Genomic DNA, 72,089 nt, shown 5'->3' on the forward strand with positions numbered 1-72,089 from the left:
ATGGAAACACATCATTTTAAATTTGATCTGAAAACTGTTTTGATATAGAGAGGCAAAGACCCTCCCCTTCTGGTGGACCACCATGGAACCTAAACTCAGAAAAAATATGAAGATAGACAATGGCGTGTGACAGATATTTCTTTGATTCTGTTTGAATTGGAACACAAATGACACATTTGATGTTTGTCAATGTAAAAGATAATTCTGCAAGTTAAGAAAAAGTGTGTTTTCGTACTGAGACGTAGTCACATAAAAATGGATCATGCTCGCTCTTTCTCTTCCCAGCTGATAAAAGGACCAGGAGTTGCTGCCAGAAGGGACAGTGATTTTGGTGTTGATGACGTATTTTGTGCGAGACAATTTGGGTATCATCCAAAGATTTTCGATACCAATACTGGTACAGAAATCTTGACTTCAATATTTGTTACTGAATGATTTGTTTTTCAGTTCCAAATCCATTTTAACAAAAATCAAATTACATCACACATTAATGAGGCCGTTCAAATAACCTGGTGATAAAAAATACACAAAACAATTTTCCTGCAGGCCTCTACAGTGAATAATGTTTGCTAACCAATCTTGTTACAATCCTCTGACACACAAAAAAAAGTTTTTATATCCTCAAATAACTAATCAAAACCAAACTGATCAGAAAAATGAAACTTGAACAAACATCACTGTGATGAGATCAACCTAAAATGACAGAAACCATTGTTGGGGACATTAATTTGATGCGATCAAAAATGAATATGCAGTGCCATAAAAGTGTCTGAGTTCAATACCCAGCTCTAGACTTGTCTTGTAAAATTGCCTCTTAAATTGACAAACATCATAGGTGTAATTCACGACACAATTCAAATGGGAACAAAAGATTATTTGTCTCTCACCATTGAGTACCCTTCATAATTTTTCCAAAGTCTGGTCCCATTGGGTACGCCAAAACGGGAGGGACTGAGCCTCTCTAAGTTTTCTATTGCAGGTAGCAGCTGTGGATACACAGATGTGTTTTTGCTGGGTGTATGTGTGTTTTTTGTGTCTCTTGGCCATCACCTGCCAGTGCTACGGGCCTACAGAAAAGACAGGAAGCAGCTGACAGTGGCTTTTACCTGTCCATCATCGTCCCCCCTCTGACAGAAAGAGAGAGTGTGTGTGTGAGTGGAGCAGCATCAGGGCATTGCAGGGGGCAAAATAAATGACTCAACGGCAACTGAACCTCAGCGCGGCACAGCCATGTACACTCGGGACGCAAATCGCAGAAAAGTCCATCTGCGACACGTTCCTCTTGGCTGTTCAAGTCCGTCCTCTGACAGACTCGGCGTCTCCCTTTTTGACATCCAGCACTCAAAGTGAGTCCCCGAAGCAGCAGCAGCAGCAGCAAGGACAGAGGGCGAACAACCCTCCTGTTGACCCCACCCCAACCCTTTTAACCCACCCACGGGTCCACTTTGTCCCTTATTATCTCCACTCATCTGTCCCCTCCTTCTAGGTCCACCCCCCGTCAATCTCCTCAGTCTCAACAAATAAGTTAAACTTTACAAAAATAAGAAGCATCAATGACAAAGCAAACATGAGAGTGAGGGAGGGAGACAGAAAGTGAAAGATGCTCTCTACTTGAGAAGAAACAAACTGCCTCTGTAGCTTTGTAGGAAATCCCATGCATAATCTATTGATATCCATTACGGTGGCATTAAAGAATAGGATGACATTCGACCTCTCAGCCACTCAGTCTGTTTCTGTCGACCAGTAGTAGGAGGGTGGGGTGGTTCAAGCAAGAGAAGAGGGAGCTTCACAAGTCCTCCTCACTCCCTCTGCCTTGGAGTAGGAGTGTGGGGCGTTTGAATTGTCCATCAGCAGTGCCCTCTGTGCACCCTACTCCCATCACCGGCATGTGTGCATCTCCACCATTTTGCGGCACTGTTTGCATTTGACGTAACAGCACCAGTGGAACTTACAGCTGCACCTGTCCACCACCTCCACCTCCTGTGTCTGGAAGCCCCGGCCACAGCACATCAGCTCGCAGCCGTCGATGGCCTTTGACGTTCTGTTGCACTGGCGGCCCACCGTGCCCAGCATACCCGGCGTGCGCGGGTCATAGTCGCAGAAATCTGGACTGGGGTCCAGGTAGACCAGATCTTCATCTGTGTGAGGTTTGAACTGGGAGTTTCGAGGCACCAGGACTTTGGTGGTGCCCACCTTTCGCTGCTCCACCTCAGTGGCACCATCAAACTTCTCCTTGATGACGTTGCCCACCTTGCGGAAGGGGGGCATGGCTTTCCAGCAGGTCTTCACCTCACAAGAGCCTGACACGCCATGACACTTGCACTCCACACGCATGTGGGACAGAATGGCCTGCAGAGATGCCAAAGAGCCTTAGATTAACAGACAGAACTTCAAATAATGTAATGACAATCCATGATATATCCAAGGATTGGGATTAGATTTTGATTTGATTGTTGTGAGACTTAACAGACTATATTTCAGAGCTCAGTGCCTAAAGACTTGACACAGACCTGTCTTCAGTAACTTACAGACTTAACTTGTACTTGTCTTGAATGAACTTGACTACAACTTGTCTTGAATGACTTGAAACTTGATTTGGACACATCTTGAAGGACTTCATAGAGCTCATATGACATGCATTCTATTACTTGGGACTTTGACTTGTCTTAAACCTTCAAATTTGATTCAGCGTAGAAAGATTTAAAACGTGGCCTTAAATAATTTGAGACTTGAGTGGACTTGAATAACTTGAGATTTGACTTAAACCTGCCTTAAATTACTTAAGAGTTCTCTTGCACTTGTCTTAAAGAACTTGACACTTGACCTGGATTTATCTCAAATGACCTGAGACTTGACTGGGACTTGTCTTGAATGACTTGAGATTTAACTTGGACTCATCCTAAATTACTTAAAACTTCATGTGACTTGTAGTTGACTTGACTGACTTTAAATTTAATTTAGCCTAATTGTGTGCAGAGGGATTTAAGACTTGAATAACTTGAGTGAACCTGACTTGATAACTTCAGATTTAACTTTAACTTGTCTCGAATTACTTGTGACTTGCCTTGTCTTAAAGAACTTGAGACTTCACCTGGACTTTTCTTGAATAACTTGATGCTTGACCTGGACTGATCTAAAATGACTTGAGACTTGACTTGGACTTGTCTTGTATGTCTAGTCTTGAATGACTTGAAGCTTGAGTCTTATCTAGAAAGACTTAAGACTGAATGACTTGAGAATTGAGTGAACTAAACTAGAATAACTTCAGACTTGACTTTGACTTGTCTTGAATTACCTGAGACTCGACCTTGACTTTTCTTAAATAACTTGACATTTGACCTGTACTTTTTAAATTACTTGAGACTTGACTTGGTCTTGAGTTTGATTTATCTTGAGTGGCTTTAAAAAAGATTTAAGACTTAACCTGATGGATGGATGACTTTAGACTTGACTTGCGCTTGTCTCAGTTAACTTGAACCTTGACTAGGGCTTTAACAACTTTATTTCAGGTTTCATTGTTCTTGCTGTCATCATCGTTTTTAATACAGAAAGAAAAAATAATAGAAACTAAACTTATTTTGAAAAACATTTCTCAACATTCTCTCCAGTATATAAAAGGTCATAGTGTGACTTTATTTGTCTTTGTCTTTTGCATCATTTCATAATACAAGTTTTGCATTTCCTCACAATAAATTTTGCATTCCCTCTATAACAGAAAGAGAGACTGAGCTGTATGATATTGTGGTTAAGTGTCACATCTTCTGCATATTTTTGCATATTTTGTCTGAACTGTAGACTGGACCAGCTCAGTAACTGTTGCTATGGATCAGGGCTAATGCAAAAAATATTGCAATATGCAAAAAAGTGAGGGAACGCTTTTGGAGGTGTGTCGTTCAAAACAAACTAAACTATTAATTTAATGGCAAACATTCAATAGGAAGAAATAGCAAATCCTACTGCCCTTTTTTTTAAAGTTCATTGATAAACTATCTGCTCAAGTATTCCTGCTTTTTGTCCCAGTTTTCACCAAAGACAACTCAGTCAAATGTAAATGTTCATAATACAGCAAGAGCAAATAAGCATAATAAAATAAATAAAAAAGCTGGATACTGGTCTTTTGCATCTCACATGATTTGACTTGTTTTGAAGTCGTTGGATTAGTGTTTAATTCACATTGTACGCAGGGGCAGCGAGTTACCTTCCTGCCAGCCTCGTTGTTGTGCAGGTTCATGAGAGCCCGACTGGAGGACTGGCCTTTACTCCTCTCCCTCACATCCACAAAGGACTGAGAAAATGCCACTCCGTATGCAATGTTATCACTGCAGCCCGACCACTGGAACCCTGTGACAAGATATTAAGATAGACACAGGAAGTGGTAATCAGCATGGCGCTATCATCTGCTTTTAAACTTTATCATAACACTTGGACGCTATTTTGCATCCACTTTTCAGTAGTTATATTTTGATGGTAAAAATGGGAGACCTGGTATTCATATTGTAAAAAAAAAAATCTGGCTATAATCACATGAAGATAAGATGCCCTTTCAAAATTAAACGGGCCTAATTATTTAAAATGTCACATTATTTAGTCTTTAAAATTATAGTGTTAAAATGTACTGGATCAGTTGGTCCTTCTGTTTCCTCTGTATGTGTGTGCGTGTGTGTGCGTGTGTGTGTGTGTGTGTGTGTGTGTGTGTGTGTAAGAGAAAGAGAGAGAGAGACGTACCCTCTGGGCTGACTCCATGTACATTGTGGTCACAGCCACATTTTTCCAGCTCTCCGCTGCTGCAGGCCCTTGTGACCGCAAACGCCACACTGGCTGCTGAGATGGCATACACAAAGGCTGCCTCACGGGTGCCTAACACACACACACACACACACACACACACACACACACACACACACACACACACACACATACACACGGGCGCACACACAAACACACAGTCATATTGTGTCATTATGTATTGAAAAGACCTTCTCATTCTGAATGGCAAAAAAACAGTGTGCATAAAGATAAAGAGTGCATTAAAGTCAGAGGGAAAGAGGCCAGTCGCTAACATGCAGGAGCTGGTTAAGCCAATATAAATGGAAACAAGCGCAAAAATGTCAAAATGTCTTAAAATGGCATGAAATTATCCACACCAGCCAGCTGTAGTGCTGTCTGTCATATCAGCGTCTAGTCTGCGTCCAGATATTTGCAGGGAGCAGTTGTCAGAAAAGTGTACAATCTTACCCTGTGTGACCACTTTGCCAAACACTGGCATGGTCTCCAGAGTGGAGCAGTTCCATCGACGGTTGCGAAACTGGAACTGACACTCATCTATAGCCAGCTGGGCCCCACGGCGCACCGCATCCATCACCTCCACACTGCGCTTACAAATCTGAACCTGGAGCAAAGAGCGAAAAAATTTGAACTCCTGGTGGCACAGAAAAAGTCATAGCATCACCAACGTCATTTGGATTCATCCTCTGGGCACCATGAACATCGGTACCAATTGTTATGGCAATCAGTCCAACAGTTCTCAAGATATTACAATAAAAGCCTAAAATGTAAACTTTCTGGTGGCTTTATAGGAAAAGTCATCAGTATTCATCCTCTGGGGAACATGAATGAGACAAGGGGGAAAAAGAATTGCACACAGATGAGTAATTCATGCTCTCAAATTACTTGTTTGTGTGCTCCAATGATCAGAACACAACATTAAACAAGAGTGTTAATGTCTTTTTAAAGGAAAAGTTCCACATTCTTCCTCAGAATGAGATGAGAAGATTGATACTGCTCGCATGTGTGCAGTGGTGGAGTCGGGACGTATTAAGCTTAGCTTAGCATAAAGACTGGAAGCAGGTTGGAGCTGTTAGCTTGGCTCTGCCCAAAGTCAAAAAAATGCCAAAGCCTACACTAAAGCACTACAGAACCTCGTTGTAAAGCTATTTTTCTCACACATTCTTCCTTTTTTTCCTTTGGTTCTGAGTCTGTGACACTGCACGTGGCTATATTGCGTTTTCGATAATATTGTGATTAACTGTACATTAATTGTTAAAACTAAGTTTGCAAAAGGACAGAACCATGACACTGAAGGACTTTTGCAGACTGAAATGCCTGCACGTTTTTGTTCCCCTGTATTAAGATCTAACATAAGGTGCGTGCACTCTTTTTGTATTTTTCTGTAAAAAAAAAAAAAGAAAGGACTAAGCCCAGGGGACAGTGCCGCTGTTTTACAAAATAAACAACTTCAGTTCTCATTGCAATAAAAACTTCAATTGGATGTACAGTTCTTGAGATATGTGAAGGACAGTCATACACACATACAGACACAGACAGACAGAGATTCCTTCCTTTATAGATTAAATTCACTGAAGTAAAAAAAAAAATCAATTTAGCACCTTTATATATAAACTTTTACCTTATTTCTAAAGCATTAAAGAGCACTGCCATGACATAACAGTGGGACTGAACACAGGAGATTGAACTTATTGAATAAAAGCCCTCAAGGACAGATGAATCCCACTGAGGTACATTTGTAACTCTGTGAGTTTAGTGTGTGTCCAAGAAGTAGAAGTAGAAAAAGAGTTTTGTCCACAGTACACATTTAGAATTTAAGTCATTACTGTAGGTAGAGGTGTGTACCTGTCTCTGGATGAGGCCTCGTAACCTCTCGCACGTCTCCTCATCCCTGATGCTTCCCACTGACGACAGCTTGGCCAGGTACCTGACAGAAAAACACAACAGGAGCTGTTTAGTGTGAAAGTAATAAATTAGATATCTAAAGTAGTAAAAGTAAGATACAGCACAGTCACAGTAAAAACAGAAGTGACTGAATTTAACAGCATCACTCAGATGAAGCAGAGCTTGTTTACAGACGGTTGGTTCCCATGACGTTGTGGGAATGTTTGGGATAAATGTCTGCTTTGTGAGGACACTGAGAGGAGGGAAAGTGGCTTATCACACACACCACCTCCAGGCCAGACGGGTCAGGGAGATATACAGCACACACACACACACACACACACACACACACACACACACACACACACACACACACACACACACACACACACAATCTAAGATGTGTGAGAAAGTAGCATCAGTCTGGATGCCCTGACCCTCACACATCCACCTCACCTCACTTCAGTCTCATATCTGCAGGCCCAGCTGCACCTTACAGAAATAGGTTTTCTCATAAGCTGGCAGCGAGTCTCCCACAGAGGGAGCAGCCCTGTACAGTCTACACTACTCAAAGTGTGAAACAAACATTTAAACAAGTGTGGAGTCTAAAAATCATTTTTTTCAAACAATGGAAAGTTTTGCCAAGGAGATAACTCCTCGTTTCTGATGCAGTTTCACATATTTTGAAAGAAATGATTGTGTCTTCAAACATGGCACAAATAGACAGATCACTGTCAATTCAAAGGAACAAAGAAACTAGTTTACCTGTTTGTATTTTCTTGTTTGTGCTTTTAAACTCGCTTGATTAAATAGAGATAGATTTGATATAGATTATTGTTTTTTTTGCAGGGCAGCATCAGCTCAGTCCATGAGGACTTGGTTAGGGAACCGAAGGGTCACTGCCTCAAGTCCAGCACGGACCAAAGTACACTGTCGAGGTGCCCTTGAGCAAGGCCCTGACTTCTTAACTGCTTGGGGTGCCTGACTATATGTATATGTGTGGCCCCCTTACTTTGACATCTCTCTGATGCATGGCTATAGGTCCAGTTTGTGCATGTGTGTGTATTTCAGGCCTGTGTATGTTCAAATTACAACAGAGTGAAAAATGTCATTTCCCCTCAGGGTTTCAAGGTGTTGTCTTCTTCTTCCAATGCAGCGTCAAACACATCTAAGCTGTCGTTGGCAGCTGTCTCTCTTGGCATTTTCAAAAAGAAATAAACATTTTTGCACACAAATGAGCAATTCTTGCTTTGAATGACTTATTCGTGCACTTGAATGATCAGAACACAACGTTAAACAACAGTGTTTAAGTCTTTTTGAAGGAAGAGTTCTACATTCTTTCTCAGGATGAGAAGATTGATACTGCTCACATGTGTACAGCGGTGGAGGCAGGTGGTTTTTAGCTTAGCTTAGCACTGAAAAGACTGGGAGCACGGGGGAACGGTTAGCCTGGCTCTGCCCAAAGTGAGACAAATGCCACCACCTCTAAAGGTTACTTTAAATGTTTTGAAACAGAAGTCTATAAAAGGTGGAATGAAAACACTGCAGACCACTGATTAGTCAGAGAGAATCGTGTTGGTCTCTGTGCCAAACACAGCAGTCTTTTATATCGCTGCATTCCCCCTTTTCTGCAACAAGGTTTGTCCTCCATTGTTCCTGTGTTTGAGTCATCTGAAGATGATGTCACGGCAGTTTTGCTATGGTGATCAGCAAAGAATCCCACCTACACTGAAGGGGTACTATCTGGAGTGGACAACGAAATTATTGCCTGGTATCAAAAGTCAGCTGAATCAAGCCGTACCATGCAGTGAAAATGAGGCTTTTGACTCCATCTCCTTACTTAAACAAACAGACGTCAACACTGATGTTCTTTTCTCCCTCTCAGAAAGAAAGCAAAGCATATTAAAGTATCAGCATCTAATAAAAAATAAATAGAGCACATTAAATTGAGGAGCAATTAAAAGCATCTTGACTGGAAACATAACAAACTGGCATGGGATGTGCATGATCCAAGACAGGAAAACTCTGCAGTGGGTGATAAAAATGGCCCAGAAAATCATTGGTACGTATCTACCAAGCATCAGTGATGTCAGGGAGGTAAGGCGCCTGCAGAGCCCAGAGGACACTATGAGACAACACCCACCCCAGCCACAGCCTGTTCACCCTGCTGCCGTCTGGCAACAGACACAGAAGTATCTGCAAAATCTCGCTATACAGCCTTACTGCATAATGATAAATAAGTCTTTTAACTCATATCTTGTAGATTGTCCATGGCTTGACAGTTTTCCACTGCATTAGCCTACGCAGTGGTACATGCTCGCTTAAATTATAGGAGCTAAAGCTAGCATCCATTGTGAAATGTAGAACCACTTAAGTGTAAAATAAAACTCTTTTACTATAAAGGAATTCTCTCTTTGCAAGCTACTCCAGTCTGAATATCAAAATGGCCCTTAAGAATAAAGTAAAAGCAAATTCCAACAAAATTAACTTTTAGGCCACCATTGTGTACGAGTAGACATACTTTTCCTTAAGGTTTCCCAAGCTTGTTTTATGAGTCTCGGGTTATGAGTTCCCAAGACCACACATACCTCTGTAAAGCCCTGCTAGCCCGTCTCAATCAAGCTGTGGCACACATCCAGAGAGAATTCAGACAGAATTCCACTATCAGATTATTGACAAAGCTATGATACACAACACAAAGTCACTTTACCAAATGTTTTACATTTGATAGAACTGATATGTACAAAAAGTTTATTTATTTTATTATATACAGATCAACTGGTAGCTCTTTGAATCCTCTTCATCTTCAGAAGTAAAAGAGAAAAATACTACAAGTTTAGCACAAGTCTGTTATGTTTAGTACTATTAGTAAAGGTGGTAGTATAATTAGTATATCATCCTTCGAGAGGTCAGACAGCTCCTCCTCTCCTACACCCTCTCATCTCCTTCTCTCAACAGTTCAGATAATCTCTTTCTCTTTCTCCCTCTGTCTCTTTGATGGCCTTCTTCTTCTCTTGCCCTCCAGACAGTGTCAGTATTTAGCACTCATCGCTGCGATAACCCCCCTCTCTACCACTCCACCACATTTCAGCCACATCCGCTCACATCCGCCCTCAGGGGTGACCTCACTCTCTCATAAGGGCGACACAGTTTCCTTTGGAGCACCACCAAGGCCTCGATCCTTCACCAGAGTGTGGACCTTTTGTTTAAGGCTGAACTAATTAATATTTCATTATTACCAATTGATAAAGTATCGCTTTTAGTGGCAAGCTCACAGGCAGTTGTCAACCAGCTGTTACCTTCACCTCTACAGAGCGTTTAGCATCTTTTAGCAGCAAGAACAATTCGGGTCTCGGGTTATTTCTTGGTTCCTCAGAACCTGGTGATGAACCTACACAGAACTATCACCTGAATCTGCAGCTCCCCTCGGCTTTACAGAGCTTTATAGTGAGTTTCAGTTCTTTGTTTAGGTGTAAACCTGCCACTTTACTGTTTTGGTTCACTCTCATTGCTCTCATACTGTTATTTATGGCTGCAGCAGGCAGCCGTTGTCTCAAAAAAAGTTCCAAAAACCAACTGGTCCAGACAAGCTGGTGAACAAAGTGGGACATTTAGCAGCTGAAGAGTCAGGTATTTCCCTCAGGAGTTGGTAGAGACCAAAAACAGAGCTAAAAGAGGCCAGAAACATGACTTCAAATGAAAGCTGGAAAGAGTCTCTATATGTACAGTATGTGTGTCCTTCGATTTTCTTGACAGCTGTTCATCCGACCAACTTCACACTTTCTGGGTGTATTGCTGAGGACCCAAGGAAGCGCAAGGAGTTCTGTAGTTCTGCTGTAGAGAGGACCTTTGACCGATACACTGCCAACCAATGTGCAAGGTATAGCTCACTCTTCATCACTCACAGTACTTTCAAGAACAGATGAAGAAAGATAGACCAGAGGTGTTGTGGCAAAGTCTTCTAAGTTCGCCATTTCGTTTGGCTAAAGTTAAATAAAATTATATATTTGAACTTTCTTTGAAATGAACAGCAAAATTAACCCAAATTTTATGGTAAATATATGATAATTAGCAAGTACAACTACTACTTGCTTGAAAACGACACTTGCAAATTGTGACATACTTACCATGACATTTGGAGGTAATTTGCAGGTAAATTCAGAGAAATTTCAATATGTTGCTTTGTAATTATCAACTATGAAAATAGGAAATTTCAATGAAAATGGTACTGGCTAATTATCACATAAATTTGGGAGTAATTTGGAGTAAATCTGTGGGTAATTTCTAAGAAATTTCAAATATATTACTTAGTAATTACCACCAATTTACCATGAAATTATGAAACCTCGAAATTGAAGCTTTACCCATTTTAGCTCATATGTACAGCCACGACTCTACTGGTACATCACACATCTCCACTTTGGTGAAGAAGGCTCAGAAACGGCTGTATTTCTTCAGTAAACTTAAGAAGCCAAATTTGCTTGTCCATGTTTTCATGAGGTGTTAGTGCAGAGCCCAGAGGATAACAACGCCAGCCACAGCCTCCTCCATATAAATTAGTTTGCTCTATAATTTTATCTCTTCAACCAATCCAATCAGTCAAGGTGGGAACTACATCAAAATCTCTTTATACAACTCTTTGTAAATGATTTGCTTTGTATCCTTCTATCATTCCAGACTAAGTGAGGCTGTAGCAGAAAACTCAACTGAACAAGGTTGTGCTTTATTCTTAATGAATTCATTTGTAAGTGAAGAAGTGTGTCATTTTCTTTTTTGTTAACACACCTGGAAAGTGATTTCTCTGTGAAGAAAAGTTCAAAATTCAGAGAGATCACAACAAGAGCTGATAATAAAATCTCTGCAACATGGGCATTTTTTGTGAATTGAGTTGCAGTAGCCCTAAATCTAAAGTGTTGGTGAACAATAATGAACCCTGCTTTCTGTGAGGTTATTTCTTCTCTTATATATACAGGTCCTGCCCCCACTCCTCCTGTTGTGGATGGAGTCCAGGTCTGCCCTGCTCTGATTTACTCCATTGCAGTTTTGAGGCTTTCATCAAAGCCATGTGCAGCGTTTGATCCCTCTTTGTTGTATAGCGTAGCCTTGGGCAGGGCGCTGCGTTTGGGTCGAGGCATCCAGCTGGTGGAGCATCAGACGGTGATAAAAACAACCCAAGACGACCAAAACCTGCCTGTGTGACGGGCAGCGCAAAGACGGGCCTGACATTCACCCTGGAAACATTTAATAAACATTGGATAAGCTGTTATTCGAGTGATTATGTGGATATGTGTTTGTGTTTGTGTATACACGCGTGGGAAAGGTTCGGCACAGGCCTTGGGCGAGTGTGTGCGACTGCCCTGCCTTACTTTATCTGCTCGTTATGCCGTGTGTACCCTTCGCTTCCCAGAGACGAGGTTAACAAAACACCTCGACAAGGAGACAGGGGAGTCAACCCGTAGAAGGACAGAGCAACACACTGACACACACACACACCAACATCATCCCACGTCTCATCCTCATTCCTCTCCCTCTTCTCTCTCCGTCTCTCTGGCCTCTGGTGGTTGCGTGCTTAAATCCCAGGGGCCTAAGCCCGGTGGAGCCAGTGGTGTTGTGAAGGCTGCGATGTGTAATGCAACACAAACACGCAGTGGCCTGCGAACTCACCACAGTCCAGGTGGAATGCTCCATACCTCCCACCCCGAGCCCCCCATGGCCTCATGGGAGGCTGAAACTGAAAATGAGAGATAATTCTAAACAGAGGAGACGCAGGTCGCTATCTGGAGACAGGAAATAAAGGCTAACAGAAGAATGGTGAATACCACACACAAATCCCTTCTCAACCACTTGTATGTGTTATTCATCATGAATCATTGCGTTTTGAAATTGAAATAAGCACTTTATTCTAGTGTGGAAACACTGGTCACATGAATTAATACTGGGAAATATTGTGTTACTTTACTGATTGAAATATGTTAGGTCCAGTGTGCAAGATGGCGGGTGTGGAGGGGGATGCTATTGGTCCAATATTAACAAATAAGTAAGTAAAGAGTAATAAATATGTTTTATAATCAATTGATAGTTAATTCATATGTAGCAAAATAATCTCTGGGCTCAAATGTTGACTTAGTAGCCTTCACAGTTTCATTCTGAAATACGACTGAGATGTGGCTGAAAGTTCAGAAAGCTAGTAAGTGGACCTTTAAGTTTAGATTATTTTGTCACATATACTCTTACCAAAGGTCCCAGTGGTTAAAGTAATAGTTTGTAAGAGCTGCAATGATTAATTGATTGATCTGTTAAAGGTCAACTATTAAATAAATTGGCAACTATTGATCTGAAAAAGTCCAAATTCTCTAATTCTAGCTTGATAAAACTTTGTTTTGTTTTTTTTCCTTTATGACAGAAAAACACTGATTAACCTTTTTTATAGACCAAACAACTATTTGATTAACCAACAGATTAAGAACAATGACAATAATTGTTTGTCGCAGCACTAATAGTTTGATATTTTGGGAAATAATTCTTGCAAAGGTAACAAAACTTACCTACAAGTACCTCTGAAGCTCATTAATTAACACCTAGATTCCTTAATCCACACAAAAAGTGAAGTGTAGAAGCCTTTACAAAAATGCCTTTCAAAAACACTTCATTTTCTATGGGATAATAGTGGCTAAAGAACTTAATAAAATACTTAAATTTCAGAAGAAAGCTGAAGCCCCCAGTAGATCACAGAGCTGACAGATACACTCCACCTAGAGTGAATTAGGTTTGTCTTAAATGATAAACTAAAACATTTTTATCACCATTTATCATCTCTTTTCTCAAACAACACACAAAATGAATACTAATTCAATTATTACATGCAGCACTGGGCAGGTGGGCAAGTTTGTGGTTTAGATGCCCCCCCCCCTTTTTTTTCCCTTTTTATTCTTCTTCTCTTTTCTCTCTTCCTCTACTCTCATTCATTTCTCTCTTTCTTTCATGTTAAGTCATGTCTGTAAGAATGTCAAGTCCCTTGCCCAAATCCTTCCAATAAAAGAAAACATCTGAAATAAAAACTGAAGTGTAAAAATAACAAGTTGGAACAGTGGTATCGATCATTTCATCTAACTCTCAGCAGGAAGCCAGGAATCAGTCAATCTTTTCCCATTTGTCAATCAAAAGTGAAAGATATTTGCTTGTTTTGGCTTCTGAAATGTGAGGATTTGCTGCTTGTTCTGTCTTTTTTTGTTAGCTTTGTATTATTTTAAATTGACTTGATCTTTTTGCTGTTGCCAGACAAAACAAGCAACACACTGTCTTGTCCACATGAAGAATTCATGCTGTGACACCAGAACTTCAAGAAAATCATGCAACTTTGTTTTAAATTAAAGTGGAGATCCAAATATGTCGGGCTAAATATAAGATGATGCACAAGATATCTAAACATCTTCCATTTACACTGAGACATCCTCAATTTAATGGCATGTTGCACATATAAAAACATAATCTTGCTCAGTGTAAACTTCTTGTAGCATCAGTACTTGAACAGCTGATACATAAAATATATCTGTTATACTGTCAGACTGACTGGAATAAGATTATATTTGGACGTTAAACAGTTAAAGTCATACATTTCAGTTTAGAGCTGCAATGATTAACTGATTATTAAATTAATCGCCAACTATTTTAATAATTAATTATACAGTTTGAGTAATTTTTTTAAAGAAAAAAAGTCTAATTTCTTTTCAGCTTCTTAAAAGTGAATATTTTTTGATTTTCTTTACTCCTTTATCACAGTAAACTAAATATATTTGGGTTGTGGACAAAACAAGACATTTGAGTACATCAGCTTGGTCTTCAGGAAACAATGAAGGACATTTTTCAGACATTTTAAACAGATAACTATTGATGGATTAATCAAGAAAATTATCGTCCGATTACTTGAGTATGAAAATAATCGTTACTGCTGCCCTATTTCAGTTTGTAATTTGACATCTGACATCATTTACAAACATTTACTTGATTTAACAGAAACAGGTATTGCACTGGTCTGTTAAATTTAATTAATTTAACAGTAACTTTTTTAACCTTTGTACTTCAATCAAAATTCCCCTTTTAATACAGTTTTTACCTGCCTCCCATGATGCAACACGTTCCTACCTGTGATGTATAAGTTTTATGCTGTTTTGTTACTATTTTCTTCCCAGACAAATTCTTTTTTTTAAGTATAAAGTAGCTAAAGTGAGAGCAAAAGCAGAGAAATTAGTGTTAGTAGAGGGGAGAGAAGTGCAGGGGAGGGAGGGGATGTAGAAGCTGGACACATCTGCATGACAGTCGCTCACACACACACACACACACACACGTGAACAAACAAACATTCACACACAAAATGACACACAACGCTCACAAACTGTAGCACACACTCTGCGCCTCCATCGCGTCTAATGTGTATTTATATGAAAATATCCTCGTGTTTGCCTTTCCAGCACTGAGCACACAGCAGAGGTACACACTGACAGGTAAATATAGCACGGATGGAGGAGAGCAGCAAGAAGGAGTCTAAGAAACTTTTCTACTGAGGCACCGGCTCTCAAAAGAGCCAACAGACCTGCGAGCAACAAGTTGAGTTTTCACTTGATAAATAAGACAGTTTTAAGCCAATAAAGTGAAGTACTCAGAAACTTACATTTAGTAGCAGCAGAGAGCCAGCAGGCAGCAGAAAATGAAATTGCTCGTAAAGACAAGTGTGACTGTGGTGTGACCTGAGCTAACCCTCCCTGTCCCCTCTGTGGTGGACACCTACAGTGTGTAAAACACATAGTGACCTGTAGAGGGCACTGTTCTCTCAGTTTACCTTCAGCCGCTGACACTGAACCAGCTCTGAGCTCACCCTCATCCCCTCTGAACCTGTTTCCTGTGGCTCTACTGATGGCTTCAGATGATCAGACTGCTCTGATCTGATATCTGTCCATTCTATTAAGCTTCTGATGGATTATTCCATAAATGCAGAGATTTTAAGTAACTATTACCTAACTATATATAATTCTATTACAATAAGTCTGAATTTGGAGTAGGGATGTACATGATTAGTCGACTACATGATTAAATGTCACCACCCTCGTTAGTCGACACCAGAAATACTAGTCAGTTAAACTATTTATCAATATTTTAATCATGGACAATGCCAGTTAACTGTTGCCTTTAAGGTGTTATACAGCCACCCGCCACTAGTTGGGGCTGCAGCACCATCAGACAGCAGCACCTGTCACCCAGAACATATGCCCCGATGGCCCACGCAACCCCGTATGTCTTTATCAGCAAAATCGGACAGATGACAGCTCATAAAACAGCGCAGTTTGTCAGTGTTTTGATATAAAACATGGAAATAATGTAGGCTGTGTCAGAATAAAGTGATATATAATCACTCGATTGGAGCAACGTGTGACCACATTCAGCACAGACATTAACCTGCAAGCAGAGCAGCTGCACACACTGCTAACGTTAACCGCACTGTGTAGCAGGCTGGCAGCTAACGTCAGCTTTGGGTAAACGATGTGCAATGTTTGTATCACATGGCCCATAGTGGCACATTTCACCTGAATTTAAAATACGATTTTGTGATTGTAGACTGTGACAGAAAGACAGTCTGATGGCAAGGTAAAGCAATGAAAATTTTCAAAATATTTTGTACACTTCACGCATTCTTAAAAAAAAGGTGCTTAAAATATTTTTTGTAGCTGACCCTGTCCACAGCAGTATGTCGCTTACCTTCCTACAGCAGTACTCCTGCTGCTTCTCCAAACTGGCGGTGTCTTGACCGTCATCTACTGCAGGTAATACACTGACTATGGACGAGTACCTCATACAACCACACTTTAGAAAATCTGAACTATCCCTTTAATATGTTATTTTAGTGAGCGACTGCTGTACACATGACCCGAGTAACTTCCAGGGTAAAAAAAGAGGACCATCCCCAATCTCATATTGACCACTTGTCACATTGTTTTATCTGCAACATTTAAAAAAAAATCCTCTCCAGAAATTTATATCCAACATGTATGATAGAGTTGTGGCTCTCAAACACTAAAGTGATGAACACAGCCTCACCTGGCCAGTAATCCACATGTTCAACACAGTTTAAACAGGTGTACAGTAACTTACTGACTTGCAGGTTGCTGTTTAAACTGTATATCAGGACACCTTACCAGTAAACTACAGTTTAACCACCATTCCTAATGGATAACCATTTAACCTGCAAGTGACATAGTAACCGTAATGACAGCTCATCTACAGTCCATAATGTTTTAGAGAATTGTTGATTCAACTGTATGATCATTTTGCAGCCTGCAGTTTGTGCTACTGTTGAACTGTATTGCTCTATGTAGGGAGGTGTTTCTGTTATTTAGCCTAGGACAGACTAGCTTAGGGAGGATTTATTGCAGGGCGGTTGTATTTCTCAGCATCAGCAAACGGTTTTGTTTGTCGATCCTTAATCATATTTTATTACTGTAAATGTGTCATCCATATTTTGCTGAAATAATAAAAGGTAAAGAAATTTATTTAATAATATACCATCATGTCAAGTTTAGTCCTTCTTCAGACATGGTCTGAAACATAAATCATGGGAGCATTATCCAGTGTGTTTGCATGTACTTCTGTCCAGCACCCAGTATTTATCGTGTTGCGTGCTTTTGTAAAGAATAAAATGATTACTAAAATGATTAAAAATGAATCTGGTCATCATAGAATCAAACCATTGTTTGCAAGTTGCACTCCAGGGTTTAATGTGGATAGTAATCTAAATACTGCAAGCTTGTTGTTTGTCTCATGTTATATGAAGTACTGACATAGTATAATGTTGGATAATATTATGATGTAGTGAAAATCAAGAGAAAAAGGGTAGAGAGGGCATTTTTTACGAAATATATATGACCTGCAAAGCAAACTGTGCTTTGGAATGAAATATTGAATGCAAAGCTTTTCGGAAAGAGAGTCTGTATTTCCTCAAGAAACATGCAATTTGTAATTCTTCCTCAGGGGTAAAAAAAAATCTAAAATGATGGATATCTCACTGTGGAATAAAACTCCTTAAATGCTTATGAAACATAACATCAAAATGAAAAAAGACAGCGCTGCTGACATGTCCTCAGGGTGGTGGTGGTGTAATAATGGCTGGGTGTGTGGGTTATTGTTTGAAGGAATGCGCGGATCTAATTTTGAGTCATAATAGAGACAAATAAAATAAACCTAGGTGTGAGACAGATGCCTTTAAAGAGAGGATAGTAAGAAAAGAAGGAACTGAGGACCTGAGGGGAAAGAAAATGGAAAAAGGGATGGTTTAAAGTGAAGGAGAGATCTAATGGAAGCAAAGAAGGGAGAATGTCAAGTGACAAGAGGGAATCTAATGAGTTCAATTAACACAGTTAGTGAGCAGCTACAGGCTCACACTGCTAGACTGTGTGTGTTTGTGTGTGTGTGTGCGCCCACGCGTGTGTCTGGGTGTATTTATATGCTGCTGGCTCCACTAGAGCTCATTTCCCCCTAAAAATAACACGCTCTGCCAACACCACAACCCTCACACACACACACACACACACACACACACACACACACACACACACACACACACACACCTATACGCAGAAACACACTTTCACACACTTTTTGAGAAAAGAAGCAATAAAGCCACGAAATTAACCTCCTGCCTGGTGTTAGTGCTGTGGCCCTCGAAAAGATACGAGTCAATTAGCGTGTGTGTGTGTCAGTATAAAGTCACTGTCCTCTGGTTCTTTGTCATGTCGTCCATTGTCTGTAAAAAGGTCTTTCAGGTGATGTCACAAACACTGTGGCGGCCATGTTGGCGGTCTGTAGCTCTCGGGAAACAATAGCTGTGAACAGCTGATTGTTTCTAAATGCAGACTTGGCAGTAGATGATTCCTGTGCTGTGTACCTGTGACCATTTCTGTGTTTAGGTGAAGTTATCATGTCATGTTAGCCATGTTAGTCATGTTAGCTAGCAGGGCTGGTGGACATATCAATATTATAGCAATATGAGACTTGTTTTACCATGATATGGCATACTTGTTGTCTTTTCCTTGCTTTAAAGGCTGCATTACAGTAAAGTGATGTCATTTTCTGAACTCACCAGAGTGTTCTAGCTGTTCTTTTATGTGCCTTTTCTCACCTAGTCATCATATCCACTAGTCAACCAAAGAAAATCTTGGTTGACTGAAATTTTATCCACTCTTTCACCAATCGACTGGTTTACAGGGGAAAAAAAACTGCATTATGTATTATGCACACGGGTGACAAGGGTCATACCGGCTTCAGTACATAAACAATACTCAGCGCTAACGCGGCTTATACATGTGTATGGACGTCCAAAAAAGCTACGTGAAAAAAGAGAAGTTACAGCAGCCAACCACTACTCTCACTGTTTAGTTGCTGCTAATTAGGCTTAACGTTCACAGTTTCTCTTAACTGCCAACTGTCCCCCAATATTACAACACAACACATGCTAGCATCAAAATCAACAGGATAACCTACAAGCTAAACACTAAAACAACATAAAACAAGCAAACTCACAGTTTTCAAGACCCTCTCCAGTGAAAACCATATCTTTAAACTCACTATCATGTTCATGTGGTGTTTTTCATGTGTTACAAGACAGCCCAAGTAGTAAACACCATGTTTGAGCATTTCTTGCTTTGAAATTGCATTGAGCCAGGGCAGTCTCAAAAAACGGATTCAGTTCAGGCCGGGTATATGATATCATAATCCCGTGGAACCAATCCCGTTAATCGAGGAGGAGAAGCTGGAGAAGAAGAAGCTGGATGTGACTAGTTACCGTGATTAGCTAGCTAGCAAGTCTATTTGCAGGGTTGCAGCTTGTAGTTCTGCTCACAACGGCAATACTAACATGCCGATGTTAAGCAATTATAATGTTTACCATTTCCGCCATCTTAGTTAGCATGTTAGCTTGCAAACATTTGTTGATTCTTACAATACGCAAAGGCTGTGTCAACTAAAACACTGTGTACTATGAAACCATGTGATTATATGTGATGTGCGTAAAGTTTCTGGGGTAATATTACAGCAAGCAGGTACTTGACACTATGCTGGCACAAATATCCCACAATGCAATGCAGTAGTGACAACAACAACAAGATAACAGACAATGGCAGACTGCAGGCAAGTAAGGTTAGTTTATCATTAGCACGGCTTAACATGGCTGTGCGTCCCCAAACAGCAAAGAGGGTCTCGGGAAGTGATGCGATACACACTGAGCAGTGCATTCGAGAAGATACATACTACTGTTCATTCACACAAATGTTTGCTGAACAATTGCTCACATGTTGGGCCTGATATGCAATTTCAGTCACAGCAAAAGTAGAAAGTCATTAGTCTTGAAGGTATTAAGGTGCTGAAGGTTTGACCTCAAGAAGCAGTTTGTATTAAACCAGCTTTCACAGGTTTTAGCCGGACAACTTGAAAAATGTTCAGAAGCTAACTTCTGGATTGGATAGATGAGGAGATAAGCTTGCTTGTAAAATTGAAATCATTCATGTGCAGCAGGCAGGCTTGGACATGCACCATTTACACCCCTGCTTACTATTTACACAGTTCACACACGTGTATCAACTGTGTGTTGTACACAAGTCTGTATTTATAAAGAGCTCTCTGTGCATGGGCTGAGAATTTTCAGCGTGGTTCTCACCTATCTGGTGCAGTGGTTCCTAGACATCACTACTGAACAGAAGCCCATACTTACACTTTTAACCCCTTAGACTTTTCATTTTGAGCTTAATATGAAATGTGTATGGAATAAATAACTCAAGGGGATAAAGACTGATTTGTTTTTCTATAGACCAAATGAAGCATTGAATGTTTCCTTAAATATGCTTTAAATTTTGCTCTTACATGAATAATAATGGGGACTTGCCCCAGTTGTTTACATTATATTTGTTTACATTTTGGCAAACTGGCATGATTAAAAGTATGCTGAATTAGCTATTAGCTGTTCCTGTTTGCAGTGTATTGGTGTTGTGTTCAAGACCACCTAAACCATTAAGTTAATGGCAGGGCGAGACAGAGTCAAGACTTTGCTGTCGTGTAGCATTCATGTTGGAGCTGACATTAGCTAACATTGATATAACATACCTTTAATTTGGCTACACAGTTTTATGTGGCTATATATACTAAAAAAAAACTTGATGCCATTGTTTATCACAAGCAAAAACAACTTAGTTTGGTGTGATAAGCATACAGCATTGAGATACTGCTGTATGATTTCATTTTGGACACTGTTTTGCAGATGAATTCTTTGTGGTTTAGGTGGCTAAATTTCATTACAGAAGATTTGGCTGACATCTCCTCCCAGGCAGCTACAGTTTCTTTCTCTGTCTCTAAATGTGTGTGAAGGGGAGCAGACAGGGCTGACAGCCAGTAACAGTAAGAAAATTTTCAAATTAGAAATTAGTCAAGTTATTTGTCACATTTGAAGGAATTTTTACACCCAGTCACAGTTATGATGTTAACAAGTAAATCAGACAATGCACAGACTGGTCTTGAAATAAAATCTTCTTTGTCTGAGACCAAGATAAGATCAAGTTAAAATCTGGTTGATTCTGAGATGAAATCCTTCAAAAAGACCGGTCTCAAGCCCGAGACCAATCTCGATAATCAGTGTCCCTCTGGAATACTTTTTATACTGAAGAAAACTGGATTCTCAGTCAAGTTCTGGAGTAGTGAGCATATTTATGGTTTAAGCTGATCATTGATGGACATGTGAAATATCCTTGGAGTTGGAAAGTAGAGGACTAAATCACAGTGAATCTAATAATTAGTGTATCATGTACTTTCATGTCACAGCCTCTGCTTCTGTTGGAACTGCTGACCATGTTGGTGAGCAGCCAAACAACAAGAACTAACTTATAATTGTCTTTAGAGCACTGGGATCCACCTAATTTTCTCATTTCAGCAGCAAACTTGACAACTTTCCCAACTACAAACTCTGTTCTGAGATGCAACAGTCTGGGTTCATGTCCATGCATAGCGCTGTTTTCTGCCAGCACTTGTGAATGTCTTTGTTAATGCTGTGGACATGAAAAAACATGGTGCTGCTGTCTCTGTGGATCTCTCTAAGACTTTAGATATTGATGATCATTCCTGCTTTTATGTATTTTAAGTGCTGGTTTTATTTCGAGCACCTTGTGCGTGGTCCTTGGGTTGCCTGTCTGATCAGAAGCAGTCAGTGAATTTGGGATCTATTCGCTTATAGTTTTTAACTGATAACCAAGAGTGTTCTCTGAGCTTAGGCTGGGTCCAGTTCCATATCCCATTTATATGAATATTATTCCACTTTGACCTGTTGTCATGCACATTTCTATGCAGATGATACAATATTGTATCGTGCTGCCGAATCAGTTCTACCAGCTGTTAACTTGCAACATTCTTTTAACATTTTCCAAACTGCTTATTGATCATAAACTTGTTTTGAATGCACATAAAACTAAGTTTATGATGCTCTGTAGATCAAATAAGGATAGCAACAGTATTTCCACTCTTCACAGATCCAACATTGACAGTTACAGAATATAAATACCTTGGTATTTGGATTGATGAAAAACTTTCATTCACATATTGTACTGATAGCCCTGTCATCAAATTCAAAAACCTGGTTTTCTTCATAGAAATAGCGCTAACTTCCAATGTTTTGGAGGAAAAGGGTCATTGGAGCTGTTTTTCTGCCTATTATGGACCTGATTCATAGGCATGCCTTTGACTCTTAAGCCCCTACATGCTTTTGATTATTACAGATGATGGTTATAATACTGACCATTGTGTCTTGTACAATAAAGTTGGGTGGTCTTCTCTGTGTCTGAGGCGGGACAAGCATATGTACTTGTTTATTTACAAAGGCTTGAGAAAATGCCACTGTACATTTCTTCTATGTCCGGTTGGTCTTCTGGATCTTTTCAAACTCGATCCCATGACTGGTTTTCCTTTCAAGGGAAAATAGCTCACTAGCCAATGCATCTAACAGAAGCTGCAGTATACATTCAGAAATGCAATCAGCTGTTCACAGCCATTGTTGCTTACGAACATGGCCACCAGAGAGTATGTTATGTCTCCTAAAAGCCCCGCTCTCCTCTCTCTGTGGATCTGCCAGAACTGTCTCTCGTCTTTCAGCAACCCAGGTGTTTCCTTGCCGGCCCGAGCCCTCCTAGCAGTAATCTGGTCATCCTGAGCGATTCCCCGCGGCTCCAAGTGTGTCACGATAATTGTACACACTCTGGTGACAAGGGGGCTCGAAATAACATGCCACAGCTTTACCACATTCATGTCTCTGTGTCTACGTGTGTGAGTGTGTGTAAAAGAAGTGTGAGGCGCCAGCGTGTACCGCAATGCCAAGGTCTCTGCTTTCTCTGGTTACCCATCAGCTGCCCTCTCTTTAGCACCTCACCATGGCTGTCCAGGACATATGCATGTACATTCACACGCTTATACACAATGATCTGAAAGACAAACACAGACTCAGAGAAGCAGACACAGAAAGAAAGACCAGTACGTGTGCTTTTTGTCGGAAAGTAACAGATATCAACGATGTGGTTCTAGAGAGTCATCTGTTTTATCTGTACCACCCTTAAGATAAGCTGTTGAGCAGTAATGTACCGTATACTTGTTAGTTTAGGGTGAAAATTATTCTGCCTACACCAGAACGTTAAGTAATAATATGAACGTCCAACCAAGTCCAAGCAACAAGAATATTCTTATTACTTTGCTACCGTATATTTTGCCTCGTGTTGACAGTAGCAAACAGCATCCAAACTTGAACCCACTGTTTCTGACTGAAAGTGAAGTGTTTAAAGAGCAAACACACTCAACTCCTCCTAGGTTTTAAAGGGCATGAGCCTTCTTGAGCAAATAAATGAGGATTTTAATCCTTTCACCAGAGCAGATTCATGACAGTTTAACCAAACAAATAAATGAAGCAGAGGCCACTCTCGATTTTCTTTTTTTTTTTTTTTTTGTCTTTTCTTTAGACAGATTCCAAACGTAATCCCTCTTTTGCCACAGCAGTGGTGAGAGTAATTATTCACAACCACAAGGGTTTTTCTTTCAGTGGTTAGGTCAAAGGTTTTTTAAATTTTAAGCAACTTTTGAAAACATTTGAAAGGACACATTTGACTGAGTAATAATATTTAAAAAGTCTCACTTTTTAAAAAGTAATATAATAAAAACAAGATGCACCGCTATATTTTCATGTTGGCACAGATCAGTAGGCCTACCAGCCGTCTGTCCAGTGGGTCACCAAAGTCATTGGGATTCATCTCATACCATAAATGTTTGTACTAAATTTTGTTTGCCAACTTTTCCTGAATTAGCAAAGAAAAACGTACATGATGCACAGCTTGACAACGCTTGTCAACAGCATTAGTCCCTCCTGTGGCACTGATTGGCTAATCGTTGGTTTCACAGCGCTCACTGGAGCCATTGCTTTTTTCTATTAACCGACCGCTGTTTCATGTCAGGATGCCAGGTGAATTAGTCAACTCTGTGGAGTGGGAGCGGGCAGATTCAAAGTTCTTGACCCAGACAAAATTTTCGTGACAATGCACCTAACAGACTTGGCATCACACGATATGAAAGAATACTGACCAGCTGATGGCGCTGGATAAAAAGTCAGTGGATCACCAGAGTTTATTTGGATTCATCTTCTAAACAACATGGATATATATACAAGATTTCATGGCAATTGATGCAATAGTTATTGAGATATTTCATTCTGGATCAAAGGGGTGAATCAGCCAACTGACCGACAGATAGGCAGACATTGCCAATGCCTTCCCTAGAGCGATGCTGCTAGCTTTTCTTAAAACATCACAGATAATGGTAACAATATTTATATTTCAACTATTTTCTTATATATTATGGACAATGTCTTACCTATGACATAAATAAACCATCCAAACTGTAGAAGACAGAAAGTCAGACAGGACGGTTTGTAACAAATGTTTAGTCATGCTAGTAGCACACCTCTTGGGCAATGTTGGTCAGTCGGTTGGTTGGTCGGTCCTCAAGTTTTGGTCCAAACTGAAATATCTTGACGGCTACTGGATAGATGGTTATGAAATGTGGTACACACATTCAGGTCTGCCTCAAGCTGAATTCTAATTGCCCAACTTCTCCTTTTTCTGGAACCACACTCCAGTGTTTCCATCACCCTCAGCAGTACTTTGTTTAGCAAATGTTAGCATGCTGACAAACTAAACTAAAATGGCGGCAATGGTACACATATTTCAGACTGTTAAATTTGGAGACCCACGTGGACAAAGTAGCTATTCCAACATAATAACCACAAACTATAATGTCAAAAATAAATAACCTAAACAAAACTTTCCTCCTGCTTATTTTGAACTGTTCACTGTAAGTCTGGGAAAATGTAAACACACGCTTGTCTCATCTGATTTCAAAGAGAATCCAGCCTGGTGGGAAAAATTAAGAATAACCATATAGAAATAGCGGATCTTTTTATGGATGTTCTTGTTTGCTTATGTTGATCATATAGAGGCATCAGTTTTAAATTGAGACTCTTTCATAAAAAGTCAAAAACTCCTCGCACTTTAACATGAGCATGTTAGCATGCTAACATTAGCATTCAGCCTAAGTAGAGCCTCACAAAGCTGTTAGCATGATCATTTTTAAAAATAAAGAATTAAAATATTATAAATATCACTTAATGTGAGTGAGTGATAGGTATATAATGATTATAATCAATATTAATTTTATTAACAACACCAACCCACAACACCTAACCCTAAGTACCTGTACCTGGCTTCTCCACTGTTTTGCTAGCTAGTTATGTTAACTGGCTACTTCCAGCTTCTCCCGTGGGCTGGGTATCGTCAATACTGATATGTATAGCAGCACCCCCTCAATTAATGGGATTGGTTCCTTAGGTCTATGATGTCATATACCCAGTCTGACTGAATCCGTTCTTTCGAGACTGCCTTTGTTCACGGCAAGAAATGCTAAGACATAGTGTTTCTGCTTATTTCCCTCCTGATAAGTCTTGTAACACGTGAAAAACACAACATGGACATGTTAACAAGGTTAAAAATGTGATTTATACTGGAAGGAGTCTTTAAGAAAATGATGTAAGTACTTCTTCCAACACTTCTTTATTTGATTTCAAAACACACACATAAATGTACACACACACAGCAGACTTCCCTGCTTCCTCTTTAACATTGTGTTTGTCTGTGTGAGTTGCACTGCAACTGTCTACCATTCTTCTGCGGTCAGCGTGGTAATTACTGAGTGTGTGCCACTGTCGGGGAAGACGCCAGCTTACATGCTTAATCGAAAACAAATCACACAGAGCAGACCTGGAGCAGCACACAGGTGCAGCAGAACCAGTCGGAGCAGGGAAAGAGGAGGAAGAGGAGGAGGAGGAGGAGGAGGAGGAGGAGGAGGGCGATGACGGACATACTAATGAAAAGTAGCATTCAAATCCCCATTCGGCAGTGGGACACTAAACATGACTCAGCAGCCGCAGAGATTTGGCAAAGTGATCACATCCTGGCTCACGGGCTAAAGGTGACAGGCAGAGGCAGAGCTGCAGGTGAGGTAAACAAACAGTCCGGTTCAGGCTGCGGTTGAACGTGACGCAAGAACAGCTGAGAGGTGTCAGAAACATTTGAGCTATTCTGAATCATCGTCAGTGAACGCGGGTTTAAAGAAATGTGTCATGTTTGAAACAACAATAATCTGCCATATTTCTTCAATGCAGCTTATAAAAAAAGAACTACAACTTGCAATTTCTGCCCATGATCTTTTGAGTTTTTTCATGATTTTTTCATGAATTTTCTCACAATTGCATGTTTCATCCCAAACCCTGAAGGAATTCAGATGACAGAAGAAGAAAAGAGACAACATATTCACATCTCAGAAGCTAGAGCCAGTGAATTTTTGTTGTGATTGATGGTAATAAGGATTTAAACAAACATAACAGGTGTTTGATACATTTCTAAACCTCAGTATTTTGTGTATATTCTCAGTCTTTGATGTACTGCCTATTTTTGCAGGTTGAAACCAAACTGGTTTTAATATAAAATCACATCTCTAAATGCAAAATTTAATCTATTTGACTGAAAAGTTATAAAAGGCATAAGCAAACAGAACCTAGCCTCAGCCTGTGAAAACAGCTGTATATTGTCTTCTGTAGCTCTGCATGACCTCTGTCAAGAAAAGAAAATCTGAATTGGTTATAGTGTATTAAAAAGTAAATTAACAATAAATAACAGTCAAAAGTTTGTACTGATGGATTGACACAACCTGCTATACATTTCTCAACACTGGGAACAAACTTCCATATTTATGAGCAGGTCATTATGGCGTCCACTGCATCCAACACAAATATCAGATTAAACAAAACATCCTCAGTGCAAAGTTGCGTTAAAGGGATAGTTCACCCAAAAATGAAAATTCAGGCATTATCTACTCACCCTCACGCCGATTGGGGGTCGGGTTTATTTTGTTAGTCTGCAAAACGGTGCTGGAGTTTCACAGGAAAACTCCCCAGCAATGGAAGTGAAAGGTGACAAATGCAAATAACAGTGTGCACATGGCTCCAAGCTACAGTGAAGATTCAGGCTGAAAACATGGTGTAAATAACATTTTTTTTTCATCAACTTGGCATGTTGAGGCTTTAAGAGACTTGGATTACACCAGATGAGCAGTATGGAGGCATTTTAGAAAACATTCACTTCCACTGTTTAGGAGATTCTGGATCACTGTTTTCCCGTGAAACTCCAGCAGTGTTTTCTCGACTAAAAAACTAAACCCAACCTTCAATCGGCATGAGGGTGAGTAGATAATGATTGCATTTTCATTTTTGGGTGAACTATCCCTTTAAGGGTTTATTTGCTTGCAACTAGAATCATGCGTTCTGATGCTAACTTATCAGCACAGTGATGCAGGTTATCAAGTATTTCTTCACAAATGAATAAAGCGGATGATTTTTACTTTGCTGCTGATTCACCAACATGAGTGACAAGTTTTAGAAATATTGTGTTCACACACATTTGAATAGCCACTCAAACAACTTATGTGATGATGTCATGTTGTTATAAAGACACAGACACACACACACAGACACCAAAACATTCTGACCAGTCACCATGACTATTATTATAACAGTAATGTGACTAGGAGATCCCAGAGCTGTGCAGGGGAACTGATCTAATTAGTGCCACGATATGTAAATATCAGTCGGCGTTTGTCAGACCGCTGCTGGAGTAAAGCCTCTCATTCTTTTCCAGCTCAGTCAGTCCTTCATGCTGCGGTTAGAAAAGATTATATTGCTGCTTAGATTTTTGATCACAAGCAGCAGGTGTCAACCTACACAACAGTGCACATCCCCGCTTCCAGTGTAGACAGGTCGAAGTACTTTTTGATGAAACACAGAATGTTCATTCATTATTATCTCCTCCAGGCATAAGCCTGCCTTCTTTTATACCGCCTGCTGACTCCTTACAACTGAACGGCAGGGGCCATCAACAGCTTCTTTGCCCTTCAGTTGCTCCTGTTAGGGCCGGATATATACTTTTTGACCAAGCGTTCACATAGATAGCCGGCTGTGTCGTAAAGCGAACTGTTCACGATGCGCCCGCTTGTCTACATGTTACTGTAAAACACCACTAGACGGCACAACAGAGAACTCAGACCATAAACTGCCAGTAAAAACAAAAGAAAGAAGAAAAGGAGTTCCATTTTTTCATGATCTTCCACCGTGCTTGTACATAGCGGTCTCAAACTTATCTGTTACCAGCTGTTGTGGCAGGCATGTTTGTCGCTGTGTAGTAGCAATGATGCGTCATAAAGATAAAAGTAGTTGCAGACTTGTTCAATGAGCCTGTCCTCAAAACTTTCCGCCATTGTTGTTGCTAGTGACGTATCTCTTGACCCCTGATCCTGACAGGGATTATCAGTTATATGTGTATTGCATCTTGCGGACGTGTAGCATTAATTCCTGAGGACTTGCACAACTGATGCTTGAAATGGATGCAGGACACGGGAGGCAGACTTCACACATACACAAACACGTAGTTAAAAGCAAGTATATCTCCACTTAGGGGTTGTCACAGCAGATCATCTGCTCGCTGGCAGACCGACCTGTATGATTTGGCTTTGACTTTTCACATTGGATATCATTTGTGATGCAACCCGTCCCTGGCCGGAGAGCAAACCAGGGTACATATTGAGTTATTGTCCCATTCACTGTTTCTTATTGAGTTTATGTGAACCCAGGATGTTCGGTTACAATGCCATTAAACTATTCTATGCAGAAAATTGAGACTATACAATACAAAAACACTGGCATAAGAAGACTTACACTATAACACATTTTACAAAACACTTCATTCAAAACTTGAAAATTTCCGCTCCTGGTAGTTGTCGTGGCATTGCAGCAGGTGCTTCACATCTGAGATGTGCTATCTACTGAGCGTACTCTTGTAAATGCAACCATTTAAATTGATCTTGTTGTCATTATTATCATTATGTAATTCAATCTGCCTCATTAAACAAGTACCTTATTTCACCGAAATTTGATTTACAGTAAACTGGGTAAAAATAAATCTATATATGGTAGATGAGGTGCAACAGGTGACAAGTGAGAGTGATATAGATGTTAATTTGACTACTAGTTGCAATTAGCAGTCCTGTCCAATCAAGTGCTGTTGTGTGAAGCTGCTCAGTGTACACATGCAGCGTATTTTATGGCCCTAGCTAACGCCAACAATCTCTCTCTTAATTGCTTCCCTTCCTCTGACCCTGAGTGTACCTGCTGCAGTGCGGGCGTGAAACTGAGACTTGCTCAGGTGTCTAAGTCTGACATACAGTCCGTACAACCCCATACACACACATGCGAACACACACAGATTCTACACAACAGTGCAATCCCGCGGAGCAGACTGGCAGCTCGGCAGCCTGCCTGTACATGTCTGCTCTGCTGCTGCTGTCACCACGCCTTCAGCCCCAAACAGCACAATTACCCTGCACTCAGTGACAGAGTTCAAGGTAGGCAGTGCTGTTTGGCAAGGCTGTAATTTGATTTATTCTGACAAATCTGTCAGCGATATCAGTTAGGCCGTCTGCAGCTCTGTCCCGATGTAAACACACAAGGTTGTAGTGATCTGATTATAAATCTTACGCAGGTATCAACACGGGGAAATCAATACAGGAAATAAAAATGCTAATATGAAAGTCAACACGCACAGCAGCCGCAATTTAAGTCCCTAATGGAAGATTATAATAGTGGAGTGTTGTGTTGTAATAATTACCATCAATGTCAGGTAGAGTTCATACCACTGCAGGAGAACAGAAAGGTCCTCCGTGAATGATGAGCGCTGCTCGTAAATTTGCTGAAGTTAAGAGGAATGAATGGCAGCAGAAAATGGAGCGGAGCCTGCATGCGGAGGAATGCAGAAACCCACCTAACCACCTCCCACAGGCTGCCGGGAGAGCAGGCACACACATGCGACCCAACCGACCGGCCCCAGGAAGAGGTGGCACCGTGCAGCAAGTTCAACTACAGCTCACTGAGTGTTAGAGCCTCGACTGGGGGATTTAAGAGCCCCTGTAGTCTTACATCCCCCACAACATTTCATAAATGGATAAGTAATAAAACACTCTGTTATGGGCTGATATTCTGTCTGTGAGTTTGTAGTGACCTTGCTGAACTTGTAATTTTGACTCATCTCCTGAGACATCCCTATATATTTACTTTTACGTTCAAACACACTAGAGGTGTTTCAATACCATTATTTCCTTTCCCATACTGATTACAATACCTGAACTTTACGGTGTAACAGGATGCTGCTGCAAAGTATCAGATCAAAAGGTATCAGATTGGTGCACAGGCTTGTGTACATGGCAATATCCAATAACGCATTGTTGGCAGTATTGGGGCATTTCACAATACTGGTATCAGAACAACCCTAATATATACACACTTGGTGTCCACCTGCAGAATTTAATGGTAAGTTAACTTTATTGGTAACTTAATTAATTTAGCAGCATCACTGTAATATCCACATGATATTTGGGCACTAGTAATTTGTTGGAATATTAAGGTATTGTATGAAAATATGCTTTCATCTCCTGATGTCCTTTATTTTTACTTTTATGTTCATATGCCTTCCCATACCATTATTTTCCTGAACTTCACGGTGCTCGGCACAATGTTTGGAAGTAGCACTGTCCCGTTTTGGGGTTAATAAATTACGTGGTTTTCAGTGCATCGAGTTCTGTATTGTTATAGGAACACCTGGTGTGTACCTGCAGGTTAAATCAATAATAGAAATTAATAGTGTTAATTATAGTGAATTAATAGTGGTCTTCATGAACTTTACAGTGTACGGCATACTGCTGGGAAGGAGCAGCGTCCTGTATTGGAGTTAATAAATTACGTGGTATTAGATTGGTACATAGACTCGTATAAATGCTGATATCAGATGCCGAATTTTAGGCAGTATGAGAGGCATTTCCCCAATATCAGTACAGGTAACAAACAACCTTAATGTACACACTTGGCAGACACTCACAGCATTTAATTGTAAATCAATAAGGGTCTTCTTCTACTTTATTAATTTATGTTTTAGCATTACTGTAATATCTGTGTGGTATTCAGGCACAAGTACTTTGTTGGGAAAATTAGGCCTTCATGCTTTTAGGATGCAGGTCTGATAGTGAGACCAGAAGCAAGTCCCAAATCCTGTCCTTTATGTCCATGAAGTTAACTACTGTAGTAATACATACTATAAACAACATATGAATTTGAATCAGTTACGTAAAGCTGTAATTCCTTCTTTTAATTATTAAAAAATGTCCTGTTTGCATTTGTAAAGCTTGTAAGAGTATTATTGATGTATTTTCACTGATGTGTTACACTGATCAGGCTATCATAAATAACAGAATGTAAATGTCATTCATCTAGTTTTAAACCAGGTGACGGAGAGTGAAGCTGCCACTGCAGGAGGAGTCTCTGATACACAATATCTTGAAAAATGTGTTTGTAAGCTCCTGCAGCTTTAATGACAATCCTAGCTGCTGAGAAGGCATTCAAAATGACTGCAACATACCTGCCGGGACACTGTGTTTCATTTCATCCCCAGAATCCGTAAGTGATCTTCATGGTATTATTAACAAGGGACGTTACTCAGAATTGTTGTTTTAATCCTTCCGACACGACATGCCCACCCCCAACTCCCTGTCCTGACTTTGACCCGTTCTCATCTGGTCATCATCGGGTCAGAGGTTTAATCACTGAACTCCTCACGGTTTCTTGGTGGGTTTTCAAAGTGAAGAATTCTTAAGGTTCACAGTGTTCTTCCAGCCATTTACAGGAAAGTGAGCAGATTAAGTTTTACAGGCGGCACTGAGGATGTTGCAGTAAACCGGTATTGATGATAACCATGACATTTAAAGAACAAAACACTGATATCATGATAATAATACATATACTGATATCATGTTAATAATCCAGGGCCTCTTAAACATACTGAATGTTGTTTCTTTTTTCCTGTGTAATGTACTTTTTGTTCACTTTTGTAAAGTTATGGTCACAGACTCTCAAAAGCTCCCTACACTTGTATTTTGAGTGTAATTCATTTACCAAAATAAGAGACCAAATGCACATTAAACAGATTTAAAGATTTCCCCAAAATTTTCTATAGGTATCATGATAATATTGTTCAATAATACTGTGAATTCTTGTGTCATGAAAATCTGATACTGTGACAGCCTTAGTTTGGGACGCTTTACCGTCCCCGATCATTGCTATTTGACATCCTGGGAATGAGACTCACCAGTCAACTGTCTTTCTGATGCATTTACAACAAGCACCTGGCAAATCCTGCATATTCTACCTTTAATTCATTGATGTATTTTACATATTTTGTAACATACTGTCATGCAAGGATGCAGGTCAGAACTTTAATTGGTGAACTCCTCATGGCTGTTTTAATTTTCACAGTGAAAAATTGTTGTTTCACCTTTCTTTCCCTTGTCTTTAGAGGGAAAAATGAAATACTGATGTTAATAATACACATAACAGCATCAATAATCCAGTTAAATCACTTACACTTATGGTTGAAGACTTTTTCCACCTCTCTACACTTCTAAGTAAAATTCATTTTCCAAAAAAGAGACAAAACACACAAGAAAAACAAAGTTAAATGAATGTGACTTATCAAATTTTTTATAAATCCCCTGCTAATATTGTTATCTTGAATTCTTTTAGGCTTGATAATAGTGTAGTTAAAATCTGTTTTTGTGACAGCCCTAGTTGGAATATTTATGTCTTTTATTTAAAAAAGTGTTTCGAAGCATTCACTGGAGATCTCCTCATGAATCCCTTAAGGATTTTCAAAGCGAAGAATTGTTCAGTTACACAATGTTTTCTCGCCATTTACAAGAAAATGAGCGCATTAAGTTTTACAGGCTGCACTGAAAGAAATCATTCTCTCTGCAGGGTCTCGGATGCATCATTTCAAAATCTTCATGTAGGAGTTTAAAATGAATTGATGGGGTTGAGAGTTATCAGGGCAAAAATAAGGCAGAAGATGCCTGTAAACTTCATCTGACTAACTTTATAAACTTTTTTTCCCTCAGGCCTCACGTTGTCACATTTCCACCTGTCATTAAACCTATTCGTTTCATACATAAAACTTACTTTTTATTTAATGCAAGCTGTAATGTCATTTTCATATTTCACCTATATGGAAACCCGCACCTCTCCAAAAAGAACATGTGCTTTTTCACTTGTGGGTAACTTTTTGTGTGAGGGTCTTTGCGGGGGGATGTAGCGGTAAGTGTTGGTAAGTTATTAAGTCTGGGAGAGTCTGTGTGTGTGATGGTTAACAATTAACCTGAGCGGCCACTGGGCTGGAGGGAAAGAGGACAGAAGAAGATGAGAGGATGAGGAGGAGGTCAGGTGAAGAAAAGTGAGGGATGTGGTTCACTTTGTATAAAAAAAAAGAGGATTAGAGGGAGTTTAACTTACAGCCAGTTACTCGCGTTGGCCGAGAGCAGCGCGCAGCAGAGCATCAGGACGCACCGCAGAACATATTCCTCGGTCATCTCGAGAGCAGGAGGGAGGGGAGGTCGGTGAGAGGAGCTGAAATAATCCCGAGGTGGACAGGGGGGTCGGCGGTGAAAAAGGAGCAGAAGGGTCCGGGGGAGGCTGTTAATCCATCGTCCCGCATCCAGTGGATCATCCACCGGGGTGAGGCGCGCAGCTTCCCGGTCCGTCCGCCCGGTTCTCCCGTCCCTCCCTCTGCCACTCCGCGTTCAGAAGGGACAGGGAGAGAGGGGGGGAAAGAAGGGATGCTAAAAATACTAAAACTCTGGAGCCGCTCGGGCTGAATCGGAGCCTTCTTCTTAATCAACTTGTTTGCTTTCCTTCTCAGCCGCGCGTTAACGCCAGCCGAGGTGGAGAGGCAGTCAAATAAAAAACATTTAAAAAAAAAAAAAGAAAAGAAAGAAAAATGAACGAGCACTTAGATTCTTCTTCCTCGTCTCTGAAGGATTATCACCCGCTGCTGGGTTTCCGGGGCTCTCCTGTCCTGTCAGCGCGCCGCGGGCTCTCCAACTCTCCCCGGACACATGCACTCAGATCTGAGCGTAAATACGCACAGGTCCTCCTCACACACCACCGTGTCTCGGTGCGTCTGGCAGAGCACAGAGAGTGTGTGCTGACTTTAGTGAAGGGGCGGTGCGAGGGTAGAGAGGTATGGCAGCGAGATGGGAGTTTTTTGGGGATGGAGGAGGCGGGTTTAGTGCGCTGCGAAGGTAGGGGAGAGCAGGGACTAAAGGATCACTTTTTTGTGTTTCCCTCTTGCCACAGAGATGCGTTTATTTAGAGTAACCATTTTTTATTTTGAGCATCATACACATGTCCTCTTCCAATATCATCATTTTTTTTTTTTTTTTTACAAGTTAGGATAACTGAGTCGGATGCAATCAGATTAGAATTTGATGTTTCACATTGTTATGTCATTTGTCACTGGAGGAAAGAAACAGGCACAGGACAACAGTAACAGCTGAATAAATCGACCACAAAGTATTAAATGTTTCTGCCATGTAACACTAATGCTTTAGTTAGTCCTTCAAGCTATAACACTGCTACTCTCAAATCAATTTAACATGCTACACATAAAGATATGAATTGATGTGATAATTTACCTTTTCTGTTTGGAGAAACTTGAACCTTTGAGTTTAAGAAACTTCCCAAAAAACACATTTCACTGAAGTGAAACTGAATGATAGTTAAGAATATTTTCAATTGCAGACATTTCATTTTCAGGCACACAAACAATGACAAAGTTCAGAGCTCAGTGAGAGAGAATTTTTTAAATACTTTTTTCGAGCTTCAAAATCTCAAAGACCCAAGTTTCTACAGAAGCAAAATAAATGATCTCAAATAAGATTATAGGTCAGCAAAACTTTAAAAAAAGTTTATTTCATAACTTAAGACTTTGACTTAGTCTTAAAACTTGAAATCTATTGCAGTAAGTTGCCTTGACAGTTGGAGTTGTCTAAAACAACTAACTAATAACAGCAGGATAAAAGTAACACCACTGTTGTCCCTCCCCTGTTTCCTTCATCTTTACCCTGTCCAGCACCAAAGATACTCTGATAAATTAAACCTTAACTGATACTCAGCCTACAAACTAGAAAAACAAACACAGATGAGAAAACTCAATTTCAAGGCAACTGTCTTCACTAGATTTTGAAGTTTTGAATCAAACTCTTAAGTTTTGACATAAACTAAATAAAGTTTTGCCGACCTATAATCTTTTGTTGTGGTAAGTTTGTTTTCTTCTTTAGATAAACTTGAATCTTTGAATTTTACAACCCCCCAAAAAATTTTTATTCCACAAACTGTTCACATTGAGCTCTGAACCTGATTTGTCAATATTTGGGCGCTTGAAAATTAAATGTTTGCAACTGAAAATATTAAATTATTAACCGTTATTTACTTTTGCTTCAGTGAATTTACTTCTTGTGACTTTAGTACTTTTTGTGGGTTTCTAAAACTCAAGAAGACAAATTATCTGAACAAAAAATTATTAGTTCACAAAACTCCTTCATCTTCACCCATTTATTTATTTATTTAAATTTAGCACCAAACAGGGACATCAAACTATAGTCTTTTGTTGAGATAATTTACTTACCTTCTTTAGATAAACTATTTATACTAAAATTTATACTAGCACTCATTTGAATTGCAGCTGGTAAAACTTTGTTGTTGTTTGATTTGGGATCGAAAGTCTAAAATCTATTGACATATGTATAAAATTTCGTGTTTTGTCACACTTTCACTTTCACTTTTGCTTTTTACTTTATACTTTCAAAGTGAAAAAAATTTTTTTTTCTGTTTTTTTAACTCAGACAGATCTGATCAGATCGGGCTGATTTTCATCTGTGGTCTCAGTGACAAGGTCTACTTCATGTGGAATTCAGGGAAATGTCCCTGATGTCCATGTTACAAAAGAGTCCGCGTTGCAACTGCCCCTCCAAACTTTCATCCCTGCTCTCCCCTAGTGTGTGTGCACACGCATCTGTGTGTGTAGACGGGACAATGTGTGTGTTTTAGAGGCCTCCTGGGAGGATGCAATAGCACAGCCATTCACTAATGCCCTCCCCAGCCGCCCTCCACTCCTCTCCAGCACACACATAAACACTCTCTTTCACTCACACACACACTCCTCAAACCGCACACACACTTCTTGGCAGCGCCTCACTCTCCCTGTCACACACTCAACCAAATATTCTGCGGTCAACAGGCTATTTAAAGCTTGGCTGCAAAATGTGCGCATTTGAAACCAGCAAATCCCAATAATATGACAAATGTCAGCTACGCGCTATTGATTGATGAAAACGTTGTAGGAGGATAATAAGGTGAGGCAGCCATGTAATACCACTGAGGACTTTATATGACTCACCTGATCCTGGCGGAGAGGAAGAGGAGCGAGGTGGAGGACCGAACACTGAAAGATGAGATTTTATTTACATAACAAAAAAATGTACATGAGAAAAAAAACACATGGAGCTTATTTATTGTTCAGAGCTGCCGGGGTCCATCACTACAAATGACTTCTTCAAACTCACCACACGACTTTATTTTTAACTGCAGTGAGAATCCCAAACTTTCCAAATATACCAAATATGTCAGAGTGAGTTATGGCAAAAGGTGTATAAAAAGATGCACAAACATGAAGAGTGTTTTTATTTAACATGTTGCTGCCATAACGTTTGAATGTTCATTCAGTATAAGCAGCGGCAGTTTGAATGAAATGATACAACAAGCAGATACAGACATAGAGATGAGATGTTCTTCAGGGTTTTTTTTTTTTTGGTTTTTTTTTTGCACCTTTAAAGTTATTTAAGGGATGTTTGGAGGGAAAGGAAATGTTTGTGTGCTCAGATTCTGAAATACTGTGGACATACTGTTAGGAAACTAGCAATAAATTGTATATTATAATTGTATTGTATAATGTAATATCTTGATATACCTCACCTAATTGTGATGATATCTACGATGATTTTAATATTATTATTTCATTTCATAAAGCAACTCCTACTGAATGCTGCATTGTTTTTGTACAAAGGTTATTCATGATAATTTTTTTGCACGTTTAGGTTTAGGCTGGCTACTTTGATTTTATTTTTATTAAAGACGATGAGCAGAAACGCAAATTTTAGAACCTCAAAAATGGTGTGCACATCAGATTTATTATTTAATAATGGATGGTTTTTTTTGTTTTTTTTTTGGTGTTGCACTGTAAACTAATAGTGCATTACCAAAGTGATATAGTGGTGTGGTAGTTTAGGAACAAGTCAGCAATGTATGGGTAGGTATTGTAGGTATCTTTGTATGCTATAGGGTCACAAATGAGCTATTATATTATGACATCAGTAGAATAATATTGTATATCTAATGTAAAGTATTGTAACATCTAATGTAATTTAAAATGATAAATAATAATATATAACTAAGCCTGTATTAATGTAATAAAATTTCTACATAGCATAATATAGTTTATATTTTATTGTATTCATTATATTTTACAAAGTATGTATATACAAGAGTTGCTACTGCTTAGTACATAAGTACTAGGTGAAGTACTCGGCATAGTATGAGTGTCAGAAACAGCTTTCTTAATAAATGATGCAATTATGATTTCTGACATAATGTAACCTAATAATATTTTGCCTGATTGGAAACAAATAAATAAATATATAAATAAATAAGGTGGAAATAAAATGTCATGAATTAAGAACATAACTGACAAAAACAGACATATTAACTCTTGTTAACCCCACATATCTGGTGGTGGACGTTTTAGTACAAACTCCAAACTAGTGTTGTGAGTACAAACTTTGTTCAAATACAAGGCACTTGGAAATTTGACATTGTTTGCTAGCTAGCTTGAAAGTCAACAAAACGTTACGTGTTACAATGTGCAAGATTTTTTTTTAAGTTACCTTCTTTGCTAGCTAGCTAAAAGGTTTTTAAAAAGTTATATTGCTTTCTAGCTAGCTCAAAAATTAACAAGATGTTACTTTGTTTAGGTATCTAGCTAAAAAGTTAACAAAATGTTATATTGTTTAGCTAAAAGTTTTTTTTTAAGTTACATCGTTTGATATCTAGCTAAAGAGTTCACAAAACAGTACATTGTTTGCTAGCTACTTAAAAAGCTAACAAAAAGTTATGTTGTTGCTATCCAGCTAAAAAGTGAACAAAATCTTACACTGTTTGATAGCTAGTTAAAAAAAACAAAATGCTACTTAATTTTGCTATCTAGCTAAAAATTTACATTGTTTAGCTAAAAGTTTTTTTTAATTGAGTTTCATTGTTGGCTAGCTAATTAAAAAGTTAGTGAGCCTACTTTTGATGACACGCACAACAAAAATTGTATTCAAATTTTAGTCAGTTCTAGTGGAGAAGTTACCAAACATACCAGTTATATCAGGCTAAATTTTGGAGAAAATATGCATGAAATGATGCACAAGGCATTTAAAAGGAGTAGTGCAGACATAAAAAATGGGACTGAATATTTGGTACAAACCAATATAAAATATAAAGTATGTCATAATGTCATTTTTCCAATCTTAGAGCTAGTTTATGGGGAGAAAAAAAGGAATATTTCATATTACTATATGTGGTTTTATGGACAATAAACATGTATGTTAACGTGTGACATCAGAGCTGGTTTCAGTCACAACCTGCAGATGTGGAAAGACAGAAAAAACTTACAGACGGGAGACTTCAGCAGCAGCCTCACAAGCTTGTGTGTGTGTGTCTGTGTGTGTGTGTGTGTGTGTTCATGTGTGGGTGGTGGTGGTGGCAGTGGTTGAGGTTTGGGTTGTGTGTGTGTGTGTGTGTGTGTGTGTGTGTGTGTGTGTGTGTGTGTGTGTGTAGTCTAATCTCATTTCACTTATTGGGTTTTAGGCAGCTAAGAATACACCCTGCTGGGACGAGACGCTGCAGCCGCGCCACCAGCTGTGTGCAGTGTGGCTCCTGGCTGCCAGACACACACACACACACACACACACACACACACACACACACACACACACACACACACACACACATGCACACAAACTGTAGCATTGAGTAAGACCAGTCATCTGTCTGATTTTGGATACTTAAAGATAAGATAAATGTGTATTGATCCCTGTGGGGAGGTTTCGCTGCAGCAGCCAAACTAAATGAATTCAGCAGAGGGAAAAAAGTCCAACACGAGCCCAAAAACAAGAGTATCAGCTAAACACTGAAAACAGTAACTGACAAGGGGCTCGAAAGTTTTCTCCATCTGAGCGGAAAGTCTGCAGGTTCCTCAGAAAAAAGCCACAGAGTTGAAGATTCTGGACAGCGGAGCGGAGCTGGTGTGGGAACCTGCTGACCTACATTCTGGGCCGACGGTTTCTTCCAAACTTCTGCTCCCACTGAACCCGTCTCTGCTGCACAAAGAGACAGATGGCACCTGCACCGAGCTCAGGGGAGGAGTGTGTAAAACTCACCGAGCTGCCGCCGCGCAGTCTGCCGCTGTGAAGGCTTCAGCGTCCAGCGGTGACTTGAAGTGAAGCGAACAACATATCCAAGTGCATCCAGGTCGCTTTCCCAGAGGTCACCTGCTGTATCAGCTCTGCTGCTCATTGGCCAACAGAGGGGGGAAGTGAGTAAAAGAGCTTGTTAAGGAAATCAAGAAGTCTTCCTAATGCTGTTACATAACTTATCACAACACCATCTAACTGTATACAGCTGTGGTTGAGAAATCCTTCTTTGTGGGCAAGATGTGTAGGAAGATGTGTATAGTTAGAGCATAGTTAAAGATTAATTCCAGAATAACACTTATTTCTGGAAAATCATATTAAGATAATACAAATGTAGACTGTTTTGCACCAGCAAAGATGAATTTAATCTAGGATTAGTTTGGCAAATCTAGGTTTAAAATGAGTAAATCCCAATTTAGAATTAAGCACAGATCCACTTAGTAATTCTTGCTACCCCAAATTTAAATAATAACAGAAACAACAAAAAATTGAGCACTGTCCGAAGCTAGTAAGTATAAAAGAGAGGAGAACATCCTTAAGTTACGGCTACTCTATATTCCTTATAGTTAACAGTTAACAAAATGTTACACTGGTTACTAGCTGGCTAAAACATTTAACATTTTTTTAGCTAAACAGATAAGAAAATGTAACATTGTTTGCTAACCAGCTAAAAAGTTAATAAAACACTACGTTGGTTGGTTAAAAGGTTTCACATTACATTGTTTAATGGCTAACTAAAAAGTTAAAATGATATATTTTTTACTAAACTGGTAAGAAAATGTTACATGGTTTGCTAGTTAGCTACAATATTAAAACATTAAATTGTTAAGCTAAAAACTAACAAAATGTAACATTGTTTACTCGCTTGCTAAAAACAATTCTTTTTTTTAGCTAAACAGATAAGAAAACATGTTATTGTTTGCTAGCCAGCTACAAAGCTAACAAAACACTGCATTGTTTAGCTAAAAAGTTACAGAATATTACATTGTTTAATAGTTAACAAAATTAAAACTCTGTCTAACAATTTAGATGACTGAATATTTTATAGTCACATATCTCTTTATATGGATTTATATAATCATATATTAATTTCAACAAATATATAATGAATAGTATGAGACACATCACCCTATAATAATATAACTTTGTACTCCTTGGCAATATTCAGTTTTTGCAAAAAAAAAATATTTTGTGATAGAATGTTGCCATCAACGAACAGGTCTACTGACCCCAGAAATTATTAAGTCATCAGACTTTTGGGGGGAATGAATTTACATTATTGTGTTCAGAAAAACAGAAGTATAACTAAAACCAACCCTGGGAATTTTTTGGCCCTATAATGCTTCAGCTGAGCACTAGACATGGCTCAATAAGACTGACTCCAGTGCAACTTTGAGTGTTTAAAATGTGCTGTGCCAAATAGCTGGGAAGACGATTAAAGGGTTAATGTTGTAAGGCGTCCACATTCAAGCTTTCTGAGAAAAAAAAAAAAAACTTGATTAAAGGAAATCCCTACAATAAATTGAGTTGCAACAGAGACACGTATGAGACCTGCAATGTCAAAACCAAACTAAATGGCTTGTTAATGGATACAACATGCACACAACATAAAACAGCAGCAGCCAAACCAAAGTGAAATGAGCTGCAACAGAGAGTGTGCCTGCTGTGTAAAGCCTTTTCAAATAATGCATGGAAGTTGAACTCACAACTGATTATCAGAGTGGAAGAAATATTTAGATCCTTTACTTAAGTAAAAGGATCAATACAGCACAATTAAAAGACACAATTAGAGGTAAAAGTCTAAACTACTCCGTCTTTAAGCTCTTGTTCTATGCATGAATTAATTTTTTATGCACAAAGTGATACATACGTGTCTTAATGAAGCCTTAAGTATCTTGGTTACGGTGGACTATAAAGTGTGTGAGTTTAAATCACACATGCACATATTGGTCACATTAAATACTTATTTGATTTTTATGGGAAAATAAAACCCTGGTGCAGAGAACAGGACTGTTTTCAACCAGGCTCTAATGTGGTACTGTTTGGTGTCCTGGTTGTGTGGAATAATGCAGGGGATCTCAAGCTTTTTCGTGGCAAAGACCTCCACAATGGATGCATGTCAAACCGCAGAGCCCTAATTTGAGAGGCTTTAATCCCTCTGAGTGTTTTCTAATTTTTAGGTTTGAAGATAAAAAAGTCTTTAGTCACTCAGTACTCAAACTAGGATCACTGTAAATTACAGTCATTTAAAACAGCCAGTGCTATTTCTGTCTTTGTTGTTCTATCCTCCAAAAAAAGTAAAATATTCTGTTGCGGAACTCCTACAACCCACTTAAGGACCACTGTTGTCGGACCCCAGTTTGAAAACCACTGGTATAATGGTTTTAGAGTAATGTATGATTCTGAGGAGGTGTCAGAAAAGTTACCTACCTGGTTTGCAGATCTTAAAAAAAGTCTATAATCTATCTAAACTAGAATTGTTGTAAAGTACAATTAATCAAAACAACCAACCCTATTTTGTTCTTTGTTGTTTCAACTTCCAGTGAAGTGATAAAAGTAAAATATTCTTTACTGTGGACCCCTGTTGGTACCTGGACCTCAATAATATATAACAATCCTGTAGAAATACAAAACTGTAAATAATCGATATGAAATAATAAAATATACATCGTGATCTGTTTTTTTTTTTTTTTTTTAATTATTGCAAGATTTTCTGAAAATCTGAAATTTTCACTGATGCATCACTTTACATGGATACCTCATTTTTATGTTCCTTTTTAAAAGTTAATCAGAGTTTGAATCCAGTGTTTAACAATACTTACTGTCAGTAGTTACCTCTCTATGTATCAGTTTGAATTGTCAGTGGCGGGGTCCACCATTTTGACACTGGATTTAAATGCCCATGTGCAAGAGAATTACAGGAACCTAGACACATGCAGCTGCAAAAATTCCATTTCCTACCCCAAATGATCGATAAATAGGTCTTTTCTGACAGAACTTCTGACTTGTGTTGATAAAACCTTATTAACATTATCAACAGTAGCTACAAGGTGTGGTCAACCAGAACTAAAATCTTACCTATTACCACTTGAAACACTAATTATATACTTAATAGTTTTTTCTCTTAATTTGTAAGTTTTAAGATAAAAAAAACAAAAAAACAAACGCTTTTAGTTTATCAACACAGAAAAAATAGCCAGCACAATTTCTTTCTTTGTTGTTCCAACTTCCACAAAAAGTGATAAAAGTAAAATATTCTACTCTGTGGGCCTCTGTTGCTCCCCAGACCCAGTAATGTATAATCTTGTGTAGAAATGTAAAACTGTAAATAAAATAAACAATAACAATAAAATATGCATCTAAAATAAAAATATTGCTGCTGAAGCATTAAACACTGACAAAGTTTTACTGCTTTATTTTGAATTGTTAGTGGCAGGGTCCACCATTTCCACACTGGATTCACATGCAAGGGAATCATGGTAACCTATACACATGTAGCTGCAAAACTCCCATTAGCTTCTCCAAATGATTGATAAATATTTCTTTTCTCATGGAACTCTGAGTCTAGTATTGATTAAAAACTGTCTTTGCATTACCACCATTAACTACAGGTGTAACCAGGACTGAAATCTTATGCTTGACAAGTGTTTTTTTTTTCTCTTAAATAATTTTATTAACTTTATGTATTATTTTAATATATTTTAGGGTATGACAATGTAGTGACACAGCTGTCAGTGGACATGTGGAGTTTTGACTTGCAGCTGTGAGCTGAGCTCCTGCTGTGTCCTGAAGTCTCCTCTGCTGCTCACAATCAGGATCAAATCTAATTTGCACAAAACACACAAGCATGCAAGCGCTCGCGCCAACACTCAGCAGTTTCAACCCACTGCTTCCTCTCCAGTGCTCTGTGTGTGTGTGTGTGTGTGTTGTAACTAACTCCCATTCACTTTGTTGAAGTGAGATCGCTGTGAGCATGTGCCACTGCTGAGGCAGACACAAGCTCACACACACTCACACTCATTCTAAATCTCTCTCTCTCACTCACACACACACACACACACACACACACACACACACACACACACACACACACACACACACACACACCATTGCCTGTGAAAGAAACCATTATCCCCCATGGAGCCCCAGACATCTGGGCTCGCTACACACAGTGTGCAGGCAGCCCACACACACACACACACACACTCGCACACACACATCTGCGTGTGTGACAGATAAAGACAGTGAGAGAGACGGACAGGCATGGACAGTGTGTGTTCTCGCTGGATGCATGAAACACAGTGGAAGGGGGGTCATGAGAGAAAAGGTCTGAGTCAGGACGTGCTACCCCAACGACCCCCCTCGTCCCCATGGCAACAGGAGCTGGCACACACGCCCGGCACAAAGGCATTCTGGGAAAGCACAGGTTTTATATTGCCCCTGGCTTTACACTCCTGTGCCATCACCCCGGTAACACTAATGCTGCTCAGCCCTCTAACATTTACTCTCAGGCGACACACACAAGTGAACTGTTCACACACACACGAACACACACAGACAGTGTGTGACCCCTGGAAGAGTTATGACAGTTCTGACAAGTCTCTTCCTCTCTGTCTCGTACATCACGCTGCCTGAAAAGACAGAGCGATAGGAGGTGTTTGAAGAGGAGGATGAGGAGGAAAAAAGGTAACCTGGTGTTAGGGATGGGAAACCAGAGTGTGTTTATAGGTGCAGTCATGGGTTTTGCAGAGCTGTGGTTTGGTTTTGTCTCTAAACATCATTTAAACATTTAAACACCAAGCAAAGCTGTCAGAAAGCTGGATATAAAATTCTAGTAGTTGTGTGGCATTAAAACCCCCTATTATTAGATTTCTGATCATTCTCCAACTTGTGTGCAAATTACACACCTGTAAGTTAATAGCACAAAAATAGAAATAAATGATGAAATTAGAGTGTCCACCAGCCATTCCCAAACTTAAGAGTGCCCTGGCCCGAGTCTGAAAATCTTACACGGCCCATCCAAACCTTTAATCACCTTTAAGCTCTGAGCACAACTAGTCATGCCAATGACGAGATATAAGATACATTCTGGTGTTAATTTAATAAAATAAATAAACTGTAACACCTGTTATACTTGGCCAGATAAATGAAGAATAATGCATAATTTAAACCCCATAGCTTTATTTTATTAGTTCTGTTCAAATTACTACACCGTAAAAATGAAAAAGTTGAGAAAACTCAAAATTTCATGGCAATGGACTGCAATAGATATTTCAGTTTTGAGCCTAACTCAAATTCTTGAGGTCTGAAAAAGTTTTTTGTGATAATTTACTTTTTGTCTTTAGATAAACGTAAAGCTTTTGAGTTTTAGAAACTCAAAACATATATATATATATTTTTTTTAAAGTGAAAGTAAATGTAAAAATTTTAATATTTTCTGATTAAAACTATTTAATTTTTCAGGCACTACAAAAATACAAATCAGGTTTGCAGCTCACTGTGACCAATTTTTTGAAATTTTATTTTCTAAAACTCAAAGATTCAAGTTTATTTTAAGAAAAATAAATCAGCTCAACTAAAGATTATAAGTCAGCAAAACCATTTTAAGTTTATTTCAAAACTTAAGAGTTTGAGTTGGCTCAAAAGTTGATTGCAGTGCCTTGAAATTTTGAGTTTTCTCAAGTATTATTTTTACAGTGCAGAATGTAATACATGTCCCATTTGAATATGGCTTATTTAGTAACTTTAAGTCAGCTGTTAGTGGCGGAGTCCGCCACTCCTGCACTGGGATCAAATGCATTCGAAAGTATGGGAACCTACACATGTAGCTGCTAGAAGCCTTTTTCCTGCCCCAAACGATTGAACAATAGGTCTCTTCTACTGGTATTAATAAAACCTTCTTAGTATTACCACCAGTAACTACAGGTGTAGCCCAATCAACCAGGACTGAAATCTTACCTATTACACACTTAAATACAATATATTGTAGGTATTGTATGTACAATGAAAATCTTCTGTCACCTACTCAAGTCTGTAATCACAACTGTCATCAATACAAGGCTAATAACACCAATGACGAGATATAAAATACATTTGTATACGTATGTTAATGTGACGGGGCGTCAGATATGATGTAACACCTGAACTTGGCCAGATAAATGAGGACACGTAATTTAAACCCTATGGCTTTGTTTTATTAGTTTTGATTACATTCTTTTAATTAATCATAAATGTTTTCAAGTTATAAAATTTAAACGTAAAAATAATTTTTTGAATTTATTTTTCATGACCTCTCAAAGCCTACCTGCAGGGCTCTCACAGGGCCACGAACCACACTTTTGGAATCACTGATTTACACAATAAAATGAAAATGAAAGTCACTGTTAATGTGGAGGACAGTTTGATCGTCATATTACTAATGACACTATGGAAAAATCAAATCCTGCAGAGTGGTAAATACAGATATTAAAAAACCAAACATGGCTCATCCTCAACTGATGAGGTAACTCATCTGGAACAGAAATGACAGATTTTCTGGACATGGAGGAGTCAAACAGCTTAACTTAATGACCCGTAACTTGGAGCTTTCCATAACTTGAACCTGTGAGAACCCTTGAGATCTGGGTTCTAGCTTGCGTCTTGACATTTTTATGTTCGTTTTTTGTTTTGTAGTGTTGTAGGACAGACATCAGAGAAAGTGGCACATGTACGTTTTTAATTTACATTTACATACCATGATTTTTTACACATCAGTATCTTTCAGTTAAGAGAAGAGCAAAAACAATGTCCTAGACTTTGAGTTTTCTCTTTTTTCTTTTGGGTTTTCTCTCTCTTTTTTTAAAGCAGGCAAAAAATGATGGTTGATGACATGAAAGAACAGCATTTTTTAGTGCTGAGGAAAATGAAAAACCGCCAATCCTGTGATCAGCTGCAGTCACACCAACAAAAAGACCCAAACTAAAGGTATGATAATGATCACAGCTACAACTGCACTTCTACAGATGATCAGAAAACATCATGATGTTAGAATCATGTATACAGGAACATAAATGAACAGCTCTCTGTGTCCATTAAGGTTTATCCTGAAAAAAATTGTGGAAACAAGATTAACTCTTGAAAGCAGGTTGTCAGCGTGCATGTAAACACACTCAGCATTCAGAGGCACACACACACACACACACACACACACACACACACACACACACACACACACACACACACACACACACACACACACACATAAACACACACATACACACACACACACACACACACACACACAGTGGAAAAAAAGCTGTGTGCATTTCCTGTCCTCTCTCTTCAAACAAGCTTGATCAATGCTGTTCAATATTGACTATAGATATCAATAATGACATCATGTTGTCTTTCACTCTATGAGCCTCTTACTACACTCATGAATCTTAAAATCAATTTTTTTTAACAAACCAGTGAAGATAATCTGCCAGTAGGTTGATCAGTTAAAGTAATTCTAGGTGCAACAACAACTTCATAATCAGAATAAAACCCAATTTTGTTTCACTTGTTTAGAAATTGTTTTCATCTTTTACGGTGAAGCAGAACCCCAAAAATAATAATAAATAAATGAAGATTGCTAAGTACATTAAATGTTAGCATACTGTACCTGCAGTCAGATTAATCATCAGTGCACTTGAAGTGTGTTATTTTGGAACAATTAATTTTGTACAAAGTATAATTTAGTTGTAATTACATTGTAGAAAAGCACAATTTTAAGTGCAGTTAGTGTACTTTTATATGCTAAAATGGAAAAACTTCATGTACTTAGTGCATTTAAATTATTTGGCTGTTTACGTAGTAATATACATATATGCTTAATTAATTAAATTAAAGTTGACCTTGTTTGTATACTGCTTGTACTCTGAAGTACAGCTTTAAATATCACTTTTTGTAAGCCTACTTAAATACACCTCTAATGAAGAGAAATGAAAGCACGCTTTAATAAAGCATATCAATAACTTGAAAATAATTAGACTTTTTTAAAAGTAAACTAATTTAGTGTTTGCAGTTTAGTATACTTTTTAAAAGTACACTAATATGCAAGTTGCAATACACTTACAGTGAAGTACACTCTTGTAAGTAAACTGAAATACCACTGTATGTATGGCAGAATTAGTATGTTTATTTTCAGTACACTGAAATTGTACTAAAAGGGACAGTTCATCCCAACATCAAATACATATTCTTCCTCTGGCCTGTAGTGCTGTTTATCCATCCAGATAGTTCTGGTGCGAGCTGCAGAGTTTTGAAGATATCAGCTGTACAGATGTCTGCCTTCTCTCCAACATAATGGGACTAAATGGTGCTCAGCTTGTGTTGTTCAAAACACTAAAAATATGCATTTGAAAAATCAACACCAGTGTCTCTTTTCAAAAATCATGACCCAGTTACTTGAGATAATCCACACACCTTGTTGTGAGCAGTTTCGTGCAGGAACTACTTTCTTTCTAGTACAATGAAAGCAGTTACAATAGATTACTACTACAGGGAGAAAGTAGTTCCTACATGAAACTGCTCACAGATCAGCGGCTCAGAGAAATTTAGATGGATAAACAGCACTACAGGCCAGGGGGATATACATATATTTGATTTTGGGGTGAACTGCCCCTTGAAGTAAACTCACACTGAAGTACACTTTTTGTAATCATACTAAAATTCACTTCTAATTAAGTGAAATTTAAGTGCATTTTAATAAGTTAACAAATAAAGCATACTAATAGTGCATTACAAAGGGCTTGAAAATAATTACATCTGAACTAAAACTAAACTTCTTGTAAGTACACTGACATACTACTTTAAGTTTTGTAGAATTATTATATGTATTTTTAGTAAACGTACTTCATGACATATATTTTGAAGTAGTAGAGTTTTTAAAGGTACACTTTAAATATATTTTAAATTAAGCAAAAGAAAGTATGAATAAACCTGTAATGACTTTTGTATTGATAAATTATATATCTAATACACTTTACCTGGGAGACAGGGATAAAAATGGCTTCTAATATGTTGATTATATATTTTAAATATTATTTACTGCTCTACTGTTGCTTCATTGTTTTTTCTGCTTACAGTAATTACACTTGAACCAACCTTCCACCATAAGTATTTGCAATTTAGTATGCTTTTTAAAAGTACACAAATTTACAAATTGCAATATATTGAGAATAAAGTACATTTCTTGTATGTAAACTGAAATACCACTTAAGTTATTGCAGAATAAGTTCATTTATTTTCAGTACACTGAAGTTGAACTTAATGACATCTATTTACACCTCAAATATACTTTAAATATAAGTGAAAGAAATATAAATATATCTGATAATTTTTGAATTCTTAAATTATATTTCTAATACACTGAAGTACTACTTTATTGTTGCTTCACTGTATTTTCTGTCAGTGTTGTTTTTCTTTTTCTTTTTTATTACTGTACTTTCACTGCTGCAGGGACTAAATGCCTCAGAGAGAATCTGTTTTATTTATGTTTAATTTCTTTGCTTACTTATATAATTATAATAGTTATATATTATATGTTTTGACAGCCCAGGTTCATTTCCCAACACACAGATAAATCAGATTTCATTCAGACAGAATCCTCTTGTGCTTTTCTTCTGTGTATTTGTGTGTCATATTGAGCCCATAGTTACTGATTAGCCTGGGTTGTTGCGTCCTCTGACCCCCCAGTGCCCCAGCCATAACACAAAGGTCAGAGGTCAAACGGCCTTTGGCCTCCCTCCTCCCCTCCCTCGCTTTGTTACCCGTCCTCCTCATCCTCCTCTTCGTTTCATCCTCTTTTCTTCCTCCGCTTAGAGATTTTCACAGGGTGGATGTGGACGTGTCTCTGCTAAAAGAAGCAGAGGGATGCAGTGAAGTAGAAGAGGATGATGTCGGAGGTGTGTGTGAGTGTGTGTGTGGTGTCACGAGGGCTGTCTGGGGTTAGGCCAGTAAATGAACAGCTGAGAGCGGTGATTTAGTCTGTATAAAAGCAGCCCAACTGTCATAACAAAGACACTCTGACAGCAGGCCAACCGGAGACAAAGAGGAGTCACCCGGCCCCCAGGAGGCCTCCAAAGACCCCTTTGGACACACACACGCATACACGCACACACTTACACAGACAATGGGGACTCAACAGCGGGCTCCCAGAGGCCTTGCTAGAGTCCAGGGGCCAGACTGAGCTTGGTTGAGAGGACCCGAGAGGCGTCCATTACAAAGCCTGGCAGGCGTCACAGGACCACAGCAGTCAATGGGTCACCCATGGGCCCCAGTAGTGGCACCCTCAGTCAGTCTCACAGGGTGATGCTTCATCAGCAAATATATTAACCCGACCAAAAAGATTCCTAAAAATAGTTATGTTAAGAGATGCAGTGTGTATGTTTTTGACTCGAGCCAATAGACTTTCTTCCCAGCTGCCATACTGATATCAAATAACACAGGTGTTATCAATGACTCTAATTTAGGTCCTGTTCCATTTAGTGTGGGGGTCTGCAGCCTGTGCCTCCGGAGCCACAAGCAGCTCTTTAGACTTAGATTTAGATTTAGACTTTAGCCCGTATCCAGCGGCTTCCAGCAACTTTGGTAGAAAAATTATATGAAAGTAATTTTTTTTTTTTTTTAAATCGTTGTTTTAGGTCTGTGAAAAAGTTGAGACAACTCAAAATTTAAAGGCAACGTACTTTTACTTCGTACTATTTGAGGTTTGAGACCAACTCAAACTGCTTTTGAAAAAGTTTTACTAAACATTAACTGCTACTACAACTTTTATTGAGATAATTTACTTTTCTTTGTTCGATAAACTTAGATCTTCGAGTTTTAGAAAGTTTTAGAAATTGTGGTATCTTCAATTAAAACCATTTAATTTTCAGGCAGCAAAATAATGACAAATCAGGTTCTCAGTTCACTGTCACCAAATTTTAAAATACAATTTTTCTGAGTTTCTAAAGTTCAGGGATTCAAATTTATTTGAATTTTGATTTAACGAAGATAAGTAAATTATCTGAACTAAAGATTATAGGTTGGCCAAATATTTAAAAGTTCATTTGAAAACATAAGTGTGATTCTTACATTTGCCAACTGTAAAAAAAAATTAGCCTATACATCAAATTAAAAAAAAAAAGTTTTAACATTTTGTTGACTAAAATGTGTGTCATTGCCTATATCTGTGGCTCGGTGCCTTTTCCTTGAAACTGTGACCGTGGCTAGTCCTCATGATCTTTGGATGCTAAATTGAAGAAAAAAGTCTTCAGGAAAAAGAGAGAATTTAATACTTGTGGTTCCACACAAATTTGTTTTTCTTTTCTTGGCCAAAAATGGCTCTTTTGTTCGTAAAGGTTGCAGACCCCTAATTTAGTGTAGCGGAGTCTTTCCAGTGAGCCATCATGCACAACAGCAGCACCCTGACTCTGTTTGACCTGATGGACCAAAACCTATATCAGTATCATTGGTAACACCTGTGTTTACAGTACTGATCATGTCAAAATGTCTGCTGGCTGATTAAAGAGTTAGTATTACACAACTTTATCAGGTTCACTATGGAGAGTTTAAAACTTCCTTGTCAAAACATAGTGTCTATATTACCCCCAAAGCAACTCAATGGTCAGAGAATCGTGTGTCATGCTAGTAGTGGCTAATGTAGCTTCAGGATGCGAGTCTCAGGCAGAGACGATGAAATTTCATCACCCGTCTACGAGAGCCAAAATGGATTTCTTTTAGCCACGACCAGAGGAGGCATGTGGCTGAGTTCTCAATAGAGGAGAGGAGGTCGTATGGCTTGTGTCCGACAGGTGACGTGTTTTTTGACAACTTCCTGGACTCACGTTCTTCACATAAAGATGTAATTATATATAGAGAGGGGGGATCCCTCTTCTGTGACTCTCCCTGAGGTTTCTTCCATTTTTTAACCTTGTTAAAGATTTTTTCCCCCTTGTTCTTTAGAAGGTCTACAGGACAGGATTGTAAAACCCCCTGGGGCAAATTGGGATTTGTGAATTTGGGCTATGTAAATAAAATATGATTTGATTTTGACCAATGTGATTTTCTGGCCTTAAAGCTGAACTAATCAATGTTTTTACATGATGAATGAATCAAATTACTGTGCAATGTGAAAGGGCCTGTTTGTAGTGACAAACCCACAGTTATCTTCTAACTTTATATTCCCCTTGAGGACCACAATATTTAGCATCTTTCACCTCTTTGTTTTTGGTTTCTTATTTTTTAACCAAAAACAAAAACTTAAAATGCCTCCATACTGCTTGTCTGGTGTAATCCAAGTCTCCTAAAACCCCAACACACCGTCATGCCACACACACAGCCAGTTCAGACGGCCTGCACATGCTTGTGAATGTGACTCCAAACTAAGGCTCTACAGTGAAGTTCTGGGATAGAAACATGCTGTAAATGATGTCTTTCAAGTCAACTTGGTATGTCGGGCTTTAGGAGACTTGGTTTACACCAGACAAGCAGTATGGAGGCATTTTATGTTTTTCTCCAGTTCTCTGGTCACTATTCAGCTCCATTATTTGGGTGATTCTGCAACGCTGTTTTCCTGTGAAACCCCAGCAGTGTTTTGTGGGAAAAAAAAAAAAAAAAAACTAAACCCGATCTTCATGGCATGAGGGTGAGTAGATTTCATTTTTGGGTGAACTATCCCTTTGAGCAGCTAAAAGGACAGACATTTCCACCAAATAATTATTCAAATAATAATTCCACTAAACAGCTAAAAGGAGAGTGAACAGTGGACTGACATTTATCAGATGTGCAAAAACACAACTTCAAATGAATGCTAACGTTGCGTCTGCTGGACGTGAATTAGGTTTATGTTTGCTAATGCTAACATGTTCACAATAACAAATGAATGAGGTGGTGATATGTTAATGTTGGTTGCTCCACTGACCACCGATTCCAATCAGAAAGTCCTTTTATGAGTCATTTTGGAAGGCAATAACAAACAACCAATTTTGCCATTTGGATATGAGGACTTGTTGGATAAGTCAGTTTCCTCATTTCTTTCAGGCAAACAGACAGACAGTGTGATTTTCTTCCACTTCATCAAATCAAAGTAGTGGGACTAACTCCAGCCAGGATTTTTTCTTGACTTTTTTACTACTATCACCAAAGCCATACTGTTTTAACAATAGTACTTAGAATTAATTAGAAATTAGACATGCCTGAGGACAACTACTGTTCTTTTGGGAGGTCATGATGAAAAAATAAAGAGTTTGTTATTCATCCTGTTGATGTAAAGCATTATTTCCACCGATCCCCTGAAGTTTTTCTCCTTACTTTCTCGTCCGTCAGTCAGCCGGGGTCCTGCAGGACGAGTGTGGCCCCTCCATCCTATTAGGCTCCGATTAATCAGCCCTTTCTTCGGGGTCGAGGAGCGTGATGAGGAGAGGCATTGAGCCCTCTGTTAACCCCCCCACGCCCCCCGCCTCTCCCTCCTCTCCTCCACCCTGCTACCCATCCACCTGCTGTGGCTTTGTCTGTGGCTTTGGAAGAGCTTTGGCTTTCAGCAAAAAGCCAGCACTGACCACACACTTCAACCGACGTGCACACACTCAAGCTGGCATAAAGACTGGAAAAATCAGCTGCCACAGAGTGCTCCTCTTGTCCGGCTGGAAATGCCACCGGAACAGAGTTTTGACCATGAAGGGACACTTTGACTCTGCCCTGAAAGTCATGCTGGTCAAATTCTCAAAGTTATGATTGCAGGCAGGACGAGGCGAGTCTCTCTGCAGGTTTTATAGACTTTAGAGGAAAATTCTCCCACACCACAGTGGAATGATGTCTCTGCTCAGACATCTGATACAAAAATAATCAAAACACAGTCCTGCATAGCTGGGTGGAATCTGATCAAATTATAATTAGACCTTGAAAATGGCTTTGTCTCCATGAGATTAACAAGCATGAAGGAGGTCTGGAGACAATCTCGTCAGAAAATGTGATATAATGACAACTTTAGCCTTTTTACTGGCCTCTTGTACTGAAACAGGACTCTCTCACACACCCTCTTAGCTTTCCAACATTAGCTAAGCAACAAAACTAACTTGTATTTACAGCTTTGCAAATTGAAGGCCCCAATCTTCTCCATTTCACTTTATCTAACTGTAAAGGAAGGAATTGCTGTATTTCTGTCAATACGTATGTATTTACATATGTCCTTTGATTTTCTAATGCATGTTTATGTGTCTGTCCTTTGATTTTCTCGACAACCATCATCTGATCAACTTCACACTTGGCGGATGACGATCTGAGGGAGTGCAGTGTTGAATTTGGTGCGTTTGGCAAAACTGTTGCTATAATAATAAACTTTATGTTTTGGTCTGTAACTTTTGAACCACAAGTCTCAGACACAAAATTTCTTTCATGGATTCCTCTTTTTTTCTGATGGTCATATAAGCCATGGCCAATTGCGTCAAGACTGATTCTCTACCATTTTGAGTTTTGTCCAAATTTGTTTTTTGCTATTATTACAGTTTTTGAGCAATCATCACCAAATTTAGCACAGAACACCCATGGACCAAACCATAAAAGGTTTTTCCGATTTTTGCAATAACTGGCCCTAAAAGTTTGCTCACATGCTCTGAGCAGGGATTATAATACAAAAGAATTCCACATTAAAGACCACTTAGTACTACTGCAACCACATTTGGTGGACTTATAAAAAAATCTAGTGTCATTTGGCCAATAGATGGCACTGTAGAAGCATCATCTAACTATAAAGTAAGGAATCTCTGTCTGTCTGTCTGTGTGTATGATTGTCCTTTGGATATCTCGAGAACCATTCATCTGATTGACTTTGCACTTGCACGTGTGTTACTGAGGACCTGAAGGAGTGCCCTTTGAAATTTGATGCATTTGGCCAGATTGTGTCACCATAACAACTTCACGTTTTGGCCTGTAACTTTTAAACCACTGGATTCTGTTGGTCATTTGCGTCACAATCAATTTTCCATTCAGTTCAATATTCTTGGAACCTTCGTGCTATCTAGTGAAACGCCTTGCAGCTCCACCAGATTTGAGCGAAACCATTGTAATCAAGGATGTTATCAACAGAGGGCCTTGCATAACAACCTGCAGAATAAGACACGCCCACTTTGGTTCCAGCTGGGAACCAACTTCTCAGGTTCATAATGGTTCGAAATTAAGTGCTTGAAACAGAATGGGGCCTGTTCCGTGTTGGTGGAAAAGACCTATTAGAGGAGTTGCTTGTATCTAAGAAAAGCTAACACACACACACACACAATGAAAGAATAAGTGATTCATTCCAAAGTTTTATTGTCAAAAACTTAAATCAATTGTAAACGTTTTCATTCTTTGAACCTTTACTTTAGGTAAATGTTTCTTTTCTAATATAAGCTTAACATTTTTTCTGTCAACCGAACAGAGTTATACACACTCATCCCTCACTAAAAGATTAACAGTGATTCACTGTCACAGAGCTTGAGAGGCTATAGAAGTGGAGCCTGCTATTTAGGTGTGAAGACAAAATGTATCTTTCTAAATAGTTTTGTATACAGACTTTTGTAGAAATTGTGATTTTAGTTAACTTATTTAAATCTAATTTTGACAGCCTCAGAGCAGGAGACCCCCTGTGATGGGTCTGGACCCCAGGTTGAAGTATTAGAGGACACTCTCACTTCTATTCTGCCTGGTTCACACACTGGTTATTCCACAAAGATGGAAAAAGTGGGATAGAGGAGGTTGATGTAGAGGAGGTGGACCCTAGACGCGTTGACTACATAGGTGCTGGCTCTAGGCTTGCTCGGCCCTCTCTTTCCCCACATTTACTGGCTGTGACTTCCTCCGTTTCTAGTGACAGAAGCCACAACTATGTACGTGTTTATTCCTCAGCGTCACTCAGCAGTGAACAGTTTAGAAAGTGAGAAAAACTGTTTGTTTGTCCTGGAGGCCTGCATGTCGGCGCTGAAAGTTCCAATTTACCACATGCATGTTGACAGTAGCACCTTATACCATGGCCGAGGCGATAAGGAGTATATTGCTTAGTGTGTCAATGCGTTGAGAGGTGCGGGTCCTTGGGGTCCGTCCTCCTGCCTTATCAGAGCCATTTGTGCAACGGACAGGAAATCAGATAGTTGCGTTCAGCTGCTAAGGTTTGTCCAAGTATTCAAGGCATTAACCACAGCGCTGGTGTGAAAACAACAACAGCCGACAGCTCCAGCCTGCCGGGCCTCGCGCTCACCGCGGGTTTCCCTTCCCGGTCCAGCCCAGTGTCATTTTGGCCCACACATAAACACACACACACTCACACAGCTGAATTTAATTTGCTTCATTCCTCTGTTTTCTGAGGGTGCTGAACCGCGTCACCTCTCGCTGTCACCACGACTCAGCCGTCAGGGATTTACCACAAGTGTGCTCCTCTTTGGCTGCCCAGGCAACAACGTGCACGCACATACACACTCAGACAGTTTACATATGTACAAAGCTATGTGTGTTTGACAAAAGGATTTACTGTGCCTTGACCTTGCAAAGATGTTATGACATATTCAAGAACTCCAAGGTTTTTGAGGGATCCTTGTTGCTGTGACAAATATGAATGCAGTGTACAGAGTATTAAAGGAACAGTGCGGATTGTTTTAAGTGGGGTAATGGCAAGAAATAGAAAATTCAGTTGTTATTTACTCACCCTCATGCCGATTGAAGGTCGGGTTAAGTTTTTTTTCCACAAAACTCTGCTGGAGTTTCACAGGAGAGTTGCAGAATCAAACAACTTCTAGGCTAAATCTTCCTTCACTGTATATCCTCAGCTTGGAGAAACGTTCACGTGTGTGTGCACACTATTTGGCATTTTTGGGCAAACTATCCGTTTAAGTGTATGCTATATTTACAATAATTTCACCACTTTAGTTTGCCATCAAATATCACTTTCTCCAAAGCAAACAAATTCCATAGGCAAAATCATTAATTTTACCTTGCAGAAACAGGAGTTGTTGGTCTACCACTGCCTCAGTCTCTTAGTTTGTTTGTGGTATTATGCAACTTTGGTGCATAGTCACACTCTAACACTAACTAAATGATTGAGGCAGTGATAGACCAACAGCTCCCATGTTCTGCAAAGGAAAAATTACTTATTTTGCCTATTGAGTTTGGTTGATTTGGAGAGAGCAAAACTTGGCTTGTGTGATGGCAGTTTTAAGGCTTTCTGACAGCAAAGGACACTTACACTGATATTGATTCTTTTTGGTGGACCTAAAATACCTCTTGTTGCTGACCCTGTCTACAGCAGAACATTGTAAATCCTATGCCCCTTTCTGGTTCTTCTAACAGGTGGCGTGCTGACTAGTATCTACTGTAGGTAATACACTGACTATGGATAAGTATCGTATACAGTCCTATATTAAATCATCTGAACTATCCCTTTAACAGTATGCTATCAGATTTACCACAGTCACGATGTAGAAAGTTTAATTTATTTATATTAATGTTTCAATGAAACATTATGGGTCCTACTTTAATCGCAAAAGTGTAATGACCTATAGAAAGTGGTAGGTCTTGGGTCCACTGACTGTGTGGGCGTCTCCATGCCCACCTGCTATTTTGGTTCATGTAGGTGAGGCAGTGCAAAGAGCTTCATAAAGTGGAGTACAGATCCAAGGGTGTGGTGATTCAACCAGTCACATCACCAGTCTCATCGCTCTGAAACAGCTGAGCCACAGCTCAAAAGTAAAGAAACAGCTCCTCCAGGAAATCATGTTGTTGTCTGGATGGAGCGGAGTAGAGCACAAATCTGCACCTAGAGGCAGATGGTGTGTGTGTGTGTGTGTGTGTGTGTGTGTGTGTATGTGTGTGTATGAGTTTTAAATAATAAGTTTGTTATTATTGTATCAGTCTGACACTATTCTACTATGTTTCTGGGTGGGGGGTGCGGGGGGTCATCAGACCATACTTGCTTATTTTGCTAAATTTCTGGATATCTATATGATATAATAGCCTAATATTGCAGATTAACTTAACTTTAGACTACATTAAATACATAAAAATGTATGTCCAAAGACATTTATTAGTTTCTGACTCTGGGAAAACAGTAAAATCCCTCCAAATGACTGAATCTTTAACAAATCACTAACATTTAGATTTATCTTTGTGATCTTCTTATGATAAATAATGTAATTCTGTGCATAAATGATGTAGGACTTCTCAGAGGTCCAACGCAGAAGATTTACCAACATATCATTGACACTGTGCTGCTGTTGTCACACAACTGCAGGAATCTTACGAACTGAAGCTGAATATTTTCATACAGTCTAAATCAGCTGTGAACAACAAATACATATTAATTTCACTGTTTGAACCCATTTTTCTCATCCCATTGACATGTGACAATATCACATTGTCACATTTTTTCACATTATAATCATTATTCTATTATTTCTGAACATTTTCTTTGCTCCTGTAGTTAAAATCTACAAAGTGGCAGTAGATTGATGGTGCACCAGAAACAGCTGTGGTTCTGAGACGTCTATTCTCAGCTCAATGTCTAAGACACAATTTACACCAAAGTACCAGCAACTATCTTTGTAGTGTCTCATTTAAATGAACCTCCCACTGGGCACCAAAATACCACTGAGACAGGCAAAGACGATTTCAAGGTCGGGAACTGTCTCAGCGTGGCTGTCACTGATCTGGTTTGTGCTTTACCTAAGTCTATCAAATTTCAACAGATGTGTGATTTATCAGAAGTGTTTTCAAACTGTATTTTTCAGTTTTACAAGCAAGGAGACTTCAATGATGAAGACTAACTGGTTGGTGTGGAAAATGGATGTCTGGTTAACTTCCCCATCTCTGAGCTTTTCAGCGGGCACGTACATTGTGAGAGGGGGACTAAGCAAACTAGAGCCTCTTTGACCACCTCTCTGTGACCTCACCCAAGAGGTTTTACAACATTCATGCGTATAATACAGTAAAGCGTTTGTCAGTTTAATGTATGGCGAGCATTTATGTGATAGTGACACTAATCATCAGCCCCTCATCAGCTGTGCCCCTACATCCCCAGCTGACCACTGGTCTCTGTGGTTTTCCTCCGCACACCTCTGTGTGTCTCTGTGGTGGACTATCAGATGGCAGACAGGGATTTAGGGTCGGGGATCTTTGCTGTGTGAGGTCAAAGCTCTGGTATTTCCAGTCGGAATCACAGTTCCACGGAAAAACCGCAGCGCGAACCCCCGATCCCCAATTACCAGCACTCACACATGCACACACACACCCACACACAAAGCACTGCCACTAAGGGACAGCAGGGTTAATGTGAGAGGCACACTCAGATTTGGTATGTACACTCTGTTGACCTGTTGTGGATACAGCCAGAGGTATATGTATCTCTCAGTATAGAAGGTCAGAGGGTTCAGTGGTTGGGTTTCAGAGGTGAGGGGTTGGGGAGGGTAAGAAGTGTATTTAACAGAGGGGACATCAGTCGTTGAAAATGCCTTTGATGATTCTCCACAATCACTTTTCAGAGACAGAAACTATAAAGAATCTGCAGTTCCGCCGATCACAAATCGATCACAGCTGGTGCTATCAAGAACACAACAAGAGAGGAACATCATGTGCGGATCTCTGGTTCTGCTGCATCAATTTTTATCCTTTTTTTATGGGGAAAATTCGTCACTTTCCATGCGGATGTCCAGTCAGTGTTGATGGTAAATGTAGTCAATCAAAGCAATAAATTCCTCAGTGCTGCTATATTGACCAAGAAAGCAGAGTTCACCTGCTGCAAACTCTCTTCTCCTGCAGTGACATCACAGTAATGTCACTGGTGTTAAAGATTGTCTAAAGCAACAATAAATGTGTATTCTGAGTTCACAACACAGAAATATTTTTTATTTCCCACCTGGATGATTAAAAAATTCAATAAATATATAAAATTAGGTCACGAAATCATGGACACCACTACGACCTGAAACTGACCTGAAACATGAACACTCTGTTTACCAGCTTTATTGGACATGTCCAGACTAGAACTTTAATTGGGCCTGAAAAGCTGGGACCAATAAGGCCCAAGCCCAACAAAATTATGTCTGAAACCAACCCGAACCCTCATTAGCATGTTTCAGCCCAAACCCGATTACAGCCCGATTACACTTCTCTTAACAAGCTTCCCTCTCTGTACCAAACAGTAGGCAGTGGAAGTGACAGGGGCAATACATGGGGGGAATTTGAATTGGCAATGACAAAACTGGGGCCCTACAGCCAGACCCGACCCAAACCCATTGGGTTGCATTGGGTCCCATCCCGGGTTCGGGCATGGATCTCAAACTTTAGTCCAGAGATCCTTAAGCCACCAGAGCCACAGGACAGAGACGGGATGTTTTATTTTTTACTTCGCTGTTAGGTTGTTGGAACTGAAGTGAGCTGAAGTGAACTGCTGGGCTGATTTTGACCGAGAGAGTCAATGAAGGTACTTCATAACTGACCATTCAGGAGGGTGAGGCAGTGTCATTTGCATGTCGGTTTGTGGGGTTCATATAGTGTGAGGGGGCCATGGCTCCAGCAGGTCATAGAGCCATGTGTCAGGTCTGCCCCAAAAATCCTGCAACAGCTTAACGGTCTAACTCCACAAGTCAGTACTATATAGTTCTCAGTCTTTTCATGTTTTCAGCAACTATCTCTGCCAGCAGGAGAACTTCATTTGTCAATATAGCACGCAATGAGTGAATGAGTGAATTAATTTTATTTTGCTGCAATTGACTACATTTAGCATCAACACTGACTAGACATCCACATTAACGTTGCCAAATTTTAGCTTTAAAAAATGCTATCCATTGTGAGTCCAAAAATGTCACCACTGCAATGCTAAACCCATGGAGTACTATACTAACATTTGTCGTTGATTTTTTAAAATGCTTTATTGAATAGAATTGCAAATAACTAGGTAAGTCAATCATGAAAATTAAAAAATGAAAATGAATGAAAATATATAAATTATAAACAATATAACATAAATAACACAATAAATTAAGTGACATAATAAATACATAAAACAGTTTTCAACTTCAATTAAAGGTTAATTTGTCTTTTCAACATAGACAAGCTGAGCACATACCACATTTAAGTACAGAAGACAGGAAAATGGAAAGTTTATCAAGGTTTCACAAAGTACCGAGCCTCTTCAACTGCTATTGGAGCACAGAGCTAAAAGGGGCGGGCCATAGGAGGGATCATCAAGCGGAATCCATCATGCTTCAGGTGTGGGCTTAAACACACACACAGTGGTCGACTGAGTGACTGCCTCTGACACAGCAAGTTCCTCCAGCCTGGGGAGTGACAATTCTGACACACACACACACACACACACACACACACACACACACACACACACTGACAAGCCTGCCTTCAAACCACAAGCCTCTTTCCCCTCTTCCATTAACGCATCTCCACACTATGATTAAGAAATAACGGCTGGGAAATAAAGACAACAAACAACTTTTCTGGTACGTGCCTTCAGATACACTCACACACATAGCTGTACAGACAGACACACACACACACACACATAACGCACACAAGAGCGTGCTCAGCCATAAAACCACTGGGCTCCAGAGACAAAAGCCTTGTCATGCTCTGGTGGGGTCCTGTCACTAATCCACACAGCTTTAGGGGTTGCAGACAGCAGACGCACACACAGTGCAGATCTATGTGAAAGAGAAATTTGACACACACACTGCCTGGATTTGTGGATACATACTTACACACACTGGCTCTCTGACACACACGGACACAGACAGTGGTGTTGTATAGCCGGCTGGCTGGGTGTTAAGGCCCAGCAGAGCTACTGGCGACAGGTTGGAGAGAGGAGATGGCTCACTAAGCCTAATCACACAGGGGAATGCTGTCTGGGGCACCTGACCATCAGACCTCTCACTGTGTCTGTGTGTGTGTTTGTGCATATGCTTGCTTACTTACATGTAGTTTTGCATGTGTGTGTGTGTGTGTGTGTGTGAACTCCGGACGAGGGCAGTCATAATTGGGGCTTATCACCTTGAACGGGGCAGAAGGAGAGGTGCCAGGGCTGGATTGAGGGCGTCTGACCGGAGCTGGAGTTGAACTGGGGGGGTGGTGGTGGAGGGGATGTAATGAGTCATCCAGATTCTTACGGGCAAAGCTACACACAGCCGGACAACATATTCCATACACTGAACTTAGTCCATCTCATAAAACTCAGCATCAATTACTTTAATCCACAGATCAAAGATAGCACAAAAATGTCTGATGTTCATCTGCTGATATTCTCTGGAACCTGCTCAGGGTGGAGACAAGCTCCGACTGACATGTCCGGTTTGCTCTTCATATACTCAACTGCCAACACACTGGAATGATAGTAAATTTTACCAAGAAACTGGCCGTCCCCTGAAAGTTTTTCCCTGACCTCTGCAAGTCAACACAGCTAAGTAAGTGATCCATTCAGCCTGCTGTCACATAATGATTTACAGAAGTAGGCATGCATATTCTCATACAAGAGATAAAACAGTATAACTAATACAAAAACACACAAAAATAATATGCATCATGAAGTTGAAAAGTTGACCACAGTATCAACTAAAGTACATCAATTTCAAAACTTCGTTCATTGATCTCAGTTAATCCTGGACGAGACCCCAATATTCTATGACCCTAGCTTGAGTGAAGCAACATAAATAAAGAACAAGTCAAATAAAACAATATTCAAGTTTCTTAAGACAGATCAAAGATAGAACAAAATCGTGCTGATATTCTCTGGAACCTGCTCAGGGCGGAGAAGGCTCCGATTGACATGTCTGTTGTTTGCTCTTCTTATATCCAGTTGCCAACACATTGGAAGAATAGTAAATTTTACCAAGAAACGAGGCACTGATCGACTCCTGAAAGGTTTTCCCTGATCTCTCTGTAAGTCCAAAGTCATCACAGTGAGGTGAGCGATCCACTCAGCCTGTTGTCACATAGTGACAACTCCAACAAGGGTATTTCCCTTGTTGGAGTTGTCACTATGTGACAGGCTGTGACAACATTTAATTCATGAGACAAAAATAATACATAAGATTGAAAATTGACCTCATCAACTAAAGTATATCGATTTCCAGACTTCACAGTCGTGCTTATCCACTTGGCCCAGGCAACAAGATTTAGATTGCATCTTTTTGGAAAGTCTGACAGAAGAAAAACAATTAAGTGTGCTTTTGTGTACTTACATTGCTTTAGTGGATAGAGTAAATAGTCATTTTTGTCTGCACAATGAGAAAATGATACACATGTACAGTACATAAAAGAAATTGAAAAAATCTGCACATCACAGGAGCTCTCATTTCAACAACTTATTGGCGTGACGTTTCGAGCTAACGGCTCTTCCTCATCTATGCAGAGTCGCCATCTTAAATACCCAAATGCATCACCTTACACCACGCAGGACACAAAGCACAAATCAGCAGCCAACCCATTGGGCTCAGGTATGTGTGTGTCTTTCTTACATTGCTACACATGTACAGTACAATACAAAAAAAATATTCTTGGGCCTCCTAAACATGTAACTGAAATATAGGAAGTCAAAAGTTTATTATGGAAAGTAAATAAGGATAATGTGAATCTACTTACTATAAACTGAATGTAAACAAATCGAGTAACCTTTATGTGTCCAGATCCATACTCAAGCACAGTAGGTGGCGGTACTGCACCTTAACACTGGTTGGCACCAACCTGAAACCACAAGCAGTAGAAGAAGACTGACGTAACCTCTAGGCGTTGATGAGGTTGGCCCTGCACCTCTTCACATGGCAAAAGTCTGCCTGAATAAGTGGCAACATGGCACTGAAGTAGTGGCATGTTTGGTGAGTTTTTCAATAGTTTCCCATTTGCTGCATTGCACTATAGCGATGTAATTAGATAAGTGTATTAATTTTAAGTTTGTTTTCTAATTTACTTAAGCGAGTGTGATTGTTTTGTTGTGTAAGAGGCCAGTGAATTTAGGTTAGCGCATCTGCTCTAGCTGCCTCGTGTCCTGCTAGCAAGTGCTGCTAGCTGTTGTTAACCACGAACTAACAGCTCCAGCCAAACTAGTTGTGGCTGTTGTGAAATAAGAGGACCTACAGTGAACAACACTGCTTTAACTTATGGCTGCTTGGGCTGCGTTGATAGTCACACTATGACAAAGACTTACAAGGCTGTCTTTGTCAAAATCAGGAATGTCCTTTTTATTGATGACACAGTGGTGGACAAGCCTCCAGAATGTTACAACATTAGTTCAAGAAAAGCAACATAAAGAAAGACACAAAGGTGAATTAACCATTTTACAGGTTTACTAAGTAAATAAAAGACAGATCAAAGAGCACAAAAAAGCCTGCTGATATTCTCTGTTCAGGGCCCCGACAGGCTCCGGCTGACATGTCCGGTCCGCTCTACATATACTCAATTGCCAACATGCTGGAAGGATAGTTAGGAAACCAGAGACAGGCCGTCCCCTGAAAGTTCTTCCCTGACCTCTGCAAGTCCAAAATCAACACAACTAAATGACTGATCCATTCAGCCTTAAGCCAGTTTGTTGTCACATAATAATCTCCAGAAGTAGCCATGCATGTGTTCATAGAGTATAAGGGATATAACAATATATCAGAGCATGACAAAAATGACAAAAAAAAATGTATTGTGAAGCTGAAAAATCTACATAGTATCAACTAAAGTATATCAATTTCAAGATTTCACAATCGCAGTAATCAAGTTTCCCTGGGCAACTGGATTTCACCCTGGTCCTCATGCAAGAACACTTTTATACTCTGATTTTAATTTTCTCTTACTTTTTTGTATGAAGTGCTTGTACAAACATGGTATGTTAGATTCAGCAAACGCCTGTAACTTCAAATAACTTTGCTCCATCTGTGTGTATTTGAATGCACATGCATGAGACGTGCAAATTAGCATAATTAATACCCAATAATATTATATAAGGCTACACTTCCAGCCACATATGTTAGTAAGTGTTTTTTAATAAAAAAAAACGGGATCAAAAAGTAAAAAGAAGAATTTAACGAGTTTGGAGTTTGACATCCTGCTTTCAGAGATCCATAAAAAAGAGTCTGTAATTTTAACAGCAGTGGAATTAAAGGACCTGCTAAAGCAAAGAAATGGGAAAAACGAGTGCTTACCTGCAGTTTCTACTGTAACTGAAATAAAGAGGAAATGTCTTGATATAAAAAATGGCTTCAAAAATAAAAAATAACTTCTCGACACAGCAAGGTGATTTATAACTGTAACAGGAGGAGGGGGTCATGGGTAAGTTTTCATTACGGGGATAGAGGACAGAATAAGTTGGGATGTTCTTCATCTTTACTTCATAAACCTGCATGTCAAGACTCTATGACAGGTCTTGACCTCACTAGTTGTGTTCATATCTGAAAGAAAATTCAAAATACAAGAAAATTAGTGAATGTGACAAGTTCTCCTTAATCACTCGTGTAAACAAATGTGTTCAACTGGTTCTTGGTTTCAGTAGTTTGACAGAAGAATAACATAAATAAAACCTTAAAGGGGCAGTTTTGAACTACACATGCCAAAATTATCACCATGCAGAAGGAAGCATGCATCTACTCACGGGCGAGAGATTACAGCTCAGCCGAGGAGGATGGCATTAATGTTTACATCCTGTACTGTCAAAAGCAAAAGCTTCTCGTCCGTGAGTAGATGCACGCTTTCCTCTGCACTGTCATACAGTTGGTGGGTGTAGTTCAGTAGAAAGAAAATAGTTTCCACATGACACTGCTCTCAAAAATGTCTGTGGATTATCTTGAGTAACAGGGTCATAATTTCTGGAAAGAGAGATAATTCTATTGATTTTTTCATTTTCTTTTCCTTTTTTTTTTTTAGTGCTTTAAGCACCACAAGCCGAATGCTATCTGGTTCCATTATAATGGAGAGAGGGCAGACATCTCTACAGTCAAGGCCTCCAAAACACCAAAAATATCTAGATGGATAAATAGTACTACAGGTAAGAGGAAAAAATAATCATTTTTGACTTCAGGGTGAACTGTCCCTTTAACTTAAGTGTTCCCTGTTTCCCTGGCGTTATTTTTTGTCCTCAAAATTAAAAAAATGTTCCACATATAAGACTTTCTCTTAGAGCCGCAGTGATTATTCATTTAACCATTTAGTGATTGACATAAAAAAAAGTTTTTAATACATGATTGTGTAGTGTGTTTGTATATCTCAGCCCCGCCTTCAGTCAAACAGACACACTGATCTACAGCTCTATATACATCCATGATGCAGACAGAGAGACAGAGAGAAGCAGCAATGTAACCTGGTCACTGTGTTTTTCAGTCCTGACACCCTGAGTGCTGGGCTACACACCCACTGTACAGCTGCAGAAAAAAATCAAAACACCTATTTCCCACAAATCCAATCACCTGCGTCCTGCTAATCAGACGTCCACGCCTTCTCATTCAAATCACCTGTGCACGTCCTACTCTCTCCTGTCTGTCACAGTCCCCCCACCCTCGCCTCGATTTCTGTCCCGCAGGTAACACATAGTTTGACGGTGGTCGTCTAACAGTCAGCCACAAGTTCTACCACATCCAGCCAAGGATCCCTCTGCTAGGAACCAACTCATCCTCCCTACATCCACCTGGGTCTCAGCCGTACGATCCAGTTCCACCTCAAGACAAGTATGTTCAGCTAATACTTCCATTACTAGCAAATGGAACCAAGGGGGACGATGCACCAAAGCTCGCTTAGACGTTTCTTCTGCCCTGAGTCTTGACCTCCAGGTTCCTAGCTGTTCAGCTCAACAACTGACCTCCCTTCCCCTCAACCACTAGCATCCTCACTCCTTTGACCCCCCTGATTTGGAAGATAATTTCCTGTAGGTTGGTCACTTTTACACAATAATTTACTTCCCTCAATACACCTTTACTTCTTGATTTTTGAAAGAATGAAAGATATCTTTAATTGATCTAATATAGTTTGCATAGTTAGCAGCTGGTGACAACGTAACAAGCAAAATGTGACCAGTAATGACTTCTGGGATATTTTTAAGCAGGTATATTCTTTGTTAATGTCTCAGTGTCCACATAAGGTTAGTTCCCCTTGACTGAACTAAAGTGAGAAAGAATATTTGTAGTGGTTTGTTATTGAAGGTCTTACGGGGATAGAGGAGGGTGAGAGGTTTTGGAAGAGCAGTTGCAGCTCACACTCTATCCGTTAAGTGAATTCCTTTGAACATGGGCTGGTGTTGCTGCGAGCAGAGGTGGAGGCTGAAGGCAAAGAAGAAGTAGATGGAGTTTTGTCTCCTGTCCAGCATCTGGAGAGTCTCACTCAAATCACAAGAGACTTTTATTGATATTCTGTTTTAAACATTTCGCCTTTCGACAGCTCCTCTCCCCCTCTGCCATGTTACGAGAGGATTGTCACGGAGTGACCTTGAGAGGAATTTAGAGATTAAAGCCCAAAAGACATTTTGGTGAGGGCGATAAGAGGCGTTTGGTTGGAGTTGTCTCTGTAGGGAGGCGAGTTAGGAGAGGTGAACCGGATGGAGCTGTACGTTTAGTTCATTATGAAGCAAATACTGAGGGAATAAAGCCATACAGCAGGTAAGTGTTTAGTGATGTGATCAAGGGTGAATTAAGGTAAGAACAAGTTGTTCTCATTCTTCTGTCTCCTCCTTCCATCAGCAAATGAACATTTTGAGAGGATTTTGAAATCCTCCATTTAGTCTTTGGCATGTGGATGACAGAATATGGCTCCAGGATACAGTACACACAAATACTTCTACTTTGCTACGTTTATTTCCCCACAAGTTAGGCCAGTCATCCCTCCACAGTCTCAATTCCCTGTCTATGTCTATACAAAGCCTGCTATGAAATGTGTGCAATCTACATGTTGAAAATATAGTCTTTTATAGCATTACAATCTAAATACTTCTTATTTTCAACAAAATTCAGTTTCAGTTTCAACAGACACCTAAAAGAGATATTTTCTGGGCTGTTATCAGCTGCTCCAACAATAAGCTTCAACTGTGGAACAAATGGAAAGCAAAAACCACAGGCCTCAACTGCACTGAATCAATTTTACTTTTAGTAATCTTAATCAAATTCTCATGTCTCAATCGCCTTATCATCAGTATCGCGACAAAGAGTAAACAGCTGCTAACTGTTGCTGCCATTAGCCATTTAGGTCAGTTAGCCATGGAGTTAGCAGTTACAGTTACACCGCTACCACAGGAGCTTTTGACCACCAGGAGGATGAAGTTTTAAGGCCCAGGTTGGGGGGGTGCTGCGGGTGCTACAGTAGGCACCAGAACCTGGAGCTCATAGAGCAGATGGTGATTTACAATGGCTCTGACTGTGACCAGGTGGGGACAAAGAAAGGCATAAAGCAGGAGTGGAGTGAGAGGGAGGCGCTCACCTCTGGAGGCCGGAGCAGGGGTTACAGCGGGGTCAGCCCCAGGGTACCAGAAGCCCAACTCGACAGGAAAACCACCTTGGTGTTGTTGGACTGAGGGCTGGATGCTACAGCCAACAGGTGAAGTAAACAGATATCAAAATATTAGTATGTTCCTTGTCCACATACCCCCAAGGACTGCATGTACTGATGGCAGATCAATTTATGCAAACAATTAATGTAGTATATTCTCCAAAACAGACACCTGCAATTTGCCTGCCCACATGTAGTCACTGTGTACCATCTGCACAGAGCCATTTGCAATTTTGGGCTGAGGAGAATATGCAGGGAATGAAAATTTCCAAGATGGCACCTGCATCTTATCAGACTTGAATTTTGCTCCATGGCACTTACTCATGTCGTTCTCTCCTGACTAGATCCTTGCTTGTGTTGTACAGTATCAGCTCTCCGATGTACGGCTCTCACATTAAATAATATCATGAGACGACTGATGGCATCTGAAGTAGCATGGGATCATGGGAGGTCTTTGTTTACACAATCACTATTGCAGATGAAAATCTATCTGACGTGACCCAGTTAGAAATAATGTTCATGTTAGTTTTTTTCATATCATGTTTAGTTAAGCTTCTTCTCTCACTGATGTAGCCAATGTATCTAGTATTTTCGCAACTAGCGGCTAGTAGAAAATGCACCATTACCATAAATAAATTACAGATTTCTCTGCATCTTAAGACTGTTGGAAACATTTAGGATAATGTGAGTACACTGCTGAATAAAATATATAACATATGTCTAATGTTTTTAGATATTTTAATGTAGAAATGTTACGTATTATAGCTTGAAAACAAAGCCATGTGCCTGTGCACTGTCATTGTCCATTCTGCATGATCTGGTCAGTCACTGTGCTTGTGCAGTTGTGGCCAACCTTCAGCAGTTGATAATCTTGACCATTCATGTATCAGCTAAGTACTGACTTTTTTCGATGGCTTACAGCCCATTTGTATCTTCAGTCTCACTTTTCTTAGTTAGAAGACACACAAATACTGTGGACAGAGAAAGAAAGAGTCTGGCGTAGAAGTTTAAAAGTTCTGAAACAGCTGCACAGACAGACCTCAGACTCAGGTGATCTGCATCGCTCTTACAGTGCCATAACTTGCTTATGTTAACGTAAAACAGAGCACTAATTCACCTTAACTTCTCAGTTACAGCTCAGGTCTTACCCTTTAGCAGTCTATCCAGGCTGCACGTTCACCTCTTGGCTTCAGCCCGTCGATCTTACGTCGTATTATTGACACCCTGGACCCAAAGGAGCAGCCATTATCATTCTGCCCTGTGGTCCAAGTCTGTCGTTGCCTCATCCCACTTCCAATATGGTTATGATTAATCACTCTACCAGTAATCGGAGTGCCCTTCTTCCCCTCCATTCCCTCCCTCTTCTTCCATGGGATCCAGATGACTGTCTGATGTCGGGGCATGAGACAATGGGATCCAGATGCATGATCGATGGCGGACGGACAATGTTCATAAGCGGCGAGGCATTGCGGTTTAGAGTTACAGACATACGGTCCCATCCGCTGGCCTGGCCTGCCTTGTGGCTGTGAGGGTGATTAATGGGACTTTACTGGCAGCGAGAGCGACCTGTTTCCGCTCTGACACAGATATAGAACAATACGTTGCATACAGAACATGCATACTTTGAGTTGTTAAAACATGAATTCATTTGTGCACATATGCAGGCGCAATGCAAACCCCATGTGTGCTCCACCGTCAGAATGATGTGTTCCTGGATGTAAGCGTGGACTTGAGGGGATATATGAGCGGGAAACGCTGCCAGGACATAAGAACGATGACACTGGTTCTGGTTAGAACACCACAAAGCATCTTGTAAGTCACATGATCAGCAGGCAGTAAGATATCATCATGCAAACCATCATCTGGAAGAAATCACCAAAGCACACGTCCATGCTTAAACAATGCACTTGCAAGACAAATTCACCACAAATCAATAACTGATAACCTCCTCAGTGCTGTCATTTCTCCACTTCTTCTCCATATACCATCGCTTCAGTCTCATCCTTCATGTCTTGTGTTTCTCCCTCAGCCGGACTCATTTTTCTGCATAAAAGCGCTCCAGAGCAGAGCCCTGCTGTCTCTGGCTGCTGTAGCGTACTGTATGGCATGGCTGCAGGGTCATATGCTGAGCAGATGTGGTTTGTGTGGAATCTCTGGGTGGCTCCGCATGCTATCTGATGATAAGCGGTGGATCAGATCGGATCGTAGCCGACTGTGGACTTTTGTTTCCATTTACAATGAATCTGCCTGATTTGTCTTGTAACTGGTGTTTTTCATACGCACAAACACAGCCCACGTGAATAAAATGTTCTATAATAAGCAGCATGTCGTGGATTAGCCATCAGAGAGATTGAGGATAAATATCTAGTCTGATAGCTGCTACAAAACCCTTCCATGTATAAGTTTATTTCTGCTCTCTGAGGCAAAGTACAGACCTAAGTACAGGTCTAATTTTTCCACACATTTTCATATTGTTTATGGCTTTACTCTTTGCTCTGCTGCTATTTTTCACACTCATAACACTCTTTATTTTATGCCTTTCCTTACATTATATACCCAACAGAGTTGAAGTGAAAAATCTCAGCCTTCCTCTGTGCACACAAAAGGTTTATTTTTCTCAAATTGTGTTCTCAAATTTGTTAGAATCCATGTTAACAAGCATGTCTCCTTTGCCAAGATAATCCATCCACCTGACAGGTTTGGTATATAGAGATGCTGATTAAATAGCCTTATTATTGCACAGGTTTGTTGAGTCCTGCAGTGGGTTAGGTACAAACAAAAATGTTGTGTAACACATAAAAATGAACTAATTGCTGGCAGGCATAGAGTAATATAAGGTCTAATCAGCTGGCAGGATTTTATTGTGAAAGCCTAGGGCACAACCTTTGACCCCACATCCTGCCAAACAGTGGGATGTCACTGTTTGATCTGATAGCGATGGAGGCTAATAGTTAAAATGAATGACATAAAGGCAAAAATAGCCAGCGGCAATTACCAAATTGTGGACAAACCATCATTGAAGGTCATTTCTGAGAAATCTGGGGTGACTGTGAGAATAATGTTGCCAGTGTATTAGGCACATTGTCCCTGAGGAGACACATCAACACCTGCAGAAGCACGGGTTCTGCTCCAATTGAGAACAAGTCACATGTGAGTGACTATGCGGGTTTGCAAAACTGGACACATGCAGCACTCTGCCTCGGACTGATCACAATTAAAGGCCACTTTAAAATGTGCCCTTTGAGTTTGCAAAAAACATATATTTAGTACTGAACTATGGCTATTTCACATATGGCTACAGATTGCAAATTCTTCTCCCTGAAGGCAAAATCACGACCTGTCCAACCCATTGCCTTCATAGATTCGGGTTGGTTGAGTTTAGGCAATAGGAGTGACTGGTTGGGGTTATGGAAAGAATATCAGGCCCTAAAAAGTGGTGTTCATTGAACATACTCATGTTTTCTGTGAGCAGTGACCTGACTGAATGAGTTTACAAGTAATGAACATGAACATGGGGACTGTTCACTCTTGAGAGAGTGAACAACGCTGATAAAAACAGAAGCGTTAACGTGGTATAAAAACTTTTCCAGCTTCTTTCATAGAGCATGAAGTGTACGAACTACTCTACAGACTGCAGTCTCTTGTTACATACAGCTTTGCTCGTGTCCTTGTCTCCCTCTTCATCTTTTTGCAGTTTGTATGCATGATGCATTCAGTTTTAACTGGAAAGTCTGAATTTCCGAGTTCCCGGTTGGAAAACTTTACTGCTGTAGAATAAAACTATTAAGTTAATAACTATGGATAATGTTATCCTTGCCATGACAAAGCAT

At 39.7% G+C, this 72,089-nt stretch overlaps 1 protein-coding gene across 1 annotated transcript; it reads right to left on the reverse strand.

The window, feature by feature from the left end:
- Positions 1 to 738: 738 nt before the first annotated feature.
- wnt4 (wingless-type MMTV integration site family, member 4) lies at positions 739 to 35,013 on the reverse strand. Its single transcript, XM_084727258.1, has 6 exons — positions 33,722 to 35,013; positions 6,631 to 6,712; positions 5,236 to 5,389; positions 4,726 to 4,857; positions 4,199 to 4,341; positions 739 to 2,349 (listed from the first exon to the last, which is right to left on the reverse strand). The coding sequence occupies exons 1-6, from the start codon at positions 33,796 to 33,798 to the stop codon at positions 1,879 to 1,881; spliced, it is 1,059 nt and encodes a 352-aa protein (XP_084583384.1). The 5' UTR covers positions 33,799 to 35,013; the 3' UTR covers positions 739 to 1,878.
- Positions 35,014 to 72,089: the final 37,076 nt, after the last annotated feature.

Source organism: Lutjanus erythropterus, chromosome 2, assembly GCF_056507025.1.
Source record: "Lutjanus erythropterus isolate fLutEry1 chromosome 2, fLutEry1.hap2, whole genome shotgun sequence".
Taxonomy (NCBI): Eukaryota; Metazoa; Chordata; class Actinopteri; order Lutjaniformes; family Lutjanidae; genus Lutjanus; species Lutjanus erythropterus.

Excerpts from the sequence above, each read along its gene's own strand:
- wnt4 (XM_084727258.1), bottom strand. The coding sequence starts at position 33,798 with ATGACCGAGGAATATGTTCTGCGGTGCGTCCTGATGCTCTGCTGCGCG. Across the intron at positions 4,858-5,235 it reads TGGCAAAGTGGTCACACAGG|GCACCCGTGAGGCAGCCTTT; the intron begins GTAAGATTGTAC and ends TGTGTGTGTTAG. Across the intron at positions 4,342-4,725 it reads ACATGGAGTCAGCCCAGAGG|GGTTCCAGTGGTCGGGCTGC; the intron begins GTACGTCTCTCT and ends ATCTTGTCACAG.